The 72,089-nt window shown below is 37.0% G+C and overlaps 4 protein-coding genes and 1 long non-coding RNA gene across 7 annotated transcripts; all 5 read left to right on the forward strand.

Moving 5' to 3' along the window:
- Positions 1-2,686: 2,686 nt before the first annotated feature.
- Positions 2,687-4,245, forward strand: LOC131628913 (GLABROUS1 enhancer-binding protein-like). Its single transcript, XM_058899721.1, has one exon. The coding sequence runs from the start codon at positions 2,811-2,813 to the stop codon at positions 4,023-4,025; it is 1,215 nt and encodes a 404-aa protein (XP_058755704.1). The 5' UTR covers positions 2,687-2,810; the 3' UTR covers positions 4,026-4,245.
- A 6,599-nt stretch (positions 4,246-10,844) lies between these two features.
- Positions 10,845-19,489, forward strand: LOC131628914 (disease resistance protein RUN1-like). Of its 3 annotated transcripts, XM_058899724.1 has the most exons (6): positions 10,845-11,409; positions 11,553-12,666; positions 12,772-13,065; positions 13,213-14,608; positions 14,895-14,979; positions 19,251-19,489. In XM_058899724.1, the coding sequence occupies exons 1-5, from the start codon at positions 10,904-10,906 to the stop codon at positions 14,945-14,947; spliced, it is 3,363 nt and encodes a 1,120-aa protein (XP_058755707.1). In that variant the 5' UTR covers positions 10,845-10,903; the 3' UTR covers positions 14,948-14,979; positions 19,251-19,489. The 3 variants fall into 3 exon arrangements, with proteins under 3 accessions (XP_058755707.1, XP_058755706.1, XP_058755705.1); XM_058899723.1 differs by lacking the exon at positions 19,251-19,489 and having other exon boundaries at positions 14,895-17,199; XM_058899722.1 differs by lacking the exons at positions 14,895-14,979; positions 19,251-19,489 and having other exon boundaries at positions 13,213-14,706.
- A 41-nt stretch (positions 19,490-19,530) lies between these two features.
- LOC131628916 (uncharacterized) lies at positions 19,531-21,487 on the forward strand. The gene is made up of 3 exons (XR_009291916.1): positions 19,531-19,675; positions 19,790-20,491; positions 20,570-21,487. It is a non-coding gene; the product is annotated as an uncharacterized LOC131628916 (long non-coding RNA).
- A 5,797-nt stretch (positions 21,488-27,284) lies between these two features.
- LOC131628898 (uncharacterized) lies at positions 27,285-27,821 on the forward strand. The gene is made up of 2 exons (XM_058899705.1): positions 27,285-27,467; positions 27,549-27,821. The coding sequence occupies exons 1-2, from the start codon at positions 27,285-27,287 to the stop codon at positions 27,819-27,821; spliced, it is 456 nt and encodes a 151-aa protein (XP_058755688.1).
- A 6,098-nt stretch (positions 27,822-33,919) lies between these two features.
- LOC131628915 (disease resistance protein RPV1-like) lies at positions 33,920-38,767 on the forward strand. The gene is made up of 6 exons (XM_058899725.1): positions 33,920-34,587; positions 34,740-35,853; positions 35,959-36,252; positions 36,355-37,748; positions 37,835-37,919; positions 38,048-38,767. The coding sequence occupies exons 1-4, from the start codon at positions 34,088-34,090 to the stop codon at positions 37,516-37,518; spliced, it is 3,072 nt and encodes a 1,023-aa protein (XP_058755708.1). The 5' UTR covers positions 33,920-34,087; the 3' UTR covers positions 37,519-37,748; positions 37,835-37,919; positions 38,048-38,767.
- Positions 38,768-72,089: the final 33,322 nt, after the last annotated feature.

Genomic DNA, 72,089 nt, shown 5'->3' on the forward strand with positions numbered 1-72,089 from the left:
AAACATTTACCTAAGTCATATATTTAACCTATGTATAAGATTATTTTTAAACACAGACAATATAAGTATTATTTTACTAATTCATCCAATCAATAACAACAAATACAATTTACATTAAAGAGTATTTTAATCGACACTATTCTCCACGCGCCTTTCTTAAATATCGAGAACCCTATTCCTTTTCACCACTTCACTCCGCCATCGTCAATCCAAACCCAAAACCCTAATTCCAAAGAGTATTATTGTGTTTGTTTTTTCTAATTTAAAACCAGACAAAGTTACATGTCACTCTACTTTGTTTGGCTAGGAGGTGCTATAGTTTCAGCCACCATCACGTAAAATAGAATATCTTATTAAAAGAATTAAAAATTTATTTGTTACAAACATTTACCTAAGTCATATATTTAACCTATGTATAAGATTATTTTTAAACACAGACAATATAAGTATTATTTTACTAATTCATCCAATCAATAACAACAAATACAATTTACATTAAAGAGTATTTTAATCGACACTATTCTCCACGCGCCTTTCTTAAATATCGAGAACCCTATTCCTTTTCACCACTTCACTCCGCCATCGTCAATCCAAACCCAAAACCCTAATTCCAAAGAGTATTATTGTGTTTGTTTTTTCTAATTTAAAACCAGACAAAGTTACATGTCACTCTAGTTTGTTTGGCTAGGAGGTGCTATAGTTTCAGCCACCATCACGTAAAATAGAATATCTTATTAAAAGAATTAAAAATTTATTTGTTACAAACATTTACCTAAGTCATATATTTAACCTATGTATAAGATTATTTTTAAACACAGACAATATAAGTATTATTTTACTAATTCATCCAATCAATAACAACAAATACAATTTACATTAAAGAGTATTTTAATCGACACTATTCTCCACGCGCCTTTCTTAAATATCGAGAACCCTATTCCTTTTCACCACTTCACTCCGCCATCGTCAATCCAAACCCAAAACCCTAATTCCAAAGAGTATTATTGTGTTTGTTTTTTCTAATTTAAAACCAGACAAAGTTACATGTCACTCTAGTTTGTTTGGCTAGGAGGTGCTATAGTTTCAGCCACCATCACGTAAAATAGAATATCTTATTAAAAGAATTAAAAATTTATTTGTTACAAACATTTACCTAAGTCATATATTTAACCTATGTATAAGATTATTTTTAAACACAGACAATATAAGTATTATTTTACTAATTCATCCAATCAATAACAACAAATACAATTTACATTAAAGAGTATTTTAATCGACACTATTCTCCACGCGCCTTTCTTAAATATCGAGAACCCTATTCCTTTTCACCACTTCACTCCGCCATCGTCAATCCAAACCCAAAACCCTAATTCCAAAGAGTATTATTGTGTTTGTTTTTTCTAATTTAAAACCAGACAAAGTTACATGTCACTCTAGTTTGTTTGGCTAGGAGGTGCTATAGTTTCAGCCACCATCACGTAAAATAGAATATCTTATTAAAAGAATTAAAAATTTATTTGTTACAAACATTTACCTAAGTCATATATTTAACCTATGTATAAGATTATTTTTAAACACAGACAATATAAGTATTATTTTACTAATTCATCCAATCAATAACAACAAATACAATTTACATTAAAGAGTATTTTAATCGACACTATTCTCCACGCGCCTTTCTTAAATATCGAGAACCCTATTCCTTTTCACCACTTCACTCCGCCATCGTCAATCCAAACCCAAAACCCTAATTCCAAAGAGTATTATTGTGTTTGTTTTTTCTAATTTAAAACCAGACAAAGTTACATGTCACTCTAGTTTGTTTGGCTAGGAGGTGCTATAGTTTCAGCCACCATCACGTAAAATAGAATATCTTATTAAAAGAATTAAAAATTTATTTGTTACAAACATTTACCTAAGTCATATATTTAACCTATGTATAAGATTATTTTTAAACACAGACAATATAAGTATTATTTTACTAATTCATCCAATCAATAACAACAAATACAATTTACATTAAAGAGTATTTTAATCGAAACTATTCTCCACGCGCCTTTCTTAAATATCGAGAACCCTATTCCTTTTCACCACTTCACTCCGCCATCGTCAATCCAAAACCAAAACCCTAATTCCAAAGAGTATTATTGTGTTTGTTTTTTCTAATTTAAAACCAGACAAAGTTACATGTCACTCTAGTTTGTTTGGCTAGGAGGTGCTATAGTTTCAGCCACCATCACGTAAAATAGAATATCTTATTAAAAGAATTAAAAATTTATTTGTTACAAACATTTACCTAAGTCATATATTTAACCTATGTATAAGATTATTTTTAAACACAGACAATATAAGTATTATTTTACTAATTCATCCAATCAATAACAACAAATACAATTTACATTAAAGAGTATTTTAATCGACACTATTCTCCACGCGCCTTTCTTAAATATCGAGAACCCTATTCCTTTTCACCACTTCACTCCGCCATCGTCAATCTAAACCCAAAACCCTAATTCCAAAGAGTATTATTGTGTTTGTTTTTTCTAATTTAAAACCAGACAAAGTTACATGTCACTCTAGTTTGTTTGGCTAGGAGGTGATATAGTTTGATGATAAGTAGAAATAGGCTGGGCTCCCATTTGATAAGCCCAAATGGGAATGAAGTAACCATAAAACCCTAAAGATATAGGCAAGGATCCGCCTCCCCTGTTCCAAATTTTCGGTCAAGCTCCATCTTCTTCATTCTGATCAGTTTCTTCTCCTGCTTCAAGAACAAAACACCTACACCAATATTCTAGTTTTAAATCTCCATGGCACCACCAAAACGACTCCGCATCACTCCGCTCGATGATCCACCCACCGCCTACTCCTCCGATGACGACCAACCGCCTTCCTCCAAAAAGCCAGAAGATGAAGTAGTCGATGAAGAAGAAGTTTCAGAAGAAGGAGAAGAAACTGATCAGAATGAAGAAGATGAAGAAGAAGAAGAAGGTTCTTCATCCGAAGAAGAACAAGTTCAACCTCCTTCCAAAAATCCTCCACCTTCTACCCCAATCTCAAACCCTAAACCCGAGTCCGGTTCCGAATCGGAGTCTGGTGCCGAATCCGGATCTGAATCTGATTCTGAACAAGAACCTACTCCACCTAACGCCAAAGTCAAGCCTCTCGCATCAAAGCCCATGAAAGCCCAACCACAAGCCCAATCTACTCCCGTACCGGCCAGATCTGGAACAAAGCGTGCCAACGAAAACGGTTCCAAACCTGCTAAGAAGAAAACAATCGCCGCTGGCGGCGGTGGTGGTTCTGAGAACGAAGCGGATGGAGACGGTGACGTGAAAATGACCGGGGAAGACTCTAAGAAGATGAATCCGAGAGTCTTCACTGAAGAAGATGAGATTGCCATTCTGAAAGGTCTCGCTGACTTCATTTCCAAAACTGGTAATGATCCGATGAAGGACCTGGTGGCATTTCATAGGTTTGTGAAGAAATCTATTCATGGTGATGCGACTAGCGAACAGCTGAAGCGGAAGGTTCGTGGTTTGAAGATGAAGTTCAAAGACGGTGGTAGTTTTACTAAAGAGCATGATAAGAGAGCTTTTGAACTTTCCAAAAAGGTTTGGGGCAATACTGAAGGCAATAATGGAGGCAATGAAGGGGAAGAAAATGGGAAAGTGAATGAGAAAACTCCGAAGAGTACTAAGAAGGAAGCTCCTGTGAGAAACAATTGTTCTGCTAAGAAAGAAGTAGTTGCCAAGAATGGTGCTGGAAAAGATGAGGGTGTTGTTGATAAAAGCTTGGCTTTGAGTGAAATGTGTAAATTTGGTGAAGCTGCGGGGTTATCCTTGTTGAACAAGGCTATGGAGAGGGGAATGGGATTGTTGGAGGAGTCTAAGGCTGATGAGTTTGATGAGAGATGGAGAAAGGTTCAAATTGCGGAGATGGAACTGTCTGTGACTCGAGGGCAACTGCTCAAGGATCAGATTAGGATAGCATTGGAGGCGTTGAAGAAGAAGTCTATCAATTAGGGTTGTCAATTTTGTGGCTAATCTGGTAAATGTTCTGGACAATCAATTAGGGTTATCTTAGGGTTAATTTTGTTGGTAATCTGGTACATGTTTTGGATATGTTCTCTTTTTTATTTATGCAGTGATTTTGCGGTTATCTTATGATCATTTGGTTTAACAACTGCTGATTTATGATGAATGTATTATGAGTTTTTCATATGAAATTATTATGGTTGTTTGATTGTTTGATTATTGTTTATATGAAATTGTTATGGATTAGAGATTTTGAATATTGTCATTGCTGAACATGCAAAGATACACATCATGTAGTTTTGATGGTTGTAATGTTATACCAGCATGTTTGTTTGGACATGTGGTTTGATAGAGCTTAGTCTCTTGCTCAAACAGATTGGAAGTTTCTGAAATGAATTTCAGATTTGCACTTCATGCATGTGTAGAATACCTACAGATTGGAAGGTTTCTGAAATGAATTTTAGATTTGCACTTCATGCATGTGTAGAATACCTTCAGTGTGAGTGTTTGAACAAGAGGTGAAGCCATTTTTGTAATGGGAGCTAAACAATGAAGCACGGACACGATACGAGTATCGGATACGATACGTATCCGATACGGCGATACGTTACTAATTGAATAATACAAGATACGATACGTTTAAGATACGCATATAAAGATTAAAATAAAATATTTAGTTAAATTATTGTCTAACAAAACCACTCTCATAATAGAACTTTCAATACATAACTATATTACTAAAAAATATTAAATCTAAGATATTGGTATAGTATCAATGTTGGAAAATGTTAGTCATATAAATAGTCACTAATAATAGTCACTAATGATCAATATTATTGGCATTGAAAACTTAGCATAGTTATTATTAATAGTTATTGCCTATTACTTTTATCTTAACGTGCAACTATTGCCTAATATGCCTAATAGGAAGTCCCAACTAATGACTATTAAAAAATAAAAAAATAAACGAAGAGTCATTAAAAAAATAAAATCTGCAAAAAAAATTGAAGATCACGTATCGGGACGTATCGGAAGCGTATCGCAGCCGTATCGGATTTTTTTTTATTTTTTTATTTTTTTAAAAAATTCCGATACTCCTTCGATACGTATCGGCAGCGTATCGGAGCGTATCGGAGCGTATCGGATACGATACGACAGGGATTTTGAAGTATCGGTGCTTCATAGGAGCTAAACTTTGCTCTGTGTGTTTTACACATTATTCTTGGATAGCATTAAGGATTATTGCATTAATCTATTTCACACGGTTCTATTTTCTTTCGGAAACGTATAACAAGTGTTGATAGATGAATAAACTAATGCAGCAAACTTAGGAGCCATCCGCTGCACATCTAAATTCCAAAATTATCGGCTAAACAAATATGTCCATCAGTTCAGACTTGTTTTACAACTCTTATAGAAAGTCATCCACAATTCCATATTGTCAAATATCATATACCTGAAAAACGGCAACGCGAAATTGCGAATCAAGGCTGATGACACCTTTTATCTTTAGATGCAAACCTATTATTACGAAGAATCCTCCATAGTCCATACTATGCAATATACTTTTGATGGTATCACTAAACCATCAATTATTAACTTATGTTTTATTTTACATGATATAGTTCTCTTTAACTGAATAATCTTTTCATATTCTATGGCACATAAGTCCACGTTACATATATCTCTCAACCACAACTAAGAATGTCCATGGTCTACATTTAAACTGCCAAGATTTTCAATATATATATATATATATATATATATATATATATATATATATATATATATATATATATATATATATATATATATATATATATATATATATATATATATATATATATATATATATATCATGTAGAATAACAAAATTTAATTAGTTGACAATATGTAATTGTAACTTTATTATACAGTCTCTAATTGGTAATTGAAATTTTATAATTGGTTAATTAACCAAACAACTTTACATTATTAGACTCTGCTAAGACCAACGTGATCCACAATTGATAGTGGATAATCATGCATAATAATAGCTTCAACAATCAATTTTTTCACATTTTCTGGATTATAAGTTCCAATTCCAAACGCTTGCTTTCCTTCTGATATAGTAGGATGGTGTTAGCTGGAGATTTCGACCAAAGGATCACAATGCTTTGAAGTGTTGTGTTATGAAGAAGAAATGACTTTTGTGAAGCTATTTTGAATCTTTTCCTTGAAGGAGAAGATTTATTTCTATCGAAGGTTGCGACTGAAAGATTCTGTAATCTTCACAAGTGCTTTTCGACAACAGCGTTGGCAGAGTCGAAGCTTTGAGCGGGAAGATTTAAAATTCAAATGGAACAGCTCTGCCTGGCGAACGTGTGAAAGTATCTGAAGCGAAGCAATGTTTGAAATATTGAACATGGCATTAATCTATGTAGAGACTGTTAGGGTCGAACTAGTATAAATAGGAGTTTTAATGTTTAGATTTGGTGTGTTCAAACAGATATACAAAAATTCACTAAAAATACTTAAAGTACCAGCGTTAGAGAAACGGGTCTTTTGCTGAACAAATGTATGTGCAAGAACACCTTGTTTATTTTATTCGAAGCCCATTAATTACCTGTATATAAACACAAGTTACTTTGCATTACCTTATCGTCATTTAGTTTCCAGTTAAATTTACATTTTGTATCATCGTCTTTACTTTCGAAATCCTTTACCTTAATGTTATATTCTTTTACTTTCATAGCAAGTTTTATAGATTTTGTCAAAGTCTTTATATTTCTTTATTTTATGGTTCATTGTCGAGCCCTAGTTATTACAAAGTCATTTATCATCATACAGAAACTTAATCATCTAAATATAAAATCAAAACAATGAGTTAAATTATAAGAACCCTAGCATTCGAGACACGTGTCCTAGGATCAATCTAGTCGATCATGTAAGTTACCAAAGATATATTGTTTGGAAGACTAGCGGTTGTTTGTCAGAAATCACTGGTAAACAGCAGGAGAAATGGTTGTCCTTTGTCATGGTTTCTATTCTTGATTTTTTTTTAATACAACTCAAGAGATGTCCTTTCAAGTGTTTTGTTCCATTCTTTGAAGTGCCACTAAGTAGTTTTTTACACCAAATGCATTCAGCCTTATCTTGCCCATTCACTTTTATCTTTTTAAATTTTTGCCTCACATTACTCCTTAGTTTCTTCATGTAGCTTCTAAGCTTGTATCAATTTATTCTTATTTCTTGAGTTGGTGAACATGTACTTTCTTGTGTAGGATTAGACGTTCCTTCCAGCTCCGGGGTTGTGTTCAATTGATCCATTTGACCTATTACAAACAACAACATTAAACACATTCAATAACAACAAGATTCAACAATAAAACATAACATTCTAATTTAACATTCTGATTTAACATTCTGAATATAAAGCATTAAAAATATTTTTTGCATCTAGAGAAAGTTTATCTTCATATTTGCAATCCAACCAACCAAAGACTCTTAAGCCTTGGAAGGTAGTTAGAAAGTGATGATAGTTCAAGGGACCTACTAACTAGTTCATCTAAAGCAACAAGAAAATGACAAAACAGGTTCATCCAAATGTATGAAAGCATGAAGCACAAAAATGGAAAAACATTCATTTTGTTTGATCAACCTAACTAACATTAATAGCATGATCGGAGGGAGAAAAAGAACGCACCGATCATATTATGGGAGTGCAGAAATTACTGTACCTTTTGGGAGTACTAAAATTGAAGGAGACAGTGAGTGAAGGAGACGAAGGAGTTAGTGAAGCTTTGAAGAAATGAGTGAAAGTGAAACCCTAATTTATTACACTTATATATATTTAGGGGCACGTATGTAATTTCATGTCTAAGCGAGTGTGGTTTCGGGTGCGAGTTTCACACTACCCAAACCCGCACCCAAAATATTTGGTGGCACCCGAACTCGAACCCAGTCTACTCGGGTATTCACCCGTTGACTCGGGTTCAGATGCAGGTGGGCCCTGCGGGTTTGGGTCTTTCTGCCATCCCTAGTTTGAGTAAAATATGAATAATTAGAATGAGGAGGAGAGGTAATCTGGTCAATACCTTTCTAATCTGAATGACAAAACCCTAGAAGATGCAAGAAAAATTATAAGATATGTACCTATTATCATCATTATTTTTATTAAACCTAAGTCCAATTTGTTAATGTTAGGAAATGATGTCAATAAATTTTTTTGTTTAATTAGTGGCGAAGTCCTTTATCTTAATTTTAGATTTTACTTTAGTCACTTATATAATAAACGTTACATTTTAGTCTCTTAAAGAGGTTCCGTTAACCAACTTAATCCTTTCCGTTAAATTGTGATAAAAAACATTAACTAATGCTAATATGGCATGCCAACAAGGCAATAATTTACTTACTAAGTCAACATATGCAACAATTAATTCAAGCCATCAACCAGTTCCAACAATTGTCATGGTTATCATCAAGATTCAACAATTCATGATCCAAACAATTATCAAGAAAATATTCAACTCATGAATCAAGGTTCAACAATTCAAGATCCAACAATTATCAAACAAATATCATATTCAAGATTCAAGCCAAACTTGATTCAAACAATTATCACATCTAAACTTGTCATCAATATGTGAATGTATGACTCAATAAATTTTTGTAAAAAACAACCGAACCAACTGAACCAATCCAAACCGCGTTGATTTGGTTTGGTTTGGTTCGGTTTTATTTCTAAAAGTCAAACGAACCAAACCAAACGACACACTTTTTTCTCTTGCGGTTCGAATGATTTTTTACGTCAAAACCGCAAAACCCGCACCGCGAACACCCCTACGTAACACTTTTAGAAATTACTAGATTATTTTTTCATTTTTAATTTTATTATTTGTATTCTATTTTCAATTTGGTTTTTGTTTTAGATGGGCTCTAGGCCCACTGATACATACCATCCTTATAATAATATTCACACCTCTCTAACTTTGTGTTTTACTTAGTTTTAGTTTAATTTTTGTTTAGTTATTTTGCTTAATTATTTTAATAATTATAAATTAAATATGCAAAGGTAAAAGAAAAAACGTCCATTTTATTAGGTTCTCTTTGTGGAATTTAATATGTTTTCTTTTAGTTATACTCTTGTAAATAAATAAAATCGAGATTAAATTGTAAATATTAATTTTATTGACTTTTCTTTGCTTTTTATAGGTTTTTATACTTTTGGCAAGACTGGAATGAAAAGTGTAGAAGGAATTGGCTTGGAAGAGGATTGGAATCAAAATCCAGAATGGGAAAATCAGCAAGTTTGCTTAGCAGCCTCCAAGCGCGCTTCCTTGGCCTATTTCCTGAAGCAAGATATATTTTGGTGCTTGGTTAGCGAGTCAATCTCGCTAAGCGAGGTCTGTGCACTTTTCAGATATTTTGGTAGTCCGCTTAGCGAGCTAATCTCGCTAAGCGAGATTACTTTTTGGGCACTTGTAAAATTAGGCACTTTGGAGATATTTAGGTAGTGATTTTATCCTTTTATGTTACTTTACCAACCACAGGGTGCAGTTACCGTACATAGATAAAAATCTATGCACCATGCATAGATTATTATGTACCCTTGGATCATTGGATCAAATTCTATAGATCAATTGTTATTACTCAATACTCCATACTCACCACTCAATACTCAATACTCAATACTCAATACTGGGTTAAAAACATGATCCAATGACTTATGTAGGCTTATGCATGGTGCATAAATAAAATCCTTATGCATATTAACCAAAGCCCCAACCACACAAGCTTAGGGCAAGAGAAGAAGAGAGAAAAAACAAAAGTTCAAAGAAACTACTCATGATTTCCAAGCATCTTTCTTCATCTCCTCATAAATATGAATGGAGGGTATATATATATATATATATATATATATATATATATATATATATATATATATATATATATATATATATATATATATATATATATATATATATTATATGTATCTATTGGTATTGATAAAAAATTAAAGAAAATTAAAATTTGAATCTTGTCAGAGTAATTGACAAATCAATTTTCTTATTTATAAAAATTAATTAATCAATTGAAATCGCAAATATGTGAAATTTATAATAGTTTTAAGAAATCCATTAATATATTAAAAATTCAAAAAAATCATTTTCAAAATCATATTGAAAATGGTTAATGGTTTTAATTAAAATAAAAAAATTAATTTTTTAAAAGTTTAATTTGTGACTAAAAATATTTAATTAAAGGTGATTTATTGTGATTAAGACTAAGGTAGAAGAAAGAGAGGTTGAGTTTGAGGAAAGAGAGGTTGAGTTTGAGGAAACCAGATTGTAGGTGTTATTATTAGGTTACAACATGTTTTGAGGTAGAAGAAGAGAGTTAGGGAAGTCTAAACATAGCTTTTGTAGGGAATGAAAAAGTAGCATTTTCAAAGAAATAGGAGGATGCATTGCAAGATTGGAAGTGTTAGAAGAGTTGGAAAAGAAATGAAGTTGGTAGTAGAATACCCCACGTAGCAGCACAAATTAAAAGCATGGGCAATTACGTACTTTCTAGACCAACTTATTTTCTTAGATGCCATGTACCCGACTAGTGGTGTTTGAAAGGAAAAGAAATTCTTGTTTTGCAGTTGGAGAAAGAGAAGACAGGCATGCGTCAAAAAACAACTCATTACTTTTTCTTTGGGACAAAGAAAGCAACTTATTACTAACTTCACATCATAACTTACCGTGTCGAAATAAATATCACGAAGGCAACGAAACTTCCTAGAACTTACCACTTGCTATTTTAATTAACTAATGATCTGCTATATTATATAAACACTTCTATAGTGATACAACATAGATAATGTTCTCACATCTCATTTAATGGCTGTGCAACAATATGTAGGTTCTTCTTCTTCTTCATCTTCTATGGTAACATCTTTGAAGAAATTTAATGTTTTTATTAGTTTTCGTGGTGAGGATACTCGCAAAACCTTCACGAGCCATCTTTACGAAGCTCTTAACAAAAAAGTTCTAACATTTATTGACATTGAGCTTGAAAAAGGAGATGAGATCTCATCAACACTCAACAAAGCCATTGAGCGGTCAGATGCATCTATAGTCATATTTTCAAAAGACTATGCATCTTCAAAATGGTGTTTGGATGAACTCGTTAAGATTCTAGAATGTAAGAGAGATCGGAGACAGATTGTCGTACCTGTTTTCTATGATTTAGAACCATCTCATGTGAGGAATCAAACCGGGATTTATAAGCAAGCTTTTGAAAAACATGAGCTAGATTTGAGACACAACAAAGACAAGTTGCAGAAATGGAAAGATGCACTCACTGAAGCAGCCAATTTATCGGGCTGGAACTCTCAAAATTACGGGTAAATAAAATTAACTTTTCACCTAATTTATTCTAAATCTATTTTTCCATTGTTTCTTGCTCAATTTTGTTGAGGATAAATTTTATATAATAATTATCATTATAAAAATGTTGACCTTTTTCAACTCCCATTCATATTGGTAGGATGGACTCAAATTTCGTTAACGCCGTTGTAGAAGATGTTTTGAATAAATTGTATCGGAGATACCCATTTGAAGTTAACAAGGAACTTGTTGGCATTGATACAAAGTATGAAAAGATGGAATCTTTACTGAAAATTGGGTCAAATGAAGTTAGATCTCTTGTATTATGGGGAATGGGAGGCATGGGAAAGACCACTCTAGCCAAACATTTATATGGTAGACTGCATTCTCAATTTGAACGTACTTGCTTCATTGAAAATATAAGGGAAGAATCAACCAAACATGGACTCACCTACGTCCGTAATAAACTTTTTTCTACATTGTTGGAGCTTCCTCTCAATACACCTTATGTAGAAACCCCAATTTTCAAAAACAAACTTGCACATGAAAGGAGTCTCATTGTGTTGGATGATGTGGCAACCTTAGAACAAGCAGAAAATATTAACATAGTCAATAAATACTTGGGAGAGGGAAGTAGAGTCGTTATCACAACTAAAGATATGCAGATATGTAGCCAATTTGACAAGTGTGACATATATAAGTTTGAGGAAATGAATGCAGATGAATCTGTTCAACTATTCTGCAAGAATGCTTTTGGAGAAAAATGTCCTAAGGATGGATATGATAATCTATCAAAAAAGGCAATTCTTTATTGCAGAGGCAATCCCTTAGCTTTGAAAGTTTTAGGTGCAAATTTTCGTACAAAAAAAAGTAAAAAAGAGTGGGAAAGTGAATTGGAGAAACTCAAAAAGATTCCCAATAGAAAAATCTATGATGTGTTAAAATTGAGTTATGATGACTTAGATCGTACTCAACAAGACATATTTCTAGACATTGCATGCATCTCCAGACCACCGGTTTATTATAACTCTCTTACTCAAAAAGATTACTTAACAGCAGTATGTAATGCTTGCAAGTTTTATGCAGAGAGTGGATTAGAAGTCCTTTTAGATAAAGCGCTCATATATTTTGATTCCAAGCACTTTATCACAATGCATGCTTTATTAAAAGAAATGGGAAAAGAGATTGTCATGACAGAATCTGTCAAAGACCCCGGAAGAAGAAGTCGATTGTGGGATCAAAAGGATGTGTATGATGTATTGAAGTACAAGAAGGTAAGTGGGAGATTCATTTACTTGTACATGAAAATGGATGAAATATAAATGAGATTAATATGTAAGTCAGCCCTTACTAATCATTACTCTAAATTTGTTTTTTAGGGAACTGAAGTTGTTGAAGTTATAGAATTTAATATTGATCAACTTGAGGATTTGTACTTGAGCTCTGATTCTTTTAAAAGCATGACCAACTTAAGACATCTTCATATTGAGTCTATAGATAGAGAAAATAGACTGCATCTCCTTGAAGGTCTTGAGTGGTTGTCTGATAAATTGAGGCATCTTTGTTGGATTTTATTCCCACTAGAGTCTTTGCCATCAACCTTCTGTGCAGAATGGCTTGTACAGCTTAAAATGCAGCATAGCAAGCTTAAAAAGCTTTGGAATGGAATTCAGGTACAATTTAATTAATGTGTTATTGTTAGCTCTGTTAAAATATATTCTTAATTAATTTTTTAATCAGTTTTAGATAAGACTTATGTGTGATCAGGAATTTATTTTAATGATTTCTCAATAATGTGATGGTTTTTTTTTCTCATGTAGAGGCTTGACAATTTAATGATTCTTGATCTTAATTACTCCGAAGACCTGATTGAGATTCCAGATTTATCAAGAGCCCCAAATCTTCAAATAGTATCCCTTTCTCGTTGTGAGAGTCTCTGTCAACTCCATGCATCCATTTTCAGTATCCCCAAGCTTATAGAACTACATTTAGATGGCTGCAAAAAAATTGGAAGCCTGAAAAATAACATTCATTTAAAATCTCTCCAATTACTTGATCTCTCTTTTTCTTCATATCTTACGGAATGTTCGGTGACATCTGAGGAAATTGAGTTGTCTTTATGGGGCGCTGTTGTACACGGATATTCTTCATTGATGTGGTGCAATAAGAAACTTACAGGACTGCACCTTACAGAGTGTACACAAATCAATACATCGAGTCTTTGGTTCATCCTTGATGGCACGCCGTCTTTAAAAAAACTATATTTGAGGAATTGCTGCAACTTAGAAATTCTCCCTCACAACATCCAAAATAATTCAATGTTGGAAATTCTTATTTTAAATGAATGTTCAAAACTTAAGTCTATACCAAAGCTTCCAGCCTCCTTGCAAACTCTTGAATTAAATGAATGCAGGAAACTTAAATCCCTACCAAAACTTCCAGTTAGCTTGCAAAACTTGAAAGCCAGGAATTGCATTCATTTGGACACTAACCCCGTTCAACGATCAATACTTGAGAATATGTCACTGAGTAACAGGAATCTGCCAACTTATCATTGGGAGTTCTTTTACTTTCCAGGTGGTGAAGTTCCTAGGGAGTTTTATTTTCATACAGCAAAGGCTTCCATAGTTATTCCTCCTATTCCAAAATATGGTTTGTGTGGTTTTTTCATTTGCATAATTCTCTCTGAAGAAGCGGGTCTCGTTTTCTCTGGTGAAATTATTTGTACTATTTATCAACACACCAAAGAAATTGACCAAAGGACGCGGTGTTGTACAAAAGGATTAATTTCAGATCATGTATTGTTAGACTACATAATCTGTTATGATTCCGATTGGGTGAAGGTTGGGAGTGAAAGTGGAGGTCATGATTTTAACTTTTCATTTAAATTCAGTAGTGAAGAACTTCAAGGTCTGAGAAAAGAGTGGATCAAGGGCTGTGGGGTCATTCCTGTTTATGACTTGAAACATAGTTTTGTGTTGGAGGATGGTAGAATTAGTGGAGTTGAAATTGTTGAAATACAATCCAACGCTCAGCTATTATCTGATGATATTAAAGTTTTTGATGATTGTCAACAAAATTCGAAATTTGATATTAATGAGTCACAACACCAAGAAATCGGAGCTGAAAATGAAGATGACCAGCACAAACTAATTATTCCTCAGACAGAAAATTTGGAGGAGTTAAACGATAAATCTTCTTGTTCATGTTCAATCGGTATTAATCTTTCACCACTTCCCACATATATATTCCATATTTATATTTTTTTTCTTTCTTAATATTACTTTCCAACCATTATGATTTAAGTTTCATTCTTATTTAGGTGTATGAAATTCTTTTGTATTTTTTAAAATATATTTTAGGTAGTGACTATGGGAGTACAGAGTGATAGTTTAATCCTTCAAATAAATAAGTTGATTCTATGTGAATCTTTGTGATATATTGTAGAAAACTATGCCAGATAATTTCCAATAACAATGTGTTGAAATAATGCACTGAACAGGTCTTTTGTTGAAGCACATACTAGAAGAATCAAAACGTCTATTTCTAAAGTAAAGATAAGGCAGCATCAAAACTTTCATTCATAAGTATGTATTGGTTTTTCGTTTCTCTTGTTGTGATAAATTTATTTTTATTTTTAATAAGCAATATGAATTAATATAGAAAAAATATAGGATCTCGGATACAAAAGAACTAAAAGACAAAAAGAGAAATAATTCTCACGGATTGCTACCTAACTTAAGTAATATAATGAGTTATTGCTAAACTCATAAAAGTTACAATTAGGTTGAGTAATTTTTTCGATATACGACGACCTCCAAACAAGCACTTTACACCCTCAAGAAAAGTTGTTAAAAATAATACCATTCATACACAACTAAAGACTCCAAACAATAGTCATCCAAACAACACCTGCCTTACCTCGTCTGACTTGATTAAAAAAACAATAGGACCACCAAATCCTTAAGCTTTCTTTGAAATCAAAGGAGATATGAATAGCACACGGTCTTTAAAATAACTATATTTGAGCATCCCATACCTCTAATTGAAGCATCTTGCAAGAGAGACAAAGCAAAGAGATCCGGAAAAATATCCTTTATAATTCCCTCATCCAACCATCGAGCATGCCAAAAAGAAATAGAGTAACCATCTACATATCTAGCCTTCAACATCCGAAACCACAAAGAATTCGAGGCTCCTAAATTCTCCAATTCCACTTCAAAAGAAGCGCATTGTTGAATTCTTCTAATCTTCTAATACCGAGACCACCCTTCTCAACCGGATTGCAATCATCTTTCCAACTAACCCAATGAACTTTCTTGATCCCTTCCGACCCCCCCCACCCCACACAAAAAAAAAAAAAATTGTTTTGCATCTTATTAATCTCCATAATAATTTTCTTAAGGGCTTTGTAAAAGGATAGAGTGAAAATTGTTAAACTACTCAACACCAATTTTAAAAGAGTAATCCTCCTTCCAAAATTAAGCCATCTCCCTTTCCAAGAGTTCAATCTCCTCATAATGTTTTCCAAAAGAGGCCTCCAAGATGAGATTCTTTTAGGATTAGAACCAATAAAGATACCAAGAAATTTGAACACTTTATCATCCGTCCTACAAGAATGAAAAGAAGTTGCCACTCCCAAAAAATGCGGATTAATGTTTGATACCAATGAGCTTACTCTTGTGATGATTAATACCTCACCTCGACACCAATTCAAAGCCTCTCAAAACAATCTTTATCGCCCAAAGATGATTCTAACTCCCATCTCCTACAAATAAGGTGTCGTCCGTGAATTGAAGGATATCAATAAAACATTTTCCATTAACGTTGCACCCCACGAAACCTCCATTTTCAACCGCCTTCCCTACTAAAACCTTTAACCCTACCGCCACAATGACAAAAAGAAAAGGAGAAATAGGATCACCTTGACGTAAACCCCTTTCCACGAAAAATTCCTTGGTAGGACTAGCATTAACAAGAACCGACATATTGCTTGTAAAAACCAAAGACTCCATCCACTTCATCCACCTTATCCGGAACCCCATCCTCCTCATCATATATCTAAGGAAATTCAAACTCACTTTATCATAAGCTTTTTCGAAATCCACTTTAAAAAGAAGACACTTTTTCCCTTCCTTAATAGAATAATCCACCAATTCATTGGCAACAAGAACTCCATCAAGCATTTGTCTACCCGGAACGAAGGCGCCTTGACAATTAGAGGTTATCGAAAAAAGGACCTTCTTAATATTACTAGCCAATAATTTAGAAATAATCTTATACATGCATCCCACTAAATAAATTGGACGATACTCATCAATACCCGACAGATTATAATACTTCAGAATAAGAGTAAGAAATGAAGATGTTATAGATTTCGACAAACCGCTCTGGAAAAAAAAGGCGTTGAAACACGAGAAAACATCGTCTTTTAGAAAGAACCAACAATTCTTTAAAAAGAGGAGGGAAATACCATCCGGCCCCGTACTTTTCGACCCATCGCAACTCCACACCACATCTTTTATCTCCACCTCCGAGAAAGGAACCTCAAGAGATAAGCTATCCTTCGAACTCAAGGAATTAACAAAAATACCATCCAAGGAAGGTCTATTGAAGCAATCCTCCTTAAATTTATTTTCAAAATGAGATTTCACCTCTTCCTTAACCTCCTTAACCGAATTCAAGACTCCATTACTAAAATTTAAAGAGCTAATATGGTTCCTTCTCCTCCTCCCCTTCATAGTTCTATGAAAGAATTTACTATTAGAATCTCCATCGTTCAACCACTTTAAACGAGACTTTTGGATAAGCATGTTCTCTTTTATCTTAAGATTCAACCAAACTCTCTTGCTAGCCTTTGACTTGATTTCTTGCACTTCCTCCTCCCATGTTTCTCTATCATCATGATTATTCAAATCCCTAACGCCTTCCTCCACCTCCAAATCATATTTACCAAAAATAGATTTGTTTTACCATTTCAACTTTTCATTGATTAAACGAAATTTACCTATAAAGCTGTTAGTTGTATTTTTGCCTTGATTTTGATTATTTATACTTAAAAGCACCTGTTTACTATGGAAAATGGTAAACAACCACTAGTCCTCCCAAAGCCTAAAAACTAAGGGTCACTTGCAAGATTGACTAGTTGATCCTAAGACATGTGCTAATGTAACTAAGTATAACTTGTTCAATTCGCCAAAAATTAGACTCTGTAAGAAACGATTTTCTCCAAAGCGTTGAACAAGTGTGGTTTTCCATAAAAAGATATTAATGTGACTTAACTGAGGGTGACTCGTGACCGACAGAAAGTTATAACATTTAAAAGAGATACACAACGAGTGCATCTTTAGTGAATTCCATTATTGCGATAGAATTAGTGTCGAAAACATAGGTAATGGTAAAAAAAACTTGTTCGAAAGTAAAAGAGACTACAACAAAATACGCAAAAGGAATAATTGAAAAGAAAGGAAGTTGCATTGAAATAAAAGTGGTGATTCACGTACATTAGCACCCTTGAAACTTTCTGCTTCCTTACGCTCAGAATGTAAACTTTTATAGGTGATTTAGTACAAATGAACACCCCAAAATCCTTCGTTGGATCCTTTATTTATAATCACTACAACCTAACTGCCTACAGCCTAAAACCTACTAAACGTTTGACACATCTTGATGTAACTGCTCCCCACGTCTTTGGCGTTCGTTTTAAAATAATTCTGTAACTGTTAGTACTTTCAAATTCATCCCACTCAAGTACTTGCTTCGACGCCAACCTTCAGCTCATTGTCGACCTCAACTTCTTACAAATTGCATTTGTAGAGTAAAATCCCTTAGTTCATATGATCCTTTCCTTAACTGCACCACTCAAATATCTTAAAAGATTTTTAAGGTAACAGCACCATAAAAGGGAAAGAGTTTGAAAATTCTAGAAATAAATAAGTTGATTCTTTGGAAAAAAATCTTGTGATATATTCTAGAAAATTATTCTAGAAGAGTCAAAACGGCTATTTCTCTTGTTTCTCAACCAAAGATAAGACAACATCAAAGATTTCATTCAAAAGTGTTTCATGATGTAGTAGATTGGTATTCGGTACCATAAAGTTGTATGTTTATGATTAATTTATTTTTCTCGATAAGATATTAGGAAATCTTCCCATCGTAATTAGTTATGGAAATTTCTTTATCCACCCCATGTCTTCTTTGTCACCTCTGGCAAAAAACCCAAAATACCCCTAACTTCGGAAATGCATTTCCAAAATGCAAAAAAAATGCTGTTTTCGGAGATGCATCTCCGAAAACGCCTTTTTTTCTTTCAAAATTTGTCTTATTTCGGAAATGCATTTCTGAAAACAGCATTTCGGAAGTGCATTTCCGAAATACTACGCATTTTGTAGATTTAGCAAAACAGCCCTCCCCCCAATTCATTTACCCTAAATCACCATCAACACTTCCTCTCTTAAGATTTTTTGCAAAACCAAGTTTCAAGTCTACATCAAAGGCTAATTCTACTTGCTCTACTACATTCAAAAGCTACTCAATCACTTCAATTGGTAAGTTTCTAAATCTTTAGATACATGATTCAAATGCATTTTAGGGTTGTTAGAAATTGCAAAAATAATATAGGGGTAGGTTGGTAGTAGTATTTAGGTTGTTTAGAAGAATTATAACATGTTAGAAGTTTGCATTTGGGGTTCTTCCATTGAAGTTGCAGAATTTGACTTCGCAGGGGTGTTTCGGAAGTTCATTTCCGAAAACACCTCCCTCACCAGTTTCGGAAATGAACTTCCGAAGTGTGTCCAGAATTGATTTTTTTTTGTTTTTTCAATTGTTTTGCATTCTTATTGATTTCAATTGTTTTCAGGAATATGGCAGGCAACCCAACACGCATCAGACAGGGGAGAGAGACCCAGACAGCGTCGGCTAGAGGCGAGCGGGCGGGGCAACTGGCGTCGACGCAGGGACAGGGTCGTGTGCGAGTACATGTGCAGATAGACGAGGGTACTTCCTCATCTAGATCGAGGAGTCGTCTGGCTCGGGTCTCTTCTTCCCGCCAGCAGGAGTTACGAGAGGAGGAGGAGGAGGCAGTTAGATACCAGGAGGCGGAGGAGGAGGAACCGGATGTTAACCCTCCGCACGGGGGGAGGAGGAGGAGGAGGAGGAACCGGATGTTAACCCTCCGCACGGGGGGAGGAGGAGGAGGAGGAAGGCTACCCGGGAGGGCCCATTGAAACGTCTGTGCTGATTTCCTACCACGAGCACGTCGCTCGACTTGTCTGGGCGGGAGAGGTATTTCTTATAATTTGTTCGACTTTATTATTTAACCATTTTTTATTTAGCTTTTTATTCCACATTTTCTTAACGGTCTAATTAACAATTTTGTTTTTGTTTTTGTTGTAACAGGAGAGACAGACTTTAAAACAGGTGAACCACGCCCGGAAGATTTTCGGTCTCTTTAAATCAGAGGCAGTGGTTTAACGACGCGGTGACAACTTCAGGGCTAGGTGGGTTGTGCATGACCGGGTATTCCACCATCATCCACGACATGCAGGGGGCCTTTGTGGAGCGGTGGCACAGGGAGACTTCTTCTTTCCATTTACCGGTTGGGGAGATGACGATCACCTTGCACGATGTGCATTGCCTTCTCCACCTGCCGATTAGGGGGATGCTGCTGGACCATTCCCGGATCTAGAGGGTCGATGCCATCGATTGGATGAGCATCTATTTGGGTATGGACCAGATATGGCTGATTATGAGTGCTAGACGACAAATGGGTCTCATATCCGGTTCTCCACATTGAGCGATTATTTCGAGCACCACCTGGTGGCGGCGGACGAATCTGAGGCCGCGGAGAACGGCCTATTTATGGAGTATCCTTGTGTCTGCGCTCTCCGGTGCTGGTTCATGTTTGTGGTAGGCGATGCACTCTTTGTGGATAAGAGTGCAAGGTACGTCGACGTGGCCTACCTCCGTTATTTCATGGACTTGACTAGCGTTCACCAGTGGAACTATGGGTCAGCTATTCTGGTATATCTATACTAGAAGCTGAATGAGGCCTCCAGCTGGAGGACCAGGCAGCTGAACGGATCCTGCACAATCCTGATGGTACGTTTCATTTTAATTGTTTCACATTTATTTATGGTTCGTATTTATTTTTAATACATTATCGTGTTTGTGTTTCAGGGCTGGATCATCTCCTACTTCCGCCCCCCCCCCCGCATCCACGTTGATCCTGCGTACGAGGACGCCATGTCCAGGGCCGCCCGATACGTTCTCAAGAGGGGAACAATGCAGTGGGACGATAACGTGGGTACCTCGACCGCACAGCTCACGATGACATCAGTTGGAGGCCATTCAGTGACTACACTGCGGTTGTCGCCTTTGACCGCATCTCATTATATTCTGGCTGGTTGGCATGCGGGACCAACACCATGGTGAGGTATCTCCCTGAGCGGTGCATGCGGCAGTTCGGATTTATGCAGATGATACCCAGGTCACCTTTTGAGGATGCTCCGGACACAGTCACCCGAGTGGAGCTCACTGGCATATTTGCGGATTGGGAGTGTCATGTGGTCCCGAAGGAGTATCGTCGCATGCAGGTCACCCAGGACTGGCACAGTGTGGAGGGGTATGTCACATGGTTCTATCGGGTGTCACATCCTCTGATGACAGCCGACGCTCCCGGCGCTCCTAGGCCAGCATACGAGGAGGTCCTGGAGAACCAGTAGGCCGAGGATGACCATGCCATTGATCTCATACCGATCTGCCAGCGGATAGAGGTGCTTGGGCCGGACGCGTTGGACCGAGGTATCATTGATCTGGGCATTCCAGAGGCAGTCGTCGTGGTGGAGAGAATGGTCGGTGATGCGGCCCATGCGACGACATATAGGAGGCAGAGGAGGTCCCCAGGAGTGAGGGTTAGGCATACCCAGTAGGGGTTCGGATTTATTTTTCTTGTATTCGGTAAAACAATTTTAATTTTTTTAATTTTATTTTTTATCATATTTTGAAAATAAAAGCAAACGCACGGGTATCCTGCTAGTTGATTAGAAAAAGGGAAGACTGAATACTTTATAAGTGAGAGAATCCACACCTATCATCTTAGGCTATGTTTGGGAGTTTGGAGGGGAAGGGAAGGGAGGGTTTTGAAAAAATAGAAGGATGGAGTGAAAAGGATTGAATGATTTTGGTTGGGAGAGTTTTAGAGGGTTTGCTTTTATTGATAACACCAAAAACCCCCTAAGTTTGAGAACTCAAAATTTCTATTGAATGAGGGTTTTGAAGGGTTTACATAGATTTTTAAAATATATTTTATATTGTTATAGTATTCCGAAAATTAAAAATTTAGTAATACTATACACTCTTTTATCATTCTATATAATATATTTTTTCAAAAAATGTCAAATATTTTCTTAAATTTTTTTTAAAATTCGTTTTCAGAAGCCTTCCCCTCCCCTCCCCTCCAAACTCATAAACATAGCCTTAGACTTTATTAGCGAGTTTGGAGGGAAAGAGAGGGGAGGGCTATGGAAAATATGAAGAATTGAGTGAAAAGAATAAAAAGATTTTGGGTAGAAGGACTTTGGAGAGTTTGATTTTATTTATAACACCAAAAACCCATTAAAATAGAGGGTTTTAGAGGACTTACAAAAATATTCCAAATATCATTTAGGTTGTTATATTATTCTGAAAATTAAAAATTTAATAATGATAATGACTCTTTTATCATTATAAACAAAATCATTTTTTAAAAAAATGTCAAATATTTTTCTATATTTTTTTAAAATTTCGTTTTCAGAAGCCTTCCCCTCCCCTTCCCTCCAAACTCGCAAACATAGTCTTAAGATTTTGAGTGACTATGTAGTGTGTCTCTCAAAAAAGTGTATCCCAAGTGTAAAATATTCTCTCATTAACCACCTTGAGTTGCATCCAACAGTGGTATCATGAGCCAAATGATATATGTAGTTGAAGAGAGTCTTTCACATGAGGGGGAACATTGGGTATAGACTCATAATATACTCACACTCGAGAGGGAGAATTGAGAATTATGTGCGAACACTTTATAAGTGAGTTGTTATATAAGTGAGTTGTTAGGTGCCAAATTGTGTTAATATTTGCTCTTGTATTTGGTACCTTTCGACTAATTTATCGCATATTCTTGTGATCCCCATTTATTTTGAAGTAAATAATAGTAGTTTAGTTAATTAAGCTTTTGTTTTCTGTTAATCTCTTTTGTAGTTGATTTTTGTATAGGTTTTCTCTTTTAGGTGGAACTTAAGGCTTGAAAAGATGAAATAATTGCAAAGAAGAAATTTCAAAGTCAGCCTCAAGGGCGCGTCGCGAGCAAGAGCGCGCGTCGCGCGCTGAAGAGATATTTTAAAGTCAAATTCCAGGGGCTTGCACGCGCCGCGAGCAAAGGAGCGTGCGATGCGCGCTTTAGGGCGGTTTGATCATTAATGAGGTTGGCGCGACGCAGGCAAGAGCGCGCGACGCGCGCTTGACAAAACCTGATTTTTGTATACATAGATCAGTTCTGGTTTTGCAAATGGTTACACTACTTTGAGAGCCAAGGAACCCTAATACCACTGTAGCAACTTAGAATCGGATAATCGGAGCATTGATCGTCGAGAAATCACCGTTGATGCTTGCTATTCTTCATCATTTCTTTCTTGTGCAAGCTACCATGTCTATGGATAGCTAAACTCTTTTGGTGTCAAGGCTTTGATGTAATCTTCCTTACCTTTTGTATGTTTTTCTTGTGAATATTGTGTATGAACAAGTTATTAATCAATATAGATGATCTAGTTTGTTTACTCTTGAATTTCTATGGTTTAAATGTTTGTGAAATACAATATTTCAATCTTGATCTAACTCTATCATCTATCAAACATTAAGTCTAGACATGGAATTAATGGTTGATAATCACTTTGTATCGGCTTATAAATGTTATTTGTATTGTTCAATCGGTTGAGAAATCGTTGGTTGAACAATAAGGTAAATCTTGCTATAACGTTGCGGAAACGAACAGTATAGACGAACGATACGTGAAGTATTGATTGATAACGAATTCATACGCATGTTCGTAGGAAGACATACAATTTTAGGTCGATTAAATCAAGTCTTGATACTTTTCTTTAAACTTAGAACTTTCCAAATTTTAATCTTTGCTACTAAACTTGTGAATGATCTTTTACCAAACTAAACCCAAAGTAACTTTAACTCAAGACAATATAAAGTATAGAACGACGGTGATATCGCACCAATCCCTGTGGAAACGATAAACTAAAAGTACTTCAATATACTTTCAACATGAGTCCCAAGTGTACCCCTCACAAAAGTGCATTCTAAGTGTAAAATGTTGTCTCGTTGACCCTTGAGTTGCATCAAACAGTTGCCCGGATAGAAATACCTATTATTTGTTTTTGCTAACGCATGTTCAATTTTTAAAAAAAATTAAAAATTAAAAATTTATTTTTATTTAAAAATATATTAACTTTTTTATTTTTGCTAACCTACCAATAAATGAGATAGAAGAATGTTAGATTCGTCTACCTAGTCAACAAAATATCAATAGAAATGAATACTTTATGTTTCTTCATGTTTGTGATTATTGAATAATTGCATAATAAGTTAACAGAGTAATGTTAAAGTTTAGGAAAGAAAACGCGTTGCAAAATAAATGCTCTTGTGTATATAATTTGAAAAAAATTTTGCCCACCTCCCAACCTTCTAGGTCATCTCTGGTGAAAAACCACATATACTCTGATTTCGGAAATGCATTTTCGAAATGTAAGAAAAAGGTGTTTTCGGAGATGCATCTCCGAGAGCGCCTTTTTTTTTTCTTTCAAAATTTGTCTTATTTCGGACATGCATTTCTGAAAACACCATTTCGGAAGTTCATTTCCGAAATATTGCGTGTTTTGCAGATTAAGCAAAACAGTCTCCCTCCCCCATTCATTAACCCTAATTCAACATCAAACACAACCCCAGATAAATTATGTACAAACACTTCCAAGGCTACATCAAAGGCTCCAATAACCTTGCTATACTACATTCAAAAGACCTCCAATCTCTTCAATCGGTAAGCATTTCGAGTTTTAGATCTATGATTAAAATTCATATTAGGGTGTTTAGAAATAGCAAAAATTGTATTAGGTTAGGTTGGTACTGATATTTAGGTTGTTTAGAATGATTAAACATAGTTTTGAAGTTTGTTTTTGGGGTCTGCCATGGAAGTTGCAGAAAGCTTCCTCGCAGGGGTGTTTCGGAAGTTCATTTCCGAAAACACCTCCATTCCCAGTTTCGGAAATGAATTTCCGAATTGTATCAGAAGTGCAATTTTTTTTAGTTTTTTTGTTGTCTCGCATATTAATCGATTTCAATTGTTTTCAGGAACATGTCAGGCAACCAAGCACGCATCAGACAGGGTAGAGAGACCCAGACTGCGTCGGCTAGACGCGAGCGGGCGGCGCAGCTGGCATCGACGCAGGGACGGGGGCAGGGCCGGGGACGACGTGTGCGAGTTCCCGTGGAGATGGACGAGGGAACCTTTACATCTGGATCGAGGAGTTGTCTGGCTCGGGTATCTTCTTCCCGCCAGGGAGAGGAGGAGGAGGAGGAGGAGGAGGTAGTGCCATACCACGAGGCGGAGGAGGTACCGGATGTTGACCCTCCACTCGGGGAGGAGGATGAGCAGGAGGAGGGCTACCCGGGAGGTCCCAGTGACACTTTCGTGCTGCTTACCTACCACGAGCACGTCGCTCAGCGTATTTGGGAGGGAGAGGTATTTTTTATAATTTGGCTGACTACATTATTTAACCGTTTATAATTTAGACGTTTATTCAATATTTTTTTAACAGTCTATTTAACATATTTTTTTATTTTTTATTTTTGTAACAGGAGAGAGAGCCGTTGAAAATGGTGAACCACGCCCGGAAGGTTTTCAGTCTGTTTAAACCGACTGCTGAGTGGTTTAACGACGCGGTGAGAGCTTCAGGGCTTAATGGGCTCTGCATGACGGGGTATTCCACCATCAGCCACGACATGCAGGGGGCCTTTGTGGAGCGATGGCACAAGGAGACATCTTCTTTCCACTTACCGGTTGGGGAGATGACGATCACCTTGCATGATGTGCAGTGTCTTCTCCACCTGCCGATCAAGGGGGCGGTGTTGCACCACTCCCGGATCCAGAGGATCAAAGCCAGTGAGTGGATGGAGCTCTATTTGGGTATGGAGCCCGAAGTTGCAGACTTTGAGTGCATCACGACATGTAGGCCTCATATCCGGTTCACCACACTAAGCTCTTATTTCGAGCAACACCTGGTGGCGGTGGCCGATGCCGAGGCGGCGGGTGACGACCTATTTACAGAGTATCACCGTGGCTGCACTCTCCGGTGCTGGTACATGTATGTGGTAGGCGCTGCAATCTTTGTGGACAAGAGTGCAAGGTACGTCGACGTGACCTACCTCCGTTACTTCATGGACCTGACTACCGTTCACCAGTGGAACTGGGGGGCAGCTACTCTGGCATACATATACCAGAAGCTGAATGAGGCCTCCAACTGGAGGACGAGGCAGTTGACCGGATCCTGCACACTACTTACGGTACGTTTCATTTTAATTGTTTCGTATTTATTTATGTTTCGTATTTGTGTTTCGTATTTACTTATGTTTCGTATTTATTTATGTTTCGTATTTACTTACGGTACGTTACATTATCGTGTTTGTGTTTCAGATTTGGATCATCTCTTACTTCTCCCGGATCCACGGCTTCCACATTGATCCAGAGTATGATGACGCCATGCCCAGGGCCGCCAGATACGTTCTCCAGAGGGGGAACAAGGTGGTGGGACCATACCGTGGGTACCTGGACCGCACGATGCACGATGACGTCACCTGGAGGCCATTCAGTGACTACACTCATATTGTCCCCTTTGACGGCATATCTTTATATTCTGGCTGGTTGGCATGCGGGACCAGCACCATGGTTCGGTATCTTCCTGAGCGGTGCATGCGACAGTTTGGGTATGTGCAGATGATACCCAGGTCACCTTTTGAGGCTGCTCCCGACAAAGTGACCCGAGTGCAGCTCACTGGCATATTTGAGGATTGGGAGCGTCATGTGGTACCGGAGGATTATCGTCGCATTCGGGTCATCCAGGACTGGCACAGTGTGGAAGGGTACGTCACATGGCTCTACCGGGTGTCACATCCTCTGCTGAGACCCGACGCTCCCAGCGCTCCTAGGCCAGCACACGAGGAGATCCTGGAGAACCAGCAGGCCGAGGATGACCACGCCATTGATCTCCTGCCGATCTGCCAGCGGATAGAGATGCTTGGGCGGGACGCGTTGGATCGAGGTGTCGTTCATCAGGGCGGTCCAGAGGCTGTCGCCGTGATGGAGATGATCGTCACTGATGCGGGCCGTACAGCGGCATACAGGCGGCAGAGGAGGTCCCAGGGAGAGAGGGTTAGGCATACCCAGTAGTGGTCGGGTTTATTTTTTTTGTTTTCGGATTGTATCTTTCGCACACTATTATTATTGGGATTTGGATCGGCTTGTATATATTACTATTTTTATCATATTAGTATTTTGGCAAAATACCCTTTTTGGTCCCTTAATTATACCCCAAGGTCCATTCTGGTCCCTTATCTCTAAAAAGTGTCAAAGTGATCCTTTAATTGTCCAAAAAGGACCACGTTTGTCCTTTCTGTCCAAATGGCACAAACGGACGTTAGGTCTGTATACGTGGCAGGTGACGTGGAATGATATAAACGTTCTCTTCTTCATCGTTCTTCAACGTTCTCTTCTTCATCGTTCCCAGAATTTCTTCCCCAAATTCTAGGGTTCATCGTTTGCCTCCTTTCTTCCCCAAATTCTAGGGTTCACGAGTTTCCAATGAAGCAGACATCATCATCAATCGCAGGGCCATGTTCATACGAATCTAACACGAAGAATGATGGTTTTGCTGCAAACTTGAGATGGAGACCCGTATGTGGGTGTGGAGAGATAGCTTTGCTTCGTAGGGCTTCAACAAGCACGAATTTCGGGAAGCAATTCTGGGGCTGTCGTAATTACAAGGTAAAAATGAACTTCACTTGTTTGTTCATGTCATTTATTGCCTTAGCAGGGTTCGAATGATTAGTATTTTGAATTTCACAGGGTTCAACCCAAACAGGGTGTGGCTATTTTCAATGGTTCTTTGATGATGTGATGGATGAGAAAGACCAGTATATGAAGATGCAGAATAGTAGGATGGAGAAGATTCAAATTGAACTTGATGCAGCAAAAATGGAGTTGGTAACTCTTAAGGCAACAAATGACAGACTAAAACAAAAGACAAGAGAGTTGAAGAAGATGATGAATTCTGAGAAAAATTGGAAAAGGCTTTTCTGTGTTATTTTAGTGTTGGTCATTTGGAAAAGTATGTATTAGTATGTTGTAAGGTTATGAATTAGTATGTACTGAATTTGATATTTATTCATGTATCGAATTTTAGTGTTGGTCATTTGTAATGTTATGGTTTAGTGTTGTAATGTTTTAAAGTGATCAATGGCAAAAATTATGTTATGGTTTAGTGTTGTAATGTTATGATTTGTTACACACTGCTAAGTATGTATTGACTTTAGCTAAAGGACACAAACCACTAATATTCATAAGACAGAAAAAGGCAAAAATTATAGGCCAAAATATTGCATTAACTTTAACATTAACCTTGCCATCAGAAATCACATGTTCAAAAGCACAAAATTACTTGGCCAAAATACTGCATACCAGGTTCTAAAAACACAAAATATTCAGACACATTACAAAATATTCAAACTGATGTCTAAAAATCCAAAACACTACATAAAATAAAGAGACTATGGTTTCCATTTTGGTGTGGCCCTTTTAGTAGGTGTTGTCCTCCTTGTTGTTGGACCTATAGCTATTTTTGCAGCAGTCAGCCTTGTGGTTGGACCAGGTGGGATAAAAGGGGCATTTGGCCTTCTAACTGCCAACTATTGGTAGCATTTGATCATTGGGATCTCTGCCAATAGCTGCAAGTATTTGACCTCCACATAAGCCTTTCAAAAAACATCCATCAAGTCCTATGAAATGTCTGCTCCACTTGAAGCTCTCCTTACAAGCTGCCAAGCATATGTACAACCTCTTGAAATGTAAATTCTCAACAGTTGAACCTTCTTGTGCAGGCTGGACACAAACCTTAACAGTTGAACCTGGGTTAGATCTTAGTAACTCATGTGCATAGTCATACACCCTTGTATAATCCCCTAGAAATGACCCATCAACCATGTCTCTGGCTGCAAACCTAGCCCTTATAGCCTTGGTTTTGTTGACCCCAACATTCCACTTCTTCTGAACCTTTTCCTTAATGTCCTTCAGCTTCAGTCTAGGGTTTGTTTTAAGTGAATTCTGTAACCTCTTGCTCAACCATTTTGTCTTCAGTAACTTTACATGATACTCTCTACTACAGCTATGGGTGTCAACTACTTTCCTTAGTTGCCATGAATCCTCATTAGGCAACTTAGCACAGTAAGATTCCCATTCACATCCATCCTTACACCTGACCCTAACCCTTATCTTGTCATTCTTAGTGAACCTTAAATCTCTGCCAGAATGGACTGCATAAGTAACAATTGCCTCCTTGAAATCTTCCTTTGTAGTAAAATATGTTCCCACTTCCCATCTGTAATTGGACATATCCTTTAAAAGCTTAAAAATTGGATACTTCTTTCTCCTAGCCCTACTGCTATCATCACTATCACAATCACTTCCAAGATCCTCACTATCATTATCACTCCCTTTACTATCTTCTTTGTTTTCATCAGACATTTGTTTTCCTTTTCTACTTTTCATTTGTTCATTATCTTCTATATCACAGTTCATTCCATCCTCCTCTTCCAGTTCAGTACTATACTCATCAGAATCATCATCAAATACTATCTCCATTGCACTATCATACTCGAAGTTGCTATCATCAGAACTATCATCAGTCAGTCTTAAATCATCATCAACCTCACCACCCACAAGTCCATTATCAGCTCCAACTGCACTTACATCATCTTGTGCTACATCTCTGGCCCTCTCATCATCTTGTGTTACATCATTAGTCCTCACATCATCCTGTGCTACATCATTGGCCCTCTCACCATCTTGTGTTACATCATTAGTCCTCACATCATCCTGTGCTACATCATTGGCCCTCTCACCATCTTGTGTTACATCAGTACTCCTCACATCATCCTGTGCTACATCATTGGCCCTCTCATCAAATTCCTTCAATATTTCCTCAATCTCTACTGCTACCTCATCTACTATCTCATTAGGTGGCATTTCATTAAGTGGAATATCATCTAACACAACTTCAGCTTCATCAACAAAAACAGCCTGGGACAATGCGTGCTTAATAAAGACCTCAACACTAAGATGAACCCTATATAAATCAGCAATCTCTAATGCCCCTCTGTCATCTACCAATATATTCATCCCACCAGTTGGATCCTTATAATATATGTTTTCTATGGCTCGATAACCTAGTTCCTTGATACTACCTAACAGCTCAAAAAAACTCCACTTATCAGCATCTACCCTCAGTTTAGCAATCTGACCTCCTACGTAAACGCTCAAGTCCTCACTCGCAAATTCACCACTATGGTGGATTGTAATGATTAGATACTCGTCCATTTCAAACGAAACCCTAAATAGAAGCGCACGATATAAACTTCAGAAACATGGAATTAAAACCATAATAGAGTACCAGCCACAGAGATGCAGAAACTTACCTCTGATGTCGTCTTCGTCTTTGCTTTCACCTTGAATGTCGTCTTCGTTCTCGTTCGCATCAACTAGAGATTGGAGTTTCGTCAATGGCAGCTGCGCTAGGGTTTCCTTCAAGAACCAACGAAGAGACAATGAGGTTTCTATTTCATTTTCCTTTCTATTTTATGTCAATTGCTGATTTACACATCTGGCAATTAAAATAAACCACCTGGCAATAAAGATAAAAACGTAAATGCCACATGTATGCCACCCATGCCTTTCCTTTGACTTTGACTAACGGAGCTGACAGAAAGGACAAACGTGGTCCTTTTTGGACAATTAAAGGATCACTTTGACACTTTTTAGAGATAAGGGACCAGAATGGACCTTGGAGTATACTTAAGGGACCAAAAAGGGTATTTTGCCTAGTATTTTCTATTTATATGTCGCTTATTTTATTTGCCGTCTTCCTTTAATTAAAAATACGAGACTGTTTCCAAAAACATAAAAAAAAACACAGTTTCTGCATAATTTGGAAGTTCATTTCCGAAACTCCCCAAAATCGGAAAAAAAGTGTTTTCGGAAGTGCATCTCCGAAAATACCCCCCATTTGATGTTTTCGGAGATGCACTTCCGAAGTCTGAAATTTAAAAAAAAAAAAAAACTTCAGAAATGCATTTCTGAAGCAGGGGTAAAATGGGGTTTTCGCTGGGGGTGACCCCATAGGAAGGTGGGTAAAGAAATTCTCATATATTTTCTCTATTTCATATTATTAACAAATTTCAATTTTTAAATAATTAGTATATCTAATCTATATGTATATTAGATAAATTATTTATTCAATAAAATTAAAAAATAAAATTTACTTATAATATGAGATACTTTATTGAAAACTAACTTATTTCCTTTTTAAAATTGCTGGTTGAAACACGAGCATATGTGTGGGTCAAATGTGTCTGCACCTTTTTAGCATTGTGTTTAACTTGGGAAACAAAATTTAACTTTTTTACTCCAATCATCAACCAACTATAATAATAGACCCTCCATTTTTTTTTAGAAAATGGAGTGGATCTCTACTCATAGATAAATTGGTTTGAATTTTCAACAACTGAAAGATATGTCCTATACAAAATATATTAAACTCCTACCACATGAATCAAGGTTTGAATTTTCAACACTCAAAGATATGTCCCGTACGGTTTTGAAATATTAATTTTAGTAGGGTATATGTAAGAAGAAAAACTGTGCCAAAGACTCTAAAGTCAAAAGGGTAAGGGACATATGAAATTACACATGAAAGATATGTCCCACACGGTTTTGAATATATTATTTGAGTTTGTCTGCTTAAAAATTTTAAAGTCTAAGTATGATTATAGTTTATCATAATTTTATTTTTAGGTCTAAGTCTAGCCATTTTAAATGTTTGATTAATTTATTAATTTAATTAAATATATATTTCATTTGAATATTTGTTTTTTTTAAGCAAATTATATTGAAGGGAACAAACGTTCACAAAACAAGATTACAAAAAGAGGGGCAAAACCCCGGAGGAAAATTATCCACCAATTGAAACCTATCTTAAGTAAAACAAAGGGTTTTTGTCAAATTATAAAACTTACAATTGGTATGGGGAAATTACCCACCAATTTGAACATTTGTAAATAAACAATTTAACTAATGTTAAATTGATTAACAAACTAAAAGACTGATGAGACTAAATATTTATTTTCATTGACTCATTTGAGTTTACCTATTAATATAAGTTTTGTGATATTATTTGTTTAAAAGTACTTATAAAAACAACTTATACATTTTTTATATAATTTTTTCAACTTATTTTTATATGTTTTTCAAAATAACTAAACTTTATTTTTTGTATTTTAATTCAAAGTATAAAATATAATATTAAATAATAAAGTTATTTATGTTTACTTAAATAGACCAACCTGATCGATTTAAAATGTGTTTTTTTATAATTTATGGCTTAATCTTTTTAATTAAATAGACTTATAAAAATCTATTTCTTTTCTATTTAAAAAAAAATTAGATCAGATCTAAACCTACGTAAGTTAGGTCGTATACCCTATTAATTGGTCTAACTTATTTTCACCATTAAGACTCTAAAGTCAATAAGGTAAGGGATACATGAAATTAATACACATGAAAGTTAATTTTTAAAACCAGCCATATTAATTACTTTTTACCACAAGTAAACTTTAGAAATTTATTTTTGTGAGAAATAAATTTTATTAATTTAAATCATATAAAAAATATGATATTTTTAATATTTAGCCTACAAGAAAATTAAGATTTTACGATACAAAAATTACGACAGTTACTTGATAACCGTTGTAACTCACATATAGATACGGTTGTCACGACGATTTACATCAATCGCCTTTACTTTTATAAAAAAAATTCCTTAAATTGTGACGGTTATGAATAAATCGCCTTAAAATCATGTTCACGACGGTCACAGTAAACGCCCTAAAATACAAGTCACGACGATATAACAATTGTCGCCCCTACACATTTTAACACATGCGTTTCACCTTAAGAAGTTAAACCAACCCATCAAAGTCACGACGGTGAACCAACTGTTCCCCCTCCTAAAATGCACTAAATGTCACGACTGTGAACCAATCGTCGCCCCTAAAACGCATTAAAGGTCCTAATAGGAGTGGGAATAGGCCGGACCGACTAATAGAGGTCTACGAACCAACCTACATAGGCCTAGGTCAGGCCAAATTTTTTATATAAATAGAAAAGGCCTATACTTTTTTATAAGTCTATTTAACTGAAAAGATTATGCTACATGCCATATAAAAAATAAAAAACCTTAAGCCTTTAAATATAGCTATCTTATATATATATATATATATATATATATATATATATATATATATATATATATATATATTATATATATATATATATATATATATTATATATATATATATATATTATATATATATATATATATATATATATAGCATATATATATATAGCATATCAAGTGAGAGCATTTTTAAATGAGAGATGAGAGGAATAAATATCAACCATTGGATTCATCAAGAGAGAGAAATTAATAGCCTCATTAATGTAGTAACATTCTATCTCTTGATGAATCCAATAGTTGATATTTTTTCCTCTCATCTCTCATTTAAAAATGCTCTCACTTGATAAACTTAAAAACTTGCATCTTTGTATATCAAATATATGAAAACTTTTTTTACCATTTGAATCGAACTTAGGTGACAGAGAAAAAAAAACTTGAATAGAAACGAAACACGTCTCTTTACAAACAGCTAACTATAATTAAAAAGTAAAAGTAAATTTTTTTCTTCTTTAGTATCACACCATCATCCACTAATTCCAATTAAAAAAATTAAAATTAAAATTTTTCTCTATTATTTGGTTATTTCTAAAACTCTGGAATATGGATATACAAATTTTTTTCTCTTTTACTTCAACCATAAACCACCTTTATAGACAAACCATTTGCTAAATGAAACTAAAAACTAATCATAAAGTAATCCAGTTGTGACATACAAATCAGATAAATTTAGTAAAAGGCTTTCAAAATCATGTCATATACCAAAAATTCAATTTACGTCGCACTATTAGGATATAACCATATATCACATGATTGAGAAATGGTGTATGAAAGGATAAGAGACCCACTCCAACTACTTTTATGTTTAGGAATTATTGGAGAAAGAGAAGACAAGCAAACGATATAAAGCAATTCATTACTTTTTCTTTGGGACAACGTACTGTGTTGAAATAAATTATCATGAAGCCCAACGAAACTTCCTACAACTTACCACTTGCTATTTTATCTTTTGACTAATTGTCTGCTATATATAAACACTCTCATAGTACTAATACACCACAGCATAATATTAAGATTACTGCAGAGCACTTGGAGATTTGTAATGGCTATGCAACAATACATAAGTTCTTCTACATCTTCTATGGTAACATCTTTGAAGAAATTTGATGTTTTTATTAGTTTTCGTGGTGAGGATACTCGTAAAACCTTCACGAGCCATCTTTATGAAGCTCTTAACAAGAAAGTTCTAACATTTATTGACATTGAGCTTGAAAAAGGAGATGACATCTCATCAGCACTTAACAAAGCCATTGAGGGGTCAGATGCATCTATAGTCATATTTTCAAAAGACTATGCATCTTCAAAATGGTGTTTGAATGAACTCGTTAAGATTCTAGAATGCAAGAGAGACCGAAGACAAGTTGTCATACCCGTTTTCTATGAAATAGAACCATCACATGTAAGATACCAAACTGGGAATTATAAGCAAGCTTTTGAAAAACACGAGCGAGAATTGAGACACAACAAAGACAAGTTACAGAAATGGAAAGATGCACTCACCGAAGCAGCCAATTTATCTGGATGGAACTCTCAAAATTACGGGTAAATAAAATTAATTTTCCATCAAATTTATTTTAAATGTATTTTTCCATTGTCTCTACTCTCTAGGTCAACCATGTTATAGGATAAATTTTATACAATGATTATAATCATAAAAATTTTGACCTTCTAACCACTCCTTTATATTGGTCTAGGATGGAATCAAATTTTATTAAAGACATTGTGGAAGATGTTTTGAAAAGATTGAATCGTAGACACCCATTTGAAGTTAATAAGGAACTTGTTGGCATTGAGAAAAAGTATGAGAAGATGGAATCTTTATTGAAAATTGGATCAAATGATGTTAGAACTCTTGTATTATGGGGCATGGGAGGCATAGGAAAGACCACTCTAGCAAAACACTTATATGCTAAATTGTGTTCTCAATTTGAACGTACTTGCTTCATTGAAAATATAAGGGAAGAGTCAACCAAGCGTGGACTCACGTTTGTACGTAACAAACTTTTTTCTACATTGTTGGAGCTTCCTCTCAATGCACCTTATGTAGAAACCCCAATTTTCATAAATCGACTTGCACATGAAAGAAGTCTCATTGTGTTGGATGATGTTGCAACCATAGAGCAAGCAGAAAATGTTAACATAGTCAATAATTGCTTGGGAGAGGGAAGTAGAGTCATTATCACAACTAGAGATATGCAGATATGTAGCCAATTTGACGAGTGCGAAATATATGAGTTTGAGGAAATGAATATAGATGAGTCTCTTCAATTATTCTGTTGGAATGCCTTTAGAGAAAAATGTCCAAAGGATGGATTTTATAATCTATCAAAAGAAGCAATTCTTTATTGCAGAGGCAATCCCTTAGCTTTGAAAGTTTTAGGTGCAAATTTTCGTACAAAAAAAAGTAAAGAAGGGTGGGAAAGTGAATTGGAGAAACTCAAAAAGATTCCCAATAGAAAAATCCATGATGTGTTAAAATTGAGTTATGATGACTTAGATCGTACTCAACAAGACATATTTCTAGACATTGCATGCATCTCCACATCAGCAGGTCCTTATGATTATCGTGATAATAAATATTACAGAACAGCACTATGGAATGCTTGCGAGTTTTTTGCAGAGAGTGGATTACAAGTCCTTAAAGATAAAGCGCTCATATATTTTGATAACGAACGCTATATCAATATGCATGGTTTGTTAAAAGAAGTGGGAAAAGAGATTGTTATCAGAGAATCTGTCAAACACCCCGGAAGAAGAAGTCGATTGTCGAATTATGAGGATCTGTATGATGTACTGAAATATAACAAGGTAAGTGGGAGATTCATTTTATTTTATATGAAAATGGATGAAATATAAATAAGATTAATATGTAAGTCAGCCCTTACTAATCGTTATTCTAAATTTGATAATCAGGGAACTGAAGTTGTCGAAGCTATAAAATTTGAAGCTCATCATCATATTGAAGATTTATATTTGAGTTCTGATTGCTTTAAAAACATGACCAACTTAAGACATCTTCATATCACTATAGGTACAAAAAGTAGACTGCATCTCCTTGAAGGTCTTGAGTGTTTGTCTGATAAACTGAGGCATCTTTACTGGGATTCATTCCCACTCGAGTCTTTTCCATCAACGTTTTGTGGAGAATGGCTTGTACAACTTACAATGAACTATAGCAAGCTTAAAAAGCTTTGGGATGGAACTCAGGTGAAATTTAGTTAATATGTAATTGTTAGTTAAGACTTATGTGTGATCATGAACTTATTTTAATGATTTCTCAATAATGTGATTTTTTTTTTCCTGATATAGAGGCTTGACAATTTAATGATTCTTAATCTTGATGACTCCGAAGACCTGATTGAGACTCCAGATTTATCAAGGGCCCCAAATCTTCAAATAGTGTCCCTTTCTAATTGTAAGAGTCTCTGTCAACTCCATCCATCCATTTTCAGTATCCCCAAGCTTACAGAACTAAAATTAAATGGATGCAAAGAGATTGAAAGCCTGAAACATAACATTAATTTAAAATCTCTCCAAATACTCAATCTCTCAGATTCTTCTGTCGCCAAATTTTCGGCGACATCAGAGGAAATGATGGAGCTGTCTCTACGGGGCGCTGTTGCACAGGAATTTTCTTCATTGATGTTGTGTAACAAGAAACTTACTCAACTGCACCTTCAGGGATGCACACAAATCAATACATCGAGTCTTATGTTTATCTTTGATGGCACACCGTCTTTAAAAAAACTAAATTTGAGCAAGTGCCGCTACTTAGAAATTCTCCCTGATAACATCCAAAACTGTTCAATGTTGGAAATTCTTGATTTAGATGACTGCCGGAAACTTAAGTCCCTACCAAAACTTCCAGCTAGCTTGCAAAGCTTTACTGCACGGAATTGCATTCATTTGGAGACTAACTCCATTCAACAATCAATACTTGAGAATATGTTACACAAACTCCGTTCACATGAGAACATGTTACGTGACAGATCCCATTCACGGAGCAACAGGAAAATGTCAACTTATGAAATGGATTTATTTTTCTTTCCAGGTGGTGAAGTTCCTAGTGAGTTTAATTTTCATACAACAAAGGGTTCCATAGTTATTCCTCCTATTCCAAAATATGGTTTGTGTGGTTTCGTCATTTGCATCATTCTCTCTAGGGGAGTGAATAAAAGTACTGCCAGGTATTTGGAAAGTGAAGTTTTGTGTACTATTTATCAACACACCGAAGAAATTGACAATGAGAAATGGTATTGGTCAGGCGTATTAATTTCAGATCATGTGTTGTTAAGTTGCATAGGGTGTTATAATTCTGACTGGGTGAAGATGTGGAGTAAAAGTAGAGGTGATCATTACAACCTTTCATTTAAATTCAATTGTACAAACAATTATGGTACGACACCAACATGGATCAAGAGATGCGGGGTAATCTCTGTATATGACTGGAAACATAGTTTTTGTGTTGGATAGTAGAGTTAGTGGAGTTGAAAATGTTGAAATACAATCCAACGCTCAACTATCTGATCATTATGATGATATTAAAGTTTTGGATGATTGTCATCGACATTCAAAATTTGAGATTAATGAGTCACAACCCCAAAAAATTGGAGCTGAAAATGAAGTTGACCAACAACATCTAACTATTCCTCAGACAGAAAATACGGAGCTGAATGTTAAATCTTCATGTTCACGTTCAATCGGTATAAATCTTCCACCACTTCCTACATATATATTCCATATTTATATAAATTGTAGTAGCATTGTGTTGAAATAATTCCTTGAACAGGTCTTTTGTTGAAGCACATACTAGAAGAATCAAAACGACTATTTCTCAAGCGAAGATAAGACAACATCAAATCTTTCATTCATAAGTATGTATTGGGTTTTTCGTGTCTCTTGTGATAAATTTATCTTTTCCTATAAAACTGGTAGTTGTATTTTTGCCTTTTTTGAACCACAAATGCAATTGCTCGATTTTGATTATTCATACATTGTACAGTTCTTTTGCTGAAGCACATGCTAGAAGAGTCAAAACAGCTATTTCTCTTGTTTTCAACCAAAGATAGGACAACATCAAAGCTTTCGTTCAGAAGTGTCTCGTGACGTAGTGGGTTTGTATTCGGTACCATAAAGTTGTATGTTTGTGATATGTATGGCCTTCAGTGCATCAATTTTTGATATGTATGGCTGAATCACAACTGGGCGCCCAGTGACGAGGACAACTACACAATGAATGTAGCCACATATATTGGTGAGGGTGCTTGGACCTGACTCAGCTATGGTTAGATTCAAACTGTCACCAGATGTCTCAGCATAGGGTGGTTCTCCCACATTGACTATGGCATACGAAAACTTGTTTGACTTGATAAAATTAGAATCAGGATTTTCATTGTAGACAACTTTGGTTGCAGGATCAATTGTTTGTTTTATTGCATCAAGGATGGTTGTACCTGTCAGCAAATATTAACTCTCTATTAGATGTTCTGTAATTCTTCCACAAAGGAAGCTATGATAGAGACTGAAATGAAATGTTCCGACTTACTCGAAGTAAGATCATTACCACTAAGCCCATTCCAAGTAATTGCCCATCCACCATATTGATATCCCAAATTGTCAGCATGACTTCCTGCAATTATTATTTTTGAATATTTTTTGGGAAGAGGAAGTACTGGTTTTTCGGCAGATTTACCATTCTTTAACAGTACTAGGGATTTCCGAACAGCTTCTCTAGCTAACTCTCTATGTTCCTATTTAAGAAACAATATGCGATAAATAAAACAAACTCTTTTCATTTGAAAGAAATAAAACACGTGTACCTTGCTACCCAATTGGTTTGTGAGGCTTAGATCAGCAAGTGGATTTTCAAAAAGGCCCATGGTAAATTTTACTCTTAAGATTCTTGCCACAGCATCATTAATCCTGCTCACTGGGATAATATTGTTCTTTACTTGATAGGTCAGGTCATCAATGAACTCAGTAAAGTTATAGGGAACCATAATCTGAAAACAATGTGGATTTCAAAATATTAAACTCTTAGACTATAGAAACATTTCTTGAAGTGAATTTTTTTTTACCATATCAATTCCAGCACTAACACCTGCTTGAATAGAGTATAAATAGTTAGCAATAGGAGATGTAATTCAGTAAATACCCTGAAAATCTGATATGACAAAATTATGGAAGATGCAAGAAAAATTACATGATATGTACCTATTATCATTTATATTTTTCTTAAAGGTAAGTCCATTTTGTTAACATTAGATAATGCTGTCGATAAATTTTATAATTTTATTACCCTGAACCGCAGTTTGTTCTTGAGGAAACCGGGGACAAGATCCCGGTTAGCATGCATCTTTTTCCCATTCCAGCTACCGGAGGAGATCATAACTGTTGAAACACCTTTGATAACAGATTCAAAATAAGTCCGATGTGGGACTCTTAACACACCCCCTCACGCCCAGACTAGACAACTGGAGCGGTGGCCCACCAGATCTTAAATGAGACTCTGATACCATGTTAAGAAGTGTGGGTTTGACCTAACTCAACCCTACAAAACCGACTTGTAGGGTGAGGATTGCCCCCATTTATAAGGACATGTTCAGGCCATATATTGTCCGATGTGGGACTCTTAACACCCTTGTTTGTGCCACCATCTCCCATAGTGCTTGGCACAAGCTGCAACCTTGTTCCTGGGTCGAATTAATTCAAATGATTGATTGCAGCCAATCAAATTCACATATATAACCTTAATGTACTATTTAATTTTATGTATTATTATGTTTCATAAGGACACATGCATGCTTTATTGCCAATGCTTTTTGAGTAATAAAGTTCCTAATATATAATTTAATAATTAATATATTTCTGAGTAAGTGTGACTGTATTTTTTTCTTTTGTTTAAGCAATGTATTACTAGTAAAAACAACATACATAAATTATTAATACCATTAAATACTAAGAATTTAATTTCTAAACAACATTATTTTAGAAATGCACTATTTATACGATTTAACAAAATTCAAATTACCAATACATTATCAATTTTTTTTATGTTTAATTTGGAGCAACTTTCAATTTAGACTATCAAATCTAAATTTAATCTCATAATTGATTGAATTGATGACTCTTTAATTAACTATATTACTATTGATATCTTGATCCCCAAATGTCCTAAACCACAAACGATGAACAAACTGTGACCTATTTTTTTGTGTAATGTAACATACAAGTTGGTTGCAAAATTGTTAGCCAACAGAATGAGGTGTTGTTTGGCCAAAAGTGTTTCTGAGGAACAATCTGCGTTTGTAGAAAATCAGTCCATATTAGATAATGCAATGATGGCTATTGAGATTATTCATGCTCTCAAACGAAAGACTAGGGAGAATAAAGCTCATATGACGTTGAAGATAGATATTAGTAAGGCGTATGATAGGGTGGATTGGGGTTTTTTGTGAGGTATGTCGAGGAGATTGGGGTTTGCGGATAGGTGGATTCATTGGGTGATGATGTGTGTAATATCAGTAAATTACATGGTTCTTGTTAATAATGATAGAGTTGGACCAATTCAGCCAGGATGAGGATTGAGACAAGGGGATCCACTGTCACCTTATCTCTTTATCCTTATTGTTGAGGGTCTCTCAGCTCTTATTAAGGGAGTTGTTTCTCATGGGGACATTCATGGTGTTCAGATATGCAGAGAGGCACCTAGTGTGTTCCATATGCTTTTTGTTGGCGACAATTTTTTATTTTACAGGGCTTCTATTGCGAAGGTGTCTCACCTTATGGAGTTACTTAAGATCTATGCCATTGCGTCAGGACAAGAGATCAATCTGACAAAGTCTGAGGTCTTTTTTAATCGCAGACTTAGTTTTCCGGCCCAGGAGGATATTACAAAAATTATGGGAGTCCTTCATGCTCTTGGGACAAGTACGTATTTGGGGTTTTCCTCAATGATTGATCGTAGCAAGAAGAATATGTTAGAACAAGAAATGTTCTGATCAATATTCTTAGTTTTGATGATAACATTATATATGAGTTTTGTATAAGTGACTGTGGTACTCTAATTATTCACGTTTTCCATTTCAGGAAAAGTATACAAAAGTGTGCACAAAATCAGCGTTCAGAAGCTCTGACCCAGAAGATTTGGATGGCTTCATCAGAACATGGTCTGGCAGACATCAGAAGATGGTCCTGCAAAATTAGAACATGATCTGGAAAGCATCAGAAGATGGCAGTCAGAAGTAAAGCTCTGAAGATCTGATGGTATCACGCTCCAAAGCACTTCTAAAGTCTGAAGACAGAAGTTGCATCTGCACCAAAGCTGAAGACTTTGATGTTCTGAGTCCAGAAGCAAGTACAAGATGAAAACGCTATAACGTCAAATTTCTGACTGACAAAAGGAACGTTAGAAGCTACAAAAGGCAAAGTCAGTAAAAGTAGTGGAAGCATGACTCGAGATAGTTGACAAAAGAGTGAAACATTAAATGCAGCAGTGTACTATTCACGCAAAGCATTAAATGCTCCCAACGGTCATTTTTCCTCAACGCCTATATATAGAAGTTCTGATTCAGAAGCAGCGGTAGAACTCTTGCGCAAAAGAACCAAAACGCCGTCAAACTGAAATCAAACAAAAGCAAAGAAGAACTTCATCTTCAACCTCACAACTTTGTAATATTTTAGTGAGTGTTAGATCTTAAACTTAAGAGAAAAATCACTTTGTGATTATAGCTTATTTAGAAGCATTTGAATCTCTTATAATATTTATTTTACATTGATTGTAAAAGGAATTCCTAGAGTGATCAAATTGTGATCAGAATACTCTAGAAGACTTAGAGGGTATCTAAGTGGAGAACCATTGTAATCAGTTTGATTAGTGGATTAAATCCTCAGTTGAGGTAAATCACCTTGTCAAGGGTGGACTGGAGTAGTTTAGTTAACAACGAACTAGGATAAAAATAATTGTGTTATTTATTTTTATCTACCATTTTTTAGAAAGAACCTTTATTCAATCCCCCTTTCTAAGTGTTTTTCACTCCTTCAGAATACCTTTGCTTTTATCAAGGATTGCGTATGGAAAAGAATCAGCTCTTGGAGGGGAATATCGTTGTCTAAAGCGGGTAAATAAGTCATGATAAAGTCGGTCTTGCAATCTATTTTGTCCTATATCATGAGTGTGTACATCATTCCTAATGCGGTGGTAGATGATATTGAGAAGATGTTGAATTCCTTTTGGTGGGGTGGAAATAATAACAAATGGATTCGGTGGATGCGTGGGAGAAGCTCTCTTGTCCTAAGAGGGATGGAGGTTTGGGTTTTAAGGATTTTAGAGCTTTCAAATTGGCTATGGTAGCTTAACAAGGGTGGAAATTATTGACTAAGCCCCACTCTTTAGTTTCTAGGTTCTTCAAAGCAAGTCTTTGGAAAGCAAGTTATGTTTTGCGGTTGGGTTGTAGATGGATTATTGGAGATGGTAGCCAAATTAAGGTATTACATGAGTCTTGGATTCATGGAAGTAAATATGTTCATTTAGGAGGACTGTATCCTCAAGTTGCAAAGGAGATCTTGAATATTCCCTTGGTTAAGGACGTGGTAGTTGATGGGCTGGTTTGGAATGAAGAGAATAATGGCGAGTATAGTGTCTGTAAAGGCTATAGACTTTTGAGGAACTCGCTTGATTATCACTCTAATTGTAAAGTTGTCGGTAATTGGGATAATTTGTGGAACATTATGGCTGTAACACCCCATATTTTACATTTATTAATTTAATGGGAGTTTAAATTAATTTCTTCGATTATTGGTATTTTAATTGGACTTAAGTTGGAAATTGTGTAAAATAAGCTATTGGGCCAAGTTGTGGTTAGTAATGGAGGGGTTGTGATTGATAGGCCCTATTACTAAAGTTATTTTGCTTTATTTTCATAAAATAAGAAAAAGAAGAAAATTAAAAAATAGAAGAGGAAAACCTAAGAGGAAGAAGGAGAGAGCTCATGGACAAAGACCTATTTTCGTATTCATGGAGCAGCTCCCACAAATCATGTCATAACTTTCTGCTTGTAGCTCCAAATCAGGTAATTCTTGAAGATTCGGATTCAACACGAAATTTACTTCGATTTGATATATTAATTTGTGTCAGGGAGATTTTTGATGAGGGAGATAAGCGAGTTTGAAGATAGGAGATTCTTGCTGAATTTGAGGAAAAAAGGCTTACGGGTTTGATGGAGAAGAAGGGGAAAAGTCCAGATTCTTGGCTAAGGTAAGGGGGGACTCTTCCGATTAACATCTATTATTAGGTTATGGATAATAGGACTGATATAGATATATTATTTCATGTCAATTGAGTTGACTGATAGAGTTAGGTTTTGGGATGTTTTGTTGATAATTATTTGTTTTGATGAATTCTATGAATTTGGTGTTGTATGATGTTTGATGATGCATAATATATGTTATATGTGTGTATGATATATGTAGTGTGGCTGTTTTGTGTTGTTTGATCAACTTGAATCGATTTGGTCGTGGTTGAGGAATTTGGGATTCAGGTTTGTATGCTGTCATTTGCGATTGGGATCTCTTATCTGGTCAGTTTGCGTCGCGTCCAATTGTTGGCGCCGCGAACTGCTTGGCAGAAAGCTTAAGGAAAATTATTTCACTCAGTTCGCACCGCATCCCTTGTTGGCGCCGTGAAGGATTCCTTTCCTGGAAGCGCGTCGCGAACATTGTGTGGCGCCGCGTGCTGCTAGTGATTTTGGAGAGTTTAAAGATGCATAACTTTCGAACCGTTGGCCTGTTTTAAGTGTCGTTTCGAGCAAGATGAAGCTTATGAAATATTCTTTATGTTATAATGATGAAATGAGCAGTAGCTCGAATTTACTTTTAAACCATGATTTGCTTGTTTTGATGAATGATGTGCTGTGGACATATACGATGAGATATGACGATACATGCTATGTTTAAAATAGGAGTCGTATGATGATTTGGTTGAATTGTATGAAGAAGATTATGAGACATCCTATGCAAGGATATGAGTATGATATGAATATTTTGTTAGTTTGATGGATGATGTATTGTTGACATATATGATGAAACGTGACAATATAAGATATGTTTGAAAACATGATTTATGTGATGATTGTTGAGAATTGTATAATGATGATTGATTTGTTTTAGAAGATGTGAATACATGTATGTTCTTTATGGATGATGATGATGATTGATGCGAATACATGTATGTTCTTAATGATGATGATAATGATTGATTGTATTTGAATGATTCTAATGTATATATACATAGAAATGGCAATAAAACCCAGACCCACGGGTACCCACCCGAATCCGCCCCGAAGTTGACGGGGAAAACCCGCTTTGACTGGGTTTGGGTTCGGGTTTGGGTTTTCCCCGATTAAAAAACATGGGAATGGGTCGGGTAATGGGGACACTAGTACCCACCCCGAACCCGCCCCGTTTATTTCAATATGTATATTATTATTTATATTTCATAATTTATATTATTAAATATGTGACTAATGTTTTAATAATTTGATTTGTATTTATTATTTTAAATATTTGAAATATATGTATGAAATTTTTTGAGATTGTTTTATTTTGTTATTTATAATGTAATTTGATTTTTGAAAAAGTAAATATTTTTATTAAAAAAATTGATTTTACGAAATACATGGTGGCGGGGCGGGGATACCCGAACCCAACCCGAACCCGTTAAGGACGGGTTTGGGTTTTAATTCCCCATCCCCGTTTGGGTTTGGGGCGGGTAACGGGGATTGATTGGAGATTCGGGTTTGGGTTTGGGGAGGTAAAAACCGTCCCCGACCCGCCCCGTTGCCATGCCTATATATACATACTTTGATGATGATGATTGAGTATTGGATGATGTTACTCATAGACTTGACGATGGTATAAGTATGTTTCATATATGTTGCATTCATTCATAATCATGTGTTGAGGGATGAATCCAGATGATGTTGTGGATTCAGTGAAGGGCATAATTCCCATTGTGTGGAATTTGTGCTGGCAGGGCCGTATCTTGATGATGTTGGATCGGCCGGTGGGTTAATCCCATTGATGATGTAGGTACCACATGCATAGTGTCAGTTGCATTCATATGCATGATTTTTATAACATGAATGAATGTTTTCCAGTGTTATGAATATTGATGATGTGTTGGTTGTTGTGATGATGAAACTTGTCTGAATATATGTATATGATACAATTGAGTGAATAATGTGACTATGATGTGTTATTGTTTATGACTCTAACATTTGTTAATTTGAATGAAACTCACCCTTATTGTTGACATTTTCAGATTGGCGAGTAGCGGCTTTTGGCTTTGGTGAGGATAGCTCATAGGCCAGTTTGTTTAAGTATAGCGTCGGTGCCATGCTCTGATATTGTAACACTAGGGAACGCTAGTTAGAGTCTACGATGATACTCTATTTTGTTGTTATTATATTAAATTTGTGGGATGTTACATAGATGATGTTATGTTTATCTGTATGAAGAATATTCCGTTGTGTGGAAACATGATTTTATTAAATTGATGATTTGTCCATTAGTGAAGCATGGCAAGTGAGTAATAATAAATTGTCTTATTGAATTGTGGCACCCTTGTTTTCATGTTTACTCTCAAATTTTTATATAATTACCGCGGGGTTTAGAAGGGTATTACAATAGTGGTATCAGAGCAGGTCGGTCCGTCCGGCCAATTGTCGAGTCAGTTGAGTTGCGCGACAGTTGAATATTGTCGGCGTATTATCCCTTTGTACGCGACATGTGAGTGAAGCACTGTCGGTACTTGTTTGTTTTGTTGCAGGAGTTGGTTTGGGCGAAGTGGGGGAGAAGCTTTGCTTCTCGGAAGAGGTTTAGTTGTAAGTTTGCAAAGAAGATTGCTGTCGTGATGTTTCAGAAATCGGACTTCGGCGATGGAATGTGTCGCTCAAGTTATAAGAAGTTTGGGAGCGAAGGAATATGATAAGGGGTTGTTTGGAATGTGATTGGTTTGCAGATGATGAGTTTTGGAGCGGAATTTCCGTAAGAAAACGCAAGAAAGTTGTAGAATCGTTATGAAACTTCGAAAATTCATAACTGGAGTTCTGGACATCCGATTTGAGTTCCGTTTGAAGCGTCGAAAAGGTAAAGAGATGAAATTTGTTATAAAAATGGTTGCAGTAGCTGTAAAATATTTAATTGTGACAGGATAATGATGGAAAGAGGTGAAGTTACGATTACACTTGTTCTTAGAATTAGACTTGTTCGTTGGTAGCGCACGAGACGTCAGTGTCAGAGTTGAGCGGATTGAACTAATAATTAAAGGCTTATTGAGAAGAAATTTAAAAAAAAAAATAAGTGTATCATTTGAGGGGTTTTGGAGATATCGTTTAGAGTGTCGCTGCATGGCGTCAGTGTTGCATTTTCGGATAACGAATGAAAAATTCATATCTTGAGTTTCGAGTGTCGGATTAATGTGCCGTTTGAGCCTACGAAGAAGTGAAATTATGTTCTACCTTATGGGAGAGTTATAAATACAGTAGAGGTGATCCTATGAGGAGAGGTTCTAAAGTCGGTTAAGGAAGCGTGAAGCTTGTTGAATAGGAACGGTTACTACCGCGATTGTTCGAAACGAAGTTGATTAGAACATGTTGTTGATAAATAAGTGGATGAGATATTCGGTCATAAAGATGATTTGAGTACCGATGGGTTAGTGAAAAGTGAATTAGTAGTAAAGGTGAAATAAACTTTAGAATGGTTGAAGTCGTATTCGTGATGCCAAAGCAACGACATGTATAAAAGAAGAATTGTAGAGGATTTCTGACACCTATTGATGCGAGGAAGACTTTGTTGAGATTCCAAGTGGAATGATACTTGGACGCGAAAGATGTCATGGGATTTAGAGTAAAACCACGAGTTATGAATGTTGTCGCGGTCTTTTGCTAAGATGAGGATTTTGATTTGGAACGAGATGAATAGTAGTGTACGAGTATATTAATAATTATGAAGTTGGAAGTACTTAACAAATGTGTGATGCTAAGTAACTATGAAGCGGATTGTGTAAAATGTTTGGACGTTGGTGTCTCACTGACAAGATCCAATGAGAGGGAAATGTGCGAGTTGTAAAGACTCAAGGTGAATTATTGAGCTATGATGATGTTAATGAGTTTGAGTGCAAACTCGAAAAAGGACACTATTATGTAGTAATGACGGTTTATGCTTAAATATGGTTGTCGGCTATCTATTGACAAATTGAGGACTTGATCACCCTTAATCTCTTATTGGTAGTAGACGGAATCATATAGCTGGGACGAACTTGTTTTGTTACCTTAATAGTATAAGTTGTGATGGGTATTAAACCGTGGGAATAATCACTCACCATGTTGTGTGAACTTATGAAGAAGTGAATATGAAGGAGCGCAACATAATGGATAGTGACTTAAGACGGGTAATTAGATTCGCACAACGAAAGTGTGATGTGGAGTAGTGTTATGAGTACTACTCGTGGGAAGTGAGGAATTAATATGTCGGAAGTGTCGCGGGGAAAAATCATCGTTTTGTGGGGGTGAGACACCTGATGCCTTCTTTGGGCTCGAGTGCTCAAGAAAAAAATTTTCTTTGTTTTTGTCACGACCAAACTTTTTATTATTTCCAAAGTAGGAAAAGGAAAAAAGGTGCAATAACCTTAAAAATGGGGGAGAGATCTTGGGTAAGAGGGTTGGTTATACGAAGGGAAGGTATTAGCACCCAACGTATCTATAGTACTCTATAGGCTTCTTTGTTATGTTTGTTTCATTCTATGTTATGGTGGAGGTTCTGTTATGAAATAGGTGGGAAACTAAGGTGTTTGTTTGATTATGCTCGCAAAGATCATCGCGATCCTCTGCATACATATCCCTTAGAGGGAATCAAAGCATCTGTAGCTCGGGGTCTAAGGGTGCTAAGGTTTGAGTGGTTTGAGGGAGAAGTTTTTGCTCGCCAAGGATACGACCTTGTGCCTACGTATTCTCAAATGGATGTTGAGAAAGTCAGAGCAATCGTAGTTCCCACTTATGCTAGTGGAAGCAAAGGAAAAGAGACAAATGTCATCTCAATGTTCGATGTATCTAATCTATATCATCACATACATCTGTTTGATTTTGTTTGAAATCTTTTCATTATAAGCCCTGGGCTGTGCCACTTATGGCGCTTAGAATGATAAAGATGTTTTTTGTTTAGCCAGCCTTGTGGCAAAAACAAGTTTGATTAGCCAGCCTTGTGGCAAAAACTTTCAATGAAGTCAGCCTTGTGACAAAAAGTTTTGATTAATCAGCCAGCCTTGTGGCAAAAGTTTCGACGAAGCCAGCCTTGTGGCAAAAACTTTGATTAATCAGCCAGCCTGGTGGCAAAAGGTTTGATTGATTAGCCAGCCTTGTGGCAAAAGAGAAATTTGATTGATTAATTGTTTGTGATGATATAGATGAGATACTCCTATCATAGAGATGATAAATGTCTAATCTCCTAGGGTATTTGATTTGGATATTGGGGATGCTTATAAGAAGCCCGTGGGTCCTTGTACGAAGCCCAAGAGGAGGCTATCCGAGGGTCCTTGCATTGTAAGCCCAAGAGGAGGCTATGGGAGGGACGATCGAGGGTCCTTGCATTGTAAGCCCAAGAGGAGGCTATGGGAGGGACAAGTCGTTTGTACGAAGCCCAAGAGGAGGCATGGTATAGTTGGTTTGAGATCTTAGAGCGATTTCACCGGGAAACCATACTCTATGTCCTAACCTAAATTAGGGAGATTCTTTGCACGAAGCCCAATAGGAGGCTATGGGGAACCTAGTGTTGTACTAAGTTGAACAAGTATATATAACACGATCACAAATATGAATAAGTACGAACAAATATGAACAAGTACATGAACAAGTATGAGCAAGTATGAACAGTTATATATGACAAGGTGTGTGTATACAATGGAGTTTATGAAGGAAATATACCTGTAAGAATGATCTGTTTGTATACACGGGGCTCGGGACTTATACTCGGGGAGAGGCCCATTGAGTTTATTCAAAAGCTATGTAAACAAGTATTTACAAGGGAGGTTGGGACTTATACCTACATGGAGGCCCATGGTATTTTTGGGAAGATTTAAAGAAAACCTTCATTTTTGATTTGTTATTCGAGGTTAAAAATCAAATTGATCGAGGTATGTACAAAAAGGTGAATGTACAATGAAATACCTAATTTCATGTAAGGGAATGGGACTTATACCTATGTGGAGGCCCATGTTTTATTTTATAAAACATGGTTGATTGTTTTGTTAAAAAAACGCGAAGTTTCGTCGTTTTGAAAACAGTTTGAAAGTTTTGAAAGAAGTTTTAAAGAAAAACTGTACAAAGAAAAAGGAATGGGACTTATACTCTCTAATATTCGAGAGGCCCATTTGTTTTGAAAATCAATTGATCAATCCAAAAAGATTTGATCAAGAGTTTTTTTTTGAAAAGAAAACCAAAAAGAAATGGTTTGTTTTGAAAAACTTTGATCGTTTGTTTTAAAACAGTTTGAATTTTGACAAAAGTCAACTTAATTAAGATAAAAAAACAAATTTTATGCTTAATTAAGACCTAAGTGATTAGGGTTTGATCACAAAATATTTACAAGTGATTAAGTTTTGAAAATTAAGTGAAAAAAAACTATTTTTAAAGTATTAAAACATTTAAAAACAAGTCACTTTAAACTTAATAAAAACACATTAAATAAATATTTTTTGTGATTTTTTTGGATATTCATAAAATATGTATATTAAATAAAGAGTGTACAAAAAATGAAGTGAAAATGAATTGATTTGATTGGTTAATTAATTAAGTGAAGTTGTAAAGAAAATGAAGAAAATATGTGTTAAAAAAATGGTTTTGTCTCCACAAGGGTTTGAACCCACGCACTCTTGCTCACTAACCAAAACAATAACCAACTGAGCCACGCTTGTGGCTTGTAAGTAACAAGCGCCCAATTAAATATATTTTCAATCAATTTCCAAAAAACCTTTGAACAAAATCTGGCGCCAAGAACAAACCCTCAACAAGAATTTGAAAATCTTCGAAACTGAATGAAATTGATCAAGTGAAGGGTCTATCTCACTCGTTTTTTCATAAGGAACATGATGGTGACCTTTAATTTCATTTATTTTCACTCTAAGGCCATTGATTTTCTGATGAACACGAAGAACCCTAATTCTGAGATTGATCATGAAATCATGTATGATTGATGAATTATGAAATTAATTGAGGGTTAATGATCAGTGATAGTGCAGAAACAAGATGGAAACTCAGTTTTTCATTTATGATGCATGTATGATAGAGTTTGAAGTTCATGGCACTTACCTTCAAAAACGGCCAAACTGGAAATCGAATTCGTGCTTGTAGTTGTTACAGATGTTGTTTCTTGATCTGGACAGCTTCAATGGACCTTAGGGAACATGTTTGAATGCTTGGAATGAACTGGAAACCTCTTGATCAATCTATGGTACCCGATCTGCAGTATGGCTCAAGTGAGGATCAAGCTTGATGATTTTGATGTTTCAGATCATGGATGATGGTTGGAACAGTTCATATGAAGTATATGGATGATGTTTAGAAGGTTAATTTGGACAGAATTGGCTTGGTATGGATTTTGGCATGATAAGGCTCTCTTTATGCATATATGGAAGTGAGGTAGTGATTTTGGAATTTAGGTGTTTTTGGGGTGTGTGAGTGGATCAAACACATCACATATGATGTTTATGAGTTGTTGGAACCACCATCTTGGCCAGAACTTCAATGGTTTAGAGGTTGGAAATTCTACCTCTTTGAAACTTAAGAAACTTGCATTCTAAGAAAGAAAGAGAAAACCTATGATTTGTGAGGTTTTGGTGTGATTTGAAGAGTGGAAATGACCTCTATTTATAGGCCAAGCTTTCTGAACTCCAAGCTTTTGCAAGTTGATCAAAGAATTGTGATTTGGCATTTGGAGATAAAGTGGAATCTTTGCATTAAATGCAAAATGGTTAAAACTTAAACCATGGTTAAAACTTGCCAAGCTTCTTATCTCTTTCCAATCTGTCTACAAACCAGAAATATCTTGCAATTATTGGTGGTTTATGTCATTGCTTGCATCACAAGGTGAAATGGTTCATAATTTTGGCAAAAATGGCTTGTAATTTCAAGTGAAATGCTCACTAATGGCAAAATTCAAAACCATAGCTATGCTCCATATTTTTTCATGCTCTTGGACATTTTGGAAAGCTCTTGTTATGTACTTCAAAACCCTTGTTGAAAGTTTCTTCAAGACCTTTAAGGAAATGGGTGAAAAAGAGCCATGAACTTTGAAGAAAGTGAGATTTTAAGTGTATTTTTCAAAAGATACCAACTTTAAAGCTCCATATCTCTTAAATGGTTGATCTTTTGGAAAAACATTTTATGTGACAAAGTTGTTTATTGGATAAAAATCTACAACTTTCATGTTGGAAGTTGTTTTCAGTTTGTAGGTGAAATTTTGAGTTATTCCCTTCCAAAGTTTGGAAAAAACCATTGAAAAATACTTAGAAAATTTTCTAAGTATGAAAGTCAAACTTTTGACTTTTTGATTCTTGATTGATTTTCTTGATTTTCCTTGATCAAATGACTTCATATATCATATGTTGATGATTTGAAACTTCAAAAGTCATGGTTGACCAAAATTCCCTAAAAGTCAATGGTGATCTTGTACAGTTGACTTTTTCAGACGAATCGCGTTTCTGGAGATTTCAAATGAACCAAACTATCCTCACCAAATGAATGGTATGAATGGATCATGTTGAGTTAATGGAGGACCTTGAGCCATGGTTTAAGTTGTGGCACCATGTTCTGATTAAAAAGTCAGTTGTTTAGGTGTATTAGGTCAAATCCTGAGCAAAAGTCAGGGGTATGCTCTCTTCAGTCAAAACCCTAATCTGGTTGATTCAAAGTCTCTGAGCTTGTTGAAATGAATCTTTGAGGACCAAATTTTGATTATTGATGAAGATGATTCATTTGAGATGAAGGGAGAACAAAACCCTAATTGATTGTTACTTGTACTGATGAGTGATTTCTTGATTAAATCCTGCTGAGTCACAAGTAACAAACACAAGCTATGCAATTTGTTAGAGATGCAAATGATGCATATGCAAATGATATGAGGTGGTATCTTAGGTCAAAAATTGGGGTATGACAGATGCCCCTATTTAAGTTTCTTCAACCTGAGATATGAAGATTGAAAATCTTCGTTTTGATAGGTGGAAGAGACTTAAATATCAGAAGACGCAAATTTTGGACCTAAGATACCAAAATTGCGAATGATGCAAGGATATTTTTACCGAGGGGATATCAAGAACTGACCCCACTGGGGACAAGAGATCGGTAAGAATGCCTCAATCCGTTTTTCTTTTTTTTCGGGAAAGCAAGTGTATGCTTCACCGGGGAATGATAGCTTCGTAAGAAAAGCTTACCTATCGACATTATCGACTATCAGCATAGGGATAGACTTGTTTAATAATGCGAAGGTGAAAGGTATGAAACTATATTACCGACTATCAGCATGGTGATAGACTTGACATGGTAAAAAGAGTTTCAAAGGTTCGGTTAATATTACCGACTATCAGCATGGTGATAGACATGTTTAATAATATAACCAGAACAAAAAGGTTACCGACTACCAGCCCCGTGATAGCGGTTTTGAAGACATGATCAATTATCAGCCAAGTGATAAAATGATTCTGGAGACTTTGCTAGGGAAATTACTGGTTATTCAGCCTTGTGAACAGTAATAAGGCCCTGATTGTCACATGGTCTTCATGATTGATTTTCTAGAGAGGAAAAATCTTTTGAAAGAGACATAAGCTGCTCAGATGACGAGGCTATTGCTTATTGCTCAATTTTTCACGACTCTGTTTGAGGAATCGGAACTTGAATCTTTGGTAAAGACAGGGTTCTATCCATGAATGAATTGGAAAGAAACAGTCAAACAAGACTTTGTACCCAATGAGGAATGAACTCGAATGGGGATTTTCTCATTTATTTTGAGAGGAGGAACTAAAGCAACCTTCTTCCACGAGGAATGATATCAGTGGGGAACTGGAGAAAGAAGATGTTCTTTCTGCTTATGGGTGACGACCTACTGGAGAGATGACACGCCCATACCCGTTTCTTTTTTTTTTTGAGGATAGATATATCCTAAACAAGTGATTTCAAAGCAAACATTGAAAAATGCAAGAATGCATAAATGATGCAAATATGTATAAATGATGAATGTCATGAATGTAGCATGCATGCTGACGATACTGATAGACAAAAAAGTATGTACTGGAGACGGACCGACGTTGCAATACAACCAGATACTTGGCAAATGTTCTTCAACATGGTGTAGATAACACAGGTGATGAATGGTGCTGCATGCTTTAGACTTCTCTGGGGAAGATGAGCATCTTTTCTTACTGAGATGGAAGAACTTCTTCACTGGGGATAAAAGAACTTCTCTACCGCGAGGGGTAATTGGCTTAGGAATTCTTTTCGGAATAAGAATACCGTTGTCTCATCATCTTTTTTTTTTTGAGGAAAAGAACAGTTCTGAAAGATAATCTTTGGTTCATCCTATGGAGACAACAACTGTTGATGTTCCTCTTGTTGTTCACAATTCAAAGGAACGTTTCGCTTTTATTTTGAAAAAGGAAAGTAAATTCATTTAAAATTTTTTTTCTTTTTTTCTTTCAAAAGTGAATAACACAATTAAAGCGTCATTTTGCAAGCTAAAAGAAATTAGAGATTGCAAACAAGTGGGCACCAGGCTCAAATTTATTTAATAGGACGGTAATCAGCTAAAGGCATGATTCCATGGAGTATTTACAAAAGTTGGAAATGGTAAATATGCGGAAAAGGCTACATTGAAAGCAATAACCACTATTCCCCCTAACAACTTTGAGTTCCAACTGTGCTTGTCGCTTCATATTGGCGATGATTTGATTGAAGATCCTTTGATGAAAAGACTCTTCAGGTGACGAAGTACAGACTAATGCAGTTACGTTGTCATATATCCTTAATTTTTGCCTAGATTGCCCTTTCAGGTTTTCAATCTACCAGGATGAATTTTTCTGTTTATTGTCTCTAATTTTTGCCTGGACCGCCCTTTCGGGTTTTCAGTCCACCGAGACGCTCATTTTTGCCTAAGTCGCCCTTTGCGGGTTTTCGACTTACCGAGCTGTTCTTTTGTATTTTTTTAGACAAAGTATTTCTTGACTGCATCAGCATTCACAGGATGTGGGAGTTCATCACCATCCATGGTTGCAAGAGTCATGGCGCCGCCAGAAAATGTTCTTTTGACAACATACGGGCCTTCATAATTAGGAGACCATTTGCCCCTAGAATGTGGTTGAAAAGACAAGATCTTTTTAAGCACGAGGTCGCCTTCTTGAAATTCACGAGGTCGAACCTTTTTGTTGAAAGCTTGTTTCATCCTTGCTTGGTATAACTGTCCATGGCATAGAGAAGTCATACGTTTTTCTTCGATTAAGTTCAACTGATCGTATCTGCTTTGACACCATTCAGCCTCTGATAACTTAGTCTCCATGAGAACTCTCATTGATGGGATTTCAACTTCTACGGGGAGCACAGCTTCCATGCCGTATACTAGAGAAAAGGGAGTTGCCCCTGTTGAAGTACGCACTGAAGTACGGTACCCATGTAAAGCAAATGGCAGCATTTCATGCCAGTCTTTGTAAGTGACGACCATTTTCTGGACGATCTTCTTAATGTTCTTGTTGGCAGCCTCAACAGCGCCATTCATTTTTGGTCTGTAAGGAGAAGAGTTATGATGCTCAATCTTGAATTCCTCACATAGTTCTTTCATCATCTTGTTGTTCAAGTTTGAACCATTGTCAGTAATGATCTTGCTTGGAACACCATATCGGCAAATGAGGTTGTTCTTGATAAACCTCACAACCACTTGTCTTGTAACATTGGCATAAGATGCTGCTTCGACCCATTTGGTGAAGTAATCAATTACCACTAAGATGAAACGATGACCGTTCGAAGCTTTTGGTTCGATCATTCCAATCATGTCGATACCCCACATGGAAAAAGGCCATGGAGATGAGAGAACGTTGAGTAGAGTCGGTGGCACATGGATCTTATCTGCATAGATCTGGCACTTGTGACATCTCTTCACGTGTTTATAACAGTCAGATTCCATTGTCAACCAATAGTATCATGCTCTTAAGATCTTCTTGGACATTGCATGCCCATTTGAATTAGTTCCAAAGGACCCTTCATGCACTTCATGCATTAACATGTCTGCTTCGTGTCTGTCCACGCATCTGAGCAAAACCATGTCGAAATTTCTTTTGTATAGCACATCTCCGTTCAGGAAGAAACTTCCAGAAAGCCTCCTTAGAGTTTTCTTATCTTTGTTTGATGCCCCAAGTGGGTACTCTTGAGTTTGAAGGAATTGTTTGATGTCGTGGAACCACGATTTATCATCGATGACTGCTTTAGTTGCAAACACATAGGCGGGCCTTTCAAGGCGCATAATTCTGACTTTAGGCATATGGTTCCAATGACTGACTTTGAACATGGAAGATAGAGTAGCCAAGGCGTCTGCCATTCGATTCTGATCTCGAGGTATATGATGCAATTCAACCTTGTTGAAGAAAGTCAAAAGACGTCTTGCATAGTCTCTGTAAGGAATCAAGCCAGGGTGGTAAGTTTCCCACTTGTCTTCGATTTGGTTGATCACAAGGGCTGAATCTCCATATATGTCTAGGATCTTGATCCTTAAGTCAATGGCTTCTTCGAGACCCATGATACAAGCTTCATATTCTGCGATGTTGTTGGTGCAATCAAATAGCAATCTGGCGGAGAACGGGATATGAGTACCCTTGGGAGTGATGATGACTGCCCCAATTCCATTGCCAAAAGCGTTTACTGCTCCATCGAAAATTAGGCCCCATCTTGATCCAGGATTAGGACCTTCTTCAGGTAACGGTTCGTCACAATCTTTCATCTTCAAGTACATGACATCTTCGTCAGGAAAGTCAAACTTGAGAGATTGATATTCATTAATTGGCTGATGCGCCAAGTGATCGGCGAGAATGCTTCCTTTGACCGCTTTTTGAGCATGGTATTCGATGTCATACTCGGATAACAGCATTTGCCATCGGGCAATCCTTCCTGTTAAGGCAGGCTTTTCAAAGACATACTTGATTGGATCTATTTTGGAGATTAACCAAGTAGTATTGTTGATCATGTACTGGCGAAGACGTTTTGAAGCCCAAGTCAAAGCACAACATGTTTTTTCGAGCATGGAGTAACGAGACTCACAATCTGTGAATTTCTTACTCAGGTAATAGATGGCATGCTCCTTCTTACCGGTTTCATCTTGCTGTCCAAGCACACAACCCATGGATTCTTCCAACACGGTAAGGTACATGATTAATGGTCTTCCTTCAACTGGAGGAATCAATATTGGTAGTTCTAACAGGTATTCCTTGATACTGTCGAACGCTTTCTGGCGATCTTCAGTCCAAACAACCCCTTGATCTTTGCGGAGAAGCTTGAAAATTGGCCCACAAGTAGCAGTCATTTGAGAGATAAATCTGGAGATATAGTTCAATCGTCCGAGAAATCCTCTTACTTGCTTTTCAGTTTTTGGTGCAGGCATCTCTTGAATAGCTCTGACTTTGTCGGGATCTACTTCGATACCTCTTTGGCTGACAATGAAACCCAAGAGTTTTCCAAATCTAACCCCAAAAGTACATTTGTTAGGATTCAAGCGAAGCTGATATTTCCTTAGTCGTTGAAACAACTTCAAAAGGTATTCAATATGTTCTTATTCTGTGCTGGATTTGGCTATCATGTCGTCCACATAAACTTCAATTTCTTTATGCATCATGTCATGAAAGAGAGTAGTCATTGCCCTTTGGTAAGTTGCGTCTGCATTCTTTAATCCAAACGGCATCACTTTGTAGCAAAAGGTACCCCATGGGGTGATGAAAGATGTCTTCTCCATGTCTTCAGGAGCCATCTTGATCTGATTATAACCGGAGAACCCGTCCATGAATGAAAAGACGTTGAACTTAGCGGTGTTATCAACCAGCATGTCAATATGAGGTAATGGAAAGTCATCTTTTGGACTGGCTTTGTTCAAGTCACGGTAGTCAACACACATTCTGACTTTACCATCTTTCTTCGGAACTGGCACTATGTTGGCTAACCATTGAGGATACTCAGAGGTGACGAGAAAACCTGCGCCGAGTTGTTTTTGAACTTCCATTTTGATCTTGTTAGCCATATCAGGGTGAGTCCTTCGCAATTTCTGCTTAACTGGCGGACATTCTGGCTTCAATGGCAAGTAATGCTGAACAATATTGGTATCCAACCCAGGCATGTCTTGGTAGGACCAGGCAAACACGTCAACATATTCTTTGAGAAGGTCTGTCAACTTACTCTTGATATCAGCATCAAGCAGCGATCCAATGGTCACTTCTTTTTTGTCTTCTTCAGAACCCAATTTGATCTTTTCTAAAGGCTCTTTGTGAGGCAGAATGGCTCTTTCCTCGTGCTTAAGTAATCGAGAGATCTCGTCCGGGATCTCTTCTTCTTCCTCTTCTTCGGCTTCGAACACAGGAAACTCAAAGTTGGGAAAGGGCATATGGTTATTGCATTCAATGGGTTTATCAATAGTAAATCTGCACATATGATTTATATTTGTTTCAGAAAATTTATGAATGCAAGAGTCTATGCAGATTTTTTTTGAAAAAGTTTTTTTTTGGTTTTTTAGGATTACCATTTCCAGAAAAAGCAAAAATAAAACACATAGTGTAGGGAATTCAAAATGACACTTTATTTATGATTCTTTTTTGAAACAAAGCCCTAAACACAAACTCATTTGCCTTGGGCAGGACAAAGAGGGAAAATTTTAAAACAAAGCCCTATACACAAAGTTATTTGGGCGGAACAAAACATTTAAAAGCAAAGACCTATAAAACATCTCTCTGCTTTGGGCAAGGCAGGAGGTCAAAATAACAGCGAGGTGATTACTTTGAGCGGCGAACAACATTCGGAACGTCGACAGCTTTCCAGTAGCAACGAACTCCTCTGTGTATTATGTATTCAGGAAAATTCTCCTCAGAATTATCTTCAGTATTGACATTGACCGCTGGTCGAGCAGGATTTGAAGGTCCTGGTTTGTCAACCTTGTTCTTTGTAGAGTTGTAACGGTCTTCTTCTACTTCTTGAAGAGCATAAGACGAGTCACAATCTTCAGAATTTTCAGGATGTAATTCCCAGTCTTCAGGATGAAGAGACTCATTGTCAGAGACACTTTCCGAGTCAACTGCGGGGCCATCTTCCCCTTCATCTTCAAAAATGGCATTTATGTGATAATAACCATCTTCAGGATTATAAATCTTGGTAGATGCGTTGAAGCCGAAATCTTCAGTAATTTCATGCTGCTGTGAAAATTGAGAGTATTTGTAGGCCTCTTCTGGTTGACTGTTATATTCAAAGGGATCTCCCCATCCAGTTGGTTGGATGTCTTCGATCGAAATCTTTGAACTTTCAGGTGCAGTATATCTCACCATATAATCAAACTTGCCACTTGGTTGTCCCAAGGTGTCCCAAACCTCTGCAGGAATAGGCGGAGTTTCATTAGCACTTGTTTTGACTTTGCCTCTTGGTTTCTTTGAAGGAGGATAGAACGGTGCATACGGTTCTTCCTGAGATATGTATCCCGAGTCATTGAGATAACATTTCCATTCTTCTTCAGTATCGGGTAGACCTTCTTCGATACATTCTTCGATAAGGACATTAACCTCTTGAGGAATCGGGTTAAGGAACCCTCCACTAATGAATGTTTCTTTGATCGGACGAAGGGTTTCATCCTTCTTGGTGTAGTTTGAGAATGTTGGTGAACATCCGAGTCCTGTTCTGGTTTCATTCTTGGTAGGGATCACAACTTGCCCCCAGCCAGTGGTAGTCCCATCTTTTACTACCTTCACTGCCTCTTTATAAGAAGAGATTGATGCTTTCTTTTTGGAAGATTCGTCTTCTAAAGAGAGACCTTGGAACTGCGTTCCTTCCACATTATCAGCACTTATAAAAGAGAAATTGGATAAATGGCTCACCATCAAGGCTTGTTCCCCACTTATTGTTACCAATTTTCCATTTGTTACAAATTTTAACTTTTGGTGGAGCGTAGAAGTTACTGCCCCTGCTTCATGGATCCATGGTCGTCCTAACAGGCAGCTATAAGCAGCTTGAATGTCCATGACCTGGAAGGTGATTTGAAATGTATGTCGACCAATTGTCATGGGAAGGTTGACTTCGCCGATAACTGATTTTCGTGATCCATCAAATGCTTTGACTACTACACCACTGAACTTCATAGGCATTCCTTGGTAAGACAAACGAGCAAGAGTCGTCTTCGGCATCACATTTAAGGAAGATCTAGTGTCTACCAATACGTTTGACAAAGAGTCTGACTGACAGTTCATAGAAATGTGCAGAGCAAGATTGTGATTTCTCCCTTCCTCAGGGAGTTCTTCATCACAGAAGCTTAAATTGTTGCAAGCTGTTATGTTGGCTATTATCATATCAAAATGGTCAACAGTCACATCATGATCCACAAAAGCTTGATCTAATACTCTCATCAGGGCTTCCCTATGGGCTTCTGAGTTCAAAAGCAATGAAAGTATTGAGATCTTTGAAGGAGTCTGCATAAGCTGATCCACAATCTTGTATTCGCTTCTTTTTATAAGCTTCAAAATTTCATCAAAGTCAGGATTGACATTGGTTCCACTGGATTGGCCAATATCAGTGTTTGTATTACTGACAGGAGTTCCCTCGGGATTCCTTACCGGTGTATCAACAGGATTTTGCCTGGTTGCAGGAGCAACAGGTTGCTTTGGAGGTAGTGGAGTGTACACACGTCCACTTCTTGTTACTCGACTCACATCGGCGATATTCACGACAAATGAAAGAGTAGGTAAAGGAACTTCTTGTCCATTCTTTATCATTGTTGCATTGTAGTTGTAGGGAACTGCCTTGTCAGAGTCATAAGGAACAGGTCCAGGTAGGCAAATGATCAGAGGAGCAACAGGAACCTTTGGCTTGTTGTAAGTAACTTCTATGCGCTCAGGCATGTTGAAATGAGGAACGATGACGTTAACTTTAGGCATTTCCGAGTTGATATCTGAGACTAAAAGCCCAAGCGGATAACATCCTATCATGTTAACTTCATCTTCATTCCTATTTCTGTAGATCTGAATAGTACCATTATCTAACAAAACTTGAAGATCTCTTCTCACAATCGAACATCCATGAGGATCTACACAACATATGCTACAGGAACCGTAGTGATGCTGGCGAAAATTCTGCCCTTGACAGAGAGTAGCGTGCATTTGTACCAAATATGCTCTTGAGAAGTTGATATTATAGACTCGATATGGACCAGGACATCCATACACCATGTTTACAACCTACCCTCCATGATTGGGCAGCGGATTTGCTTGCACATTTGGATTCAAATTTCTGAAAGAGAGGAGATTAGATCTAACCAACCTCTGAACTTCATATTTCAAAGCTATGCAATGCTCAAGATCATGGCCAGGTGCTCCTTGATGATAAGGGCATGAGACCTCAGCTTTGTACCACCATGGGAGTTTCTCAGGTATTGGTGGTGGTGCTTTAGTTTGAACAAGACCTCTTTCAATCAAAGCAGGGTACAACTCTGTATAGGTCATTGGAATCGGATCAAACTGTGGAGCTCTTTGTACACGATTCTGATTGTTGTTGAACTGCTGAGCCTGTTGTCGAGGCTGTTGTTGTTGAAACTGCGGGGTAAATCCCGGATTCGGTGTTGTATTAACGACTGGCGCAATAGCAGCAATCTGTTGTTGACGATTGACATTTCCTCTTGGCCTCCCTTGGGATACCATGTCAACACTTTGTTCTTTCTTCTTTGGGAAACCACTTCCGAACTTTTTGGTTCCGCTTGAAGATCCACCTTCTTTAGTTAGACGTCCGGTTCGGACTCCTTCTTCTAGACGCATCCCCATGTTTACCATTTCGGTGAAATCACTTGGAGCACTAGCAATCATGCGTTCATAATAAAATGGGCCAAGAGTATTCAAGAAGATCTTTGTCATCTCTTTCTCTTTTAACGGTGGATTAATCTGAGCAGCAGTTTCTCTCCATCGTTGGGCATATTCTTTGAAAGCTTCATGGTCTTTCTGAGCCATGGATCGGAGCTGATCTATGTCTGGAGCCATATCTGAGTTGTATTTGTATTGTCGGACAAAGGCCTCGCCTAGGTCGTTGAAAGTCCGAATGTTAGTGCTATCCAATCCTGTGTACCACTTCAGTGCGGCACCAGTCAAACTGTCTTGAAAGTAATGGATGAGCAATTGATGATTATCTGCATAGGTAGACATCTTTCTAGCATACATCACGAGATGGCTTTGTGGACAAGAACTACCTTTGTACTTCTCAAAGTCTGGGACCTTGAATTTAGCTGGTATTTGTACACTGGGAACCAAACATAGCTCCTGGGCATTCTTTCCAAACAAATCTTTCCCACGAATAGCTTTGACTTCCAGTTGAATCTTGTTGAATTGTTCTTGGAGATCTTCCACGCGGTTATGCTGATTTGTGCTATCACCTTGATCATGATAAATCTCGTTGTCTCCGTAAGGAACAGTGTGAACCATAGGAGTAGCAACCGTCATAGTGGGTTGAGAGTGTGCCATAGTGATTTGAGAAAAAGTTACCCCCTGATTTGGAGTGAACAGTGAACTTTGTGCAGCAGGCGCTTCAGTTGTGGTTGTTTGAACCCCAGAGAAATTATGGCGGAAACCTGCACCAAAGCTGAAAGGTGTGCCCCAACCTTCTGGCATGGAGAAAGATGGAATGCTGAATGCAACTGTAGAAACTGGAGTAGTGACTTCAGATGTCACTGTCTCTTGACTGTTGGGTGGCGGCTGCTGATTCTGCGCGGCCATTAAGGAGTCAACTAGAGTAGTGAGACTTTCCAACTTTTCTTGAAGGGTGGTCACTGCACCACGGAGCTCAATATTCTCTTGTTCAGAGTGTTCCATTACTCTTCTTCTGCTTGAACGAGTATTGTATCTGTGATCTAATTGCGAGCGCGGTCGAGAAACTTTGAGACGCGACAGCTTGACGATCTATTGGAGAAAGATCCAAAAGATGAGACTCTATACAACAGACTCGATATGCAGAATGATGTATGCAAATTTTTTTGATTTTTCCAATTATTTTAAAGATTATTTTCTTGCAAACATTTGAACACAAACTATTATTTTATTGAAATAATGGGAAAATGTTACAACATTGGAGCGTAGCTCCTTACAGAAGCAAATGATAAATAAAAGCTAAACAATCCTAAGCATCCTCATCGGATGAAGAACCAAATGCATTAGGCAGCTTGAGCTTCACGATTTCTTTCCCATAATAAGCTTTCAACTCGGCCTTTTCGGTCCTCAGTTTATCAATAACATTCTTCCAGTCGTCAGGCGTTGGAACCTTCGAGCTTTTTCTTGCTTTCTTTGATGTACCTCCTGATTGCAGCGTCTTTCTGACGGATCTTCTCATCTTTACTCATGAGCCATCCATCTTGATAATAGAGGGTTTCTTCGTGATCTTTCACACGTTTCTTCAGCTTTCTGTTTTCCTCATCAGTCTTACGAAACTTTTCTTCCCAAGCGTCTTTTTCTAACCTCATCTTGGCTAGAGTCTCCTGGTATTCTTTCGTAGTGTCAAGGGGAATTTTGGGTAGTTGAGATACCACAGGGAACATGGGTTTTTCATAATCATAAGGCATTTGAAACTCCCTTGCTCTTTTCTTTACCCAATAGGCGTAGGCGTCCGTAGCAATGCAATTCCTGACCCCACCTTTTTCTTTCCTTCGGATGTCATACCAAGCTCTTACCATTCTTGTCTTCAACCTTTGAGGATCCTCCCCTTCTCGGTAAAAGTAGCATTCCACTGCGAGACCAATGGGTTTAGCTGAATTTGCATACCCGAGCTGTCGTCGGGCTAAGACCGGATTGTAGTTAATTCCTCCTTGTGTACCAATGAGGGGTACGTTGGGGAACTCTCTACAACTATCAATGGTTTCTGTACCACAGCGAGCCAAGGTATACCAATGAATATCATTATTAGTAAGAGACATAAGTCTTCGAGGCCAACTGTAATACGGTGAACTGACTTTTTTAATCGGAATGTCGCGGTTAAGCATGAGTCGCCACCGACTTTTATTTTATCCAAACAAGTTAGAAAGGCTAAAAGAAACAGGAAAAACCTTTTAAATAAAATACGGTTCGGGGGGTAATTATGCAAAGGGAAGGTGTAAGGCACCCTTTGCATCCATGGTTTTCCATGGGCTCTTAATTGCTTTGCTCTTTGTTTTTTAGAAAAGTAGATGAAAAAGATAGGGACTTTAGCTCGTAAGTGAGCGTAGCCCTTTTGAAGAATTATGAGAAAGAATATAACAAAGGTTTAGAGCAAGGCAAAGCAATTAAGGGCAATTACCTTAAACTTAGATGATAGGTTTCTTTTAGCCTTTCAGGGTGAAAGGGTCTATCCTTGCCATAAGATGGCAGGAAGCCTTTCGTTTGGAGGTTGAAGGGTCATCGCGTTATCGTTCGCCATAAGACTGACCCATGCCATAGAGAGGCAGGTAGTCTAAGGGAAGGATCTGAATAGCCTTTTTCGTAGGCAGCCAGAGGATACCTTAGCCTTTTCTTAGGCAACTTTCGAGGGTCGAGATCATGTATATCGAAGGCAGCATCATTAGGGACCATGATCTTAATCGAGGCAACTGGCTAAGGTATCCTCGTATTCGAGGGACTGGCTATTCTGCAAAAAAATACACAAGGCAACAGGCAAAAGGCAACAGGCAACAGGCAACAGAGAGGTTACCCCAAAAGTGTGCGTGTGTGCACCAATCACGTGATCATATTCAATTATATTGTCTTATAATTAGGTGATTCTAATTTAGTTCAGAGTTACACTCCCTAAAATTACTAACCACAGCAATATAGACAAATAATTAAAGCAATACGGGGAAGGGAAATTGTAACCAGCGGAGGAGAGGGGAATTGAAACCAGCGGGATATAATTAAAAAGCAAAAGGTTTAACACAAGTAATAATTGAAGATAGGGTTTAGGGTTACCAATACTCGTAGCTTTGGCAGTCGACAAACCCTGAAAATTGGAAAAGAAAGAATAAACAGAGGGGTGAGTGCATTATCAGTTCGGAGGTAAACGAGGTTAACCCTAAAAATAAAAGGATAAAGAATTTAAAGAATAATTAAATAAACAATGAAAGGCACTTAGCTTTGCATTTGATCTGATATGGTTGGCAGGCGGAGGAAGCCTCGGGGTAACCCTGAAAATGGCAAAGGCAAGAAAAGAAAAGAAAATATTTCAGCGTATTGGAATGTTCGTCGTAAACCCTAATTAGGGTATGATTTAAATAAGAAAATATAAATGATTTAATTAATTATTGGTCTCGCGACCTAATTAATTAAATCAGGATAAGAAAATAAAATCGAATGCAAAAATAATTTTTATGAATTTTTGGAATAAATAAGAATTTTTGAATAAATATAAGTAAAGAAAACAAATATTATAAATATTTAAATAAATAAATAAGTATATAAAATAAAATAAATAAATATTTATTATAAAAAAGGTTTTTGAAATAAAAATATATAATAGACTTTATATAATAGAGAAGAAATAAAAAAAAGAAGAATTTAAAACAATAAATATATGTATTATAAACTAAACAAATAGGCTGCGTAATTAAAAATAAAAAAATTTCTGGAAATCTTAACTTATGATCCAGTGTGATGCACGCGTGTGGCTCACCATGCGCCTCAGCCTTGCTAGCGTTGGATTGAATGAAGTGATGATCCGGTGGTCCAGATTGAGAGAGAACATAGTAACGCGTGTTTCATAACGCATGGGATCACAGAATACCCCAATCCCCTTCGCGCGCTTTTGAGGTTCAAACCAACCAATCACCTGTGGCCACCTCATCGTCTCCTTCACGAGCAACCTGTAAATTGATTTTTTACAGCGCTTTTTGCTCGAAGCGCTATAAAAGCCCTGCATCTCAAAACCGAAAAATAGCGAATAGGGCTAAGGGGATACAGAAATTTGGCGCACCACCACCAATCGATTTGTCTGAATCTTGCGAATCTGGATATGGTATTGATTGGTTATGATTTTACCTGTACTGAAAAGCCCCAAATTGGAGTTTCGAGCCCTAACATGGCACTATGTTCATAACAGCATCAAATCATACAAAACTTTCCAGAATCGATCAATAGGAGATACTAAACATATATATGCAATTATTTTTGAGTATGGATGCATGAATTTGTAGGATCGAAGCAATTTAGTAATCGGACAAGAATGACTTACAGTGCTTGATTCTTGATGCTTTGTGAATCGACAACGATTGGGAATCGTTCAGTGATGATCAAGGAACAAGTATTGATCAATTGCAACACCTGAATCGGCCTACAAATAAGAATTCAGTTTTGAAATTTTCTTGAACTTTAGGGCTCGAGTTTGGTTCTCTTGAGGCTGCAAAAATGTAACCCTTGCATTCTGAATCAATCATCTATTTATAGAGGAATGTTTAGGTTAATAAAATTGGAGAGAATCAATTAAAATCTTTGATTTCAATCTTGGGAAATTTGATTGAAAATATGGTTTGGAAAGTTTCTTATTATGGCCAATATTAATTCAATCTTGTTCCAATCAAATAGTGCACGGATTTTGATTGAATTTGGAATATATTTGGTGATTAAAATAGATTCAAATCATATCTTTTATAAAATATTTGATTTTCTCCTAATTTATATGATTTTAATTCTTTTTAATTAGAATAAAAAATCATAATAAATTAAATAAATCAAGTAAATTCGTGGGAATTGGTTCTTAGGCTTTGGATGACTTGTGGATCAAGATTGAATCAAAATATCTTGGGCCCATTTGCAAAAAAATCCAAATTCTTTCACATTTTTCCCTCCAAAATAGCCTAACTTTGACAAGGCCTATCTCCCTCAATTTTTAAGGTATGGAAGTGTTCTAAGACTTTTTAGAATCCTTAGAGAGTCCTCTAACTAATGTCTTTGGTATCATGTCAAAATTATTTTCCATTCTCCTTGTGTGTCCTTTTGAAAAAAGTGACTTTTTGTTGACTTTTGAAAAGGACTTGTAATGTTTTGGTCCATATCTCTCAAATGAAGCATTTCTAGACTTGGCATGTGAGAGACAAATTTGTATAGAATCAAATTTCCTTCAAAATAAGTATTGGATGGGAAATTTCTGATGTTCCATGTGAGAGTTATGGCTAGTCAAAGTTTAGTTGACTTTTCCTATAGAAAACCCTAATTTAGAAACTTTTTGAGTTGTTGATTTTTGATCTTTCCTTGATGAACCATGATCAATTCTTGATCAAATGGTGAATGATACTTCAATATGAGGATCTTGACAAAAAATCAGGAGTTTTGACTTTGCTTTGACCACAGTTGACTTTTAGGTCATCCCAGTCGACTGTTGACTTTCTGAACAATTGAGTGCCCAATCTTTTGAGATGAGACTTCATACTTGTCATGGAGATGATGTAGGATATGTTGAGCCATATGAGATGCCTTGGAGCCATTGATTCACTTATTTCCCTTTGAATGAGTCAACCCTAGTTTTAGAGCTTTTGTATAGGAGAGTGTGTTTAGGAGCTTTGTGTATTGATTTGAATTTGTACAAGAGAAATAGTATGGGCAAATTTTGGGGTATGACAGCTGCCCCTGTTCAATTATCTTAAACCTGAAGATGTAGAGTGGTTTGTATGCCAGTCGGTATCTGAAGGTGGAAGGTGATTGAACACTAGAATACTGAGAAAATTTGCCCTAGCTGAAGTAGGGTCTTTTGTCGGAGATGGGCTTGAAGATGCCATCCAGGTGTTTCGAGAAGATGTATGATGGAGATGGGCTTGAAGATGCCATCCGACTTGATATACTTGAGAGTTAGAAAGTGTCGTACGTTAGACTGGGTCTAGCTTGCATCCTCAGATGTCTGGAAAACCGTACGCTAGGTCGAAGAATAAATCGTGCGTTAGACTATTCTCAATTGCATCCTCAGATGTCTGGAAAACCGTGCGTTAGGTCGAAGAATAAATCGTGCGTTAGACTATTCGCAATTGCATCCTCAGATGTCTGGAAAACCGTGCGTTAGGTCGAAGAATAAATCGTGCGTTAGACTATTCTCAATTGCATCCTCAGATGTCTGGAAAACCGTGCGTTAGGTCGAAGAATAAATCATGCATTAGACTATTCTCAATTGCATCCTCAGATGTCTGGAAAACCGTGCGTTAGGTCGAAGAATAAATCGTGCGTTAGACTATTCTCAATTGCATCCTCAGATGTCTGGAAAACCGTGCGTTAGGTCGAAGAATAAATCGTGCGTTAGACTATTCTCAATTGCATCCTCAGATGTCTGGAAAACCGTGTGTTAGGTCGAAGAATAAATCGTGCGTTAGACTATTCTCAATTGCATCCTCAGATGTTTGGAAAACCGTGCATTAGGTCGAAGAATAAATCGTGCGTTAGACTATTCTCAATTGCATCTTTAGATGTATGGAAAACCGTATGTTAGGCGTTGTTCGGAATAAGATTCGAATCTTCGTACCTGTCAAGTATTGTTAGTACTCATGCAATGTTATGATGCATTAGCTATGAGTTTCTTAAAATAAATGAGGAGCGTGCCTATGAAGTAATGTATGCGATGTATGAATATGCTTATGATTTATGATGTATGACTATGATTGGTGCCTTTTATGACATCTTGATTGAGACGGTGGATCTCCATGTCATTGTAATTTTGATGTTTTGATCTTATCTTGCAGATGCTCAGCTGGGGATTTATGACTTCGGCTTGGGGATGATTAGTAACTTGATACACCCTGCCTGGGGACCAGAGATATTGATAAATTCTGTTGGGGAACTATATCCTTTGTTGAGAGTATTGAAGATATCTTCTTAATGAATACTCTGTGGGGATTCCTTCAGATTATTGACTTCGAAGGAGGACTTCTGGATTACCTTAGACATTGTCTCTTTTTCCTTTCCTATCTAATGAACTAATAGATGTTTTTGTGATCGAAAAATATATGATAATCATGTTCATATGCATATGTTCATTCAACATTATCATTGGATGTTTGCGTATTCGAAAAAAAGAAAAAGAGGGAAACTCGAAAGTGAGAAAGTAACTTGTATTAAGAAGGCCATGAATAGGCAAAATAAAAACATATTGTGTGTTTTTTTTGAAAAAGGTACAAAATAAAACAAAAGAAAAATAGCTATGTGTAAACAATCTTATTGAGTTTCAACTCTGCTATTGCTATTATGTCTTCGAGCGTCTCATCCCTTGCTTGTTGGAGAAAGATGATTGAATCGATCCGCGCCTTTTGAACTTGGTGTTGTAGATATATCTGATTGATGAATGATGTGAACGAGACATAGTCGTATGCTTAATCCTTAACTTTTTCCTAGATCGCCCTTTCAGGTTTTCGGTCTAGCAGGATACCCTTTTTTGCCCAAGTCGCCCTTTTGGGTTTTCAACTTGCCGGGTGTACATTTTTTATATATATCCCTAATTTTGCCCAAACACTTTTGGTTTGCCGGGATGCCCTTACTTTTACCTAGGTACGTCGACCTAGCGGGTCATATTTATGCGTAGTATTTTTTGACTATGTCTGCATTCACAGGCTGTGGAAAGTCTTCTCCGTCCATAGTAGTGAGTATCATGGCTCCTCCGGAAAAGATCTTCTTGATTACGAATGGTCCCTCGTAGGTGGGAGTCCACTTTCCCCTAGGATCACCTTGTGGTAGGATAATCCTCTTTATGACCAAGTCACCAGCCTGATAAACTTGTTGTTTGACTCTTTTGTTGAATGCCTTGATCATACGCTTCTGATACAATTGTCCATGACAGACAGCCGCATGCCTCTTTTCGTCAATCAGGTTTATCTGATCCAGTCGAGTTTGAATCCATTCATCTTCGTCTAGCTCTGCCTCTTTCATGATCCTTAAGGATGGAATCTGAACTTCGATCGGTAGCACAACCTCCATGCCATAGACTAATGAGAACGGGGTTGCCCCAGTCGATGTACGTGCAGAAGTACGATAGCCGTGAAGAGCAAATGGTAACATCTCGTGCCAATCCTTATAAGTCACAATCATTTTCTGTACAATCTTCTTTATGTTCTTGTTGGCGGCTTCCACAACGCCGTTCATCTTTGGTCTATATGGAGAAGAGTTGTGATGCTTGATGTTGAACTGTGTGCAGAGCTCGGTGATCATCTTGTTATTTAAATTGGTACCATTATCAGTGATAATCCTCTCGGGGATGCCATACCGACAGATGAGATTGTGCTTAATGAATCGAGCCACCACATTCTTGGTTACGGAAGCAAAGGAAGCAGCCTCTACCCATTTGGTAAAGTAGTCAATGGCTACAAGGATGAAGCGGTGTCCATTGGACGCGGTAGGTTTGATCTCTCCGATCATATCAATGCCCCACATTGCAAAAGGCCAAGGAGCGGTCAGCACATTTAGAGGAACAGGAGGCACGTGTACTTTTTCGGCGTATATCTGACACTTGTGGCAAGTTCTTGAGTGTTGGTGACAGTCAGTTTCCATAGTGGACCAATAGTAGCCTGCTCTTAGGGGTGGAAATAGGCTGGGCCGAGCTAGGCTTTGCCAAGCCTAGGCCTGGTCTGTCAAAAAAATTGAAGCCTAAGCCTGGCCTGTGGCCTGTCGTAGGCTTATTTTTAGGCCTGAGCCTGGCCTTTTCGAAGGCCTGGTTAGCCTATTAGCCTACATAAAAGCCTATTTGTTTTGACATACTAACTAAAATAATGTTTGAATAGACTAACTAACTAAAATACCCAGAGAAAAAAAATTATTTGCATTGACTTATTTTAACTTACCCATTAGCATAAGTTCTAAGAGACTATTTGTTTAAGATAACTTATGAAAACAATGTTCATTAGGTATTTTCATCTTATTTTCACAAGTTCTTTAAGATAACCAAGTTTTAGTTATGTATTTTAATTCAAAGTACAAAACATAATATAATGATAATAAAAAAATTATTCATATTTATTTAAATAGGCCGGCCTGATAGGCTTAAAAGGCTTTTTTTTGGGCCTGAGGCCTAGCCTTTTTAACTAAATAGGCTTATAAAAAAGCCTAGGCCTTTTCTATTTATAAGAAATGTGTGGCCTGGCCTGAGCCTTTATAGGCCAGCCTATAGGCCCCTGTTATCGGCCTGGCCTATTTCCACCCCTACCTGCTCTCAGAATCTTTTTAGCCATAGTATGCCCACTAGAATGGGTTCCAAAAGTGCCGTCATGCATGTCCTCCATGATCTCTTCATCTTCCTTCTTGTTCACACAACGAAGCAGGGTTGAATCATGGTTGCGCTTGTATAAGGTTCCATTGCTCAGAAAGAACTTGGATGCGAACCTTCTCAAGAATTTCTTGTCATTGATGGATGCCCCTTCAGGGTATTCTTGAGTCTCGAGGTATCTTTTTACTTCGTGAAACCATGGTTTCTCTTCAACCTCGTCAGTAACTATCTCGTAACAGTATGCTGGTTCGTCATATCTTTCAATAATAACTATAGGAGCCTCGTTGTCCCATCTGACTTTGAACATGGATGACATAGTAGCTAATGCGTTTGCCAGTTGATTCTCTTCTCGGGGAATGTGTTCAAAAGTAATCTCTTCGAAGTGTGGAATTAAAGATAGCACCAAATCTTTATAAGGCATGAGATTAGGATGCTTCGTGTCCCATTCTCCTTTGATTTGACTGATTACTAAGGCTGAATCCCCATATACTTCCAAGAACTTGATTCTTAAGTCGATAGCAGCTCTGAGTCCCAAAATACATGCTTCATACTCAGCCATATTATTGGTACAGTCGAAACATAGTCTTGCTGTGAACGGGGTGTGTCCACCTGCGGGAGAGACAATCACAGCGCCAATACCATTACCAAATGCATTCGAAGCTCCATCAAAAACCATAGTTCATCGGGATCCTGGTTCAAGTCCTTCATTCGGGCCAGGTTGTTCATAATCAGTAACAAGCATCACATCTTCATCTGGAAATTCAAAACTCATAGATTGATAGTCGTCTACAGCTTGTTGGGCCAAATGATCTGCCACTACACTTCCTTTGATTGCTTTCTGTGTTGTATATTGGATGTCGTATTCTGTTAGTATCATTTTCCATCTTGCTATTCGTCCAGAGAGAGCGGGTTTTTCGAACACATACTTGATAGGATCCATTCTAGAAATCAACAAAGTGGTATGGTTCAACATATACTGTCTTAGTCGGCGAGCAGCCCATGCCAAAGCACATCAAGTTTTCTCGAGCAGTGAGTATCTTGTTTCACAGTCGGTAAACTTTTTGCTAAGGTAATATATTGCATGCTCTTTTCGACCAGACTCGTCATGTTGCCCCAGTACGCACCCCATCGAATTCTCTAACACTATTAAGTACATGATTAGAGGTCTTCCTTCAGCGGGTGGTATCATGATCGGAGGTTCTTGCAGGTACTTCTTTATCTTGTCAAAGGCTTCTTGACATTGGTCGTTCTATTTCACTACTTGATCTTTCCTCAGTAACTTGAAGATTGGCTCACAAGTAGCGGTCAGATGGGAGATAAATCTAGCAATGTAGTTCAGACGTCCCAAGAATCCTCTAACTTCTTTCTCGTTTCGTGGAGCAGGCATCTCTTGTATAGCTTTTACCTTTGCAGGATCGACTTCAATACCTTTACTACTAACAACGAAACCCAGCAGCTTACCAGACCTTACGCCAAAGGTACACTTGTTCGGATTCAGTCTCAGCTTGTACTTCTTCAACCTATCAAACAACTTCTATAGATGGACCAGATGTTCTTCTTCAGTGTTGGACTTCG

This window comes from Vicia villosa, unplaced genomic scaffold (assembly GCF_029867415.1).
Source record: "Vicia villosa cultivar HV-30 ecotype Madison, WI unplaced genomic scaffold, Vvil1.0 ctg.000493F_1_1, whole genome shotgun sequence".
Lineage (NCBI taxonomy): Eukaryota > Viridiplantae > Streptophyta > Magnoliopsida > Fabales > Fabaceae > Vicia > Vicia villosa.

What these genes read in the sequence shown, in the direction of transcription:
- LOC131628913 (XM_058899721.1), top strand. Translation starts at nt 2,811, where the DNA reads ATGGCACCACCAAAACGACTCCGCATCACTCCGCTCGATGATCCACCC.
- LOC131628914 (XM_058899722.1), top strand. Translation starts at nt 10,904, where the DNA reads ATGGCTGTGCAACAATATGTAGGTTCTTCTTCTTCTTCATCTTCTATG. An exon ending in TGGAACTCTCAAAATTACGG is followed by an intron (nt 11,410 to 11,552) that starts GTAAATAAAATT and finishes TCATATTGGTAG; the next exon opens with GATGGACTCAAATTTCGTTA. An exon ending in AGCTTTGGAATGGAATTCAG is followed by an intron (nt 13,066 to 13,212) that starts GTACAATTTAAT and finishes TTTCTCATGTAG; the next exon opens with AGGCTTGACAATTTAATGAT.
- LOC131628898 (XM_058899705.1), top strand. Translation starts at nt 27,285, where the DNA reads ATGAAGCAGACATCATCATCAATCGCAGGGCCATGTTCATACGAATCT. An exon ending in GGGGCTGTCGTAATTACAAG is followed by an intron (nt 27,468 to 27,548) that starts GTAAAAATGAAC and finishes TGAATTTCACAG; the next exon opens with GGTTCAACCCAAACAGGGTG.
- LOC131628915 (XM_058899725.1), top strand. Translation starts at nt 34,088, where the DNA reads ATGGCTATGCAACAATACATAAGTTCTTCTACATCTTCTATGGTAACA. An exon ending in TGGAACTCTCAAAATTACGG is followed by an intron (nt 34,588 to 34,739) that starts GTAAATAAAATT and finishes ATATTGGTCTAG; the next exon opens with GATGGAATCAAATTTTATTA. An exon ending in ATGTACTGAAATATAACAAG is followed by an intron (nt 35,854 to 35,958) that starts GTAAGTGGGAGA and finishes TTTGATAATCAG; the next exon opens with GGAACTGAAGTTGTCGAAGC.